This window comes from Polypterus senegalus, chromosome 2 (assembly GCF_016835505.1).
Source record: "Polypterus senegalus isolate Bchr_013 chromosome 2, ASM1683550v1, whole genome shotgun sequence".
In the NCBI taxonomy this organism is placed as follows: Eukaryota; Metazoa; Chordata; class Cladistia; order Polypteriformes; family Polypteridae; genus Polypterus; species Polypterus senegalus.
The window spans coordinates 237,289,404-237,361,492 of NC_053155.1; the positions used below are offsets into that span (position 1 = coordinate 237,289,404).

Here is a 72,089-nt window from a genome sequence, read left to right on the forward strand (position 1 = left end):
AATGCCACCACCTGTCCAGCTCAGTGCTCCCACATACATTACAGTCTAGTACCCAGCCAATCTTATAGCTAGTGTTTTAAAGAGAAAACGTGGATTAATACTGGGAAAACTTCTTTCTGCTCACATAGCGTACACTTTTAATGAGAAGAAATCCTTTATTATTTATTGAAAAAAAAATAGTGGTAAATTAATGCAGTTATCCAGTCTCCAGAATTAGTAGAATCCCCATTGTCATGGGTCTCATTTTACATCCTTTTATTTTAATACTAAAATTAACTTGTATACCAGCTTAATGCTAAGTAGCATGACTTGCTCAAAGCAGTTTCAGATTTCAAACTCTTTACTTCCGTTATTTCCAAACTTCTTGCTTTGAACCACTCATTGGCCAGTTGCACAATTAATTACTCAATAGAGCTGTAGTAAACGTAGTGTAGTTTCAACACTATGCTGAAAGAATATCCAGAGCTGATAATGCAATGAAAAATTAGCAATATATCATCGGTCACCTAAAGGATTATTAGGAACACCTGTTCAATTTCTCATTAATGCAATTATCTAATCAACCAATCACATGGCAGTTGCTTCAATGCATTTAGGGGTGTGGTCCTGGTCAAGACAATCTCCTGAACTCCAAACTGAATGTCAGAATGGGAAAGAAAGGTGATTTAAGCAATTTTGAGCGTGGCATGGTTGTTGGAGCCAGACGGGCCGGTCTGAGTATTTCACAATCTGCTCAGTTACTGGGATTTTCACGCACAACCATTTCTAGGGTTTACAAAGAATGGTGTGAAAAGGGAAAAACATCCAGTATGCGGCAGTCCTGTGGGCGAAAATGCCTTGTTGATGCTAGAGGTCAGAGGAGAATGGGTCGACTGATTCAAGCTGATAGAAGAGCAACTTTGACTGAAATAACCACTCGTTACAACCGAGGTATGCAGCAAAGCATTTGTGAAGCCACAACACGCACAACCTTGAGGCGGATGGGCTACAACAGCAGAAGACCCCACTGGGTACCACTCATCTCCAGTACAAATAGGAAAAAGAGGCTACAATTTGCACAAGCTCACCAAAATTGGACAGTTAAAGACTGGAAAAATGTTGCCTGGTCTGATGAGTCTCGATTTCTGTTGAGACATTCAAATGGTAGAGTCAGAATTTGGCGTAAACAGAATGAGAACATGGATCCATCATGACTTGTTACCACTGTGCAGGCTGGTGGTGGTGGTGTAATGTTGTGGGGGATGTTTTCTTGGCACACTTTAGGCCCCTTAGTGCCAATTGGGCATCGTTTAAATGCCACGGGCTACCTGAGCATTGTTTCTGACCATGTCCATCCCTTCATGACCATCATGTACCCATCCTCTGATGGCTACTTCCAGCAGGATAATGCACCATGTCACAAAGCTCGAATCATTTCAAATTGGTTTCTTGAACATGACAATGAGTTCACTGTACTAAAATGGCCCCACAGTCACCAGATCTCAACCCAATAGAGCATCTTTGGGATGTGGTGGAACGGGAGCTTCGTGCCCTGGATGTGCATCCCACAAATCTCTATCAACTGCAAGATGCTATCCTATCAATATGGGCCAACATTTCTAAAGAATGCTTTCAGCACCTTGTTGAATCAATGCCACGTAGAATTAAGGCAGTTCTGAAGGCGAAAGGGAGTCAAACACCGTATTAGTATGGTGTTCCTAATAATCCTTTAGGTGAGTGTATGTTCCACTGACTAGGAAAAACTGAAGCAGAACAGAATATGTATGTAGCACTTTATTTTCCTCTTCGCTGCTATCCTTAAAGATCTTTACAAACATAAGACTTTCCTTCAAATTATACAGTAGGTGGCAGGGAGACTCGGAGTAAAACACATTAAATTAGTGACTTTCACTCATTCAGAGTGTTTGCTGGGTTCTGGAGTCATGCACTGTACAGTAGCTTCAAGTTCTCATTTCACCAATATCACACCAATTTAAACTGAATACCTTGGTTAGTTGGTCTGTGTCTTGTCCCATTCAATGACTAGCAGAATAAAAGTAAATCACACACTTGGTGAAACTAATTTCCAAAATATTTGTTTTTTGCCATAGATTTTAGTACACAGCACTCTATTTACTGTTTATACCAACAACTACATAACATGACATTCTGAAACATACTTAACTCAAGTAAGGATTGTGGGGGCTGGAGCCTATCAAGGCAAAATAGTATAAGGCAGGAAGTGCCTTCAGATGGGTTGCCAGTCCATTAGAGGGCTCAGTCATACTGTAGGAGGCACAAAGGATGAACAGGCATCCTGGCAGGAAGGTCCCTTACCCAGATGGGAAGCCCACAGCAAACAGAAAGGCGTCCCGACCAAGAGGTAAAAGGAAGGCTTACCAGGACAAGACTATCCTAAGGGATGGATGGACATCCCAATCAAAGAAGCTTCCCTACCCAGGTGGGAAGCCCCAATCAAGTGGACAGGTGTCCTGACTGGACGTATACATAATACCTTCCCTTGGCTGTGAGAAAAGACAGGGAAGAACTGTTGCATAGGGGTATTTAATTCCCCAAAGAGTTAGATGGCAGCAGCCCTCTATATTGGCGCTCATTCAGGAACCAGCAGCAAATGCCGGGAGTTGTAGTCTGGTAGCACAGCCCTGCTGGCGTTGATGGGTGCCACAAGGGTTCTCTGCAGGGAGATGCAGTCTGCAATTCATGGGACTTCTATATGACCCTGAATTGCTTCCATCGGGCAGTGGCCCTGGCACTGAAGTACTCCTGGGTCCTCAATAAAAGGGACTACACTCCCTTACCCAGGTGAGTCAGAGCTGGGAGGACATGGAGCAACACTCGGTTGGAGGAGAGAGGAGAGGTGATCGTGAAAGAGATAACATGCTTTTGCTACTTTGGAGGTATTGTGTTCAATAAAAACATCCTTTATTTCAACCTGGGACTGTGCTTGTTTGTTTGTTTGTGTTGGGGTTTGGGGATTGCTGACAGCTCAGTTCCATCACAATACAGACTTAAAAAATATCATTTGATTGTGCCTTTTTTATAATCTTCACAGAAACTTAGTATCCCTTATGAGAAGATCTAGGAGTCGTAGTGGACTCATCTCTATCTACATCCAGACAGCATATAGAACCCATTAATGCTAACAGATTGTTAGGTTATATAGCAGGATGTTCATGTCAAGGAAGGATATGCTTAAGCTTCATGATTCACTAATGCATGCAGTTTGGGTCTCCGAGCCACAAGAATGACAGCAGCACTAGGTAAAGTTAAGAGCCTTTTGGCCTAGGCTGATTCCAGGACTATGAGGTATGAGTTATGAGAAAGGCTTAAAGGAGTTGAACCTTTTTACTTTCTTGTATGTGTAGTATAGAGAAAGTAAAGTAATTGCAAAAAAATTCATCCTCAAGATTTTGAAGAATCTCCACTGAACATGTGTTCTCCTGAACACGTTTTGACTATTTTTGCAGTCATTTGTGTGTGAGGACAGAAACACAGTAAGGTGGGAATGCTTTGAGCTAGATAAATGAATTTTGGGATACGGGTGTTACATCAAAATGTCAGTTCTGTGTCAACGTTTGGGCAACATACATCAACCGGAAGTGGTACTTTATCTAAACACATTTCTACATTTTTCAAATAAACTTGTACATAGTTTAAATAAACAATTCATTGAAATTTTGTATAGTAGTTTTTCATGTGAAATTGCATTATAAGAAGAGAAAAATAATTGAAATTTTCTATCATTGTTAGTTAGGGTAAGAAACACGTGCTGTAAATATAGAATTTCAGCTTAATTGGAAAACCAGAAATATCTTAACAGGTATCAGCACTATTACATATGCATTACTACCATTATATAAATAGAGATAAACAATTTAAATGTTGTATGATCATTACTTATCATTAGATATAACATTAGACAATGATCAGCTAAATGAAAGTGGTATATTACTTACCACAAAAATCCAATTTAAAATTTCACTTTGATCGGATTTCCGGAAGGAGTTCTTTGCCATATAAACTTGCATTATAAACAAACATAAATGATTTACATTTTGTAAGAATCACACAGATATAAAGTTTCATTATAATCGGAGAACCAGAAGCGGAATCTATTTTACCTAAACAGGTATAAGGAAAGTGAAGAACAATCCAGATTTTTTTATGCTTTAGATGTGGTGCTTTACAAAAGACTGGAAAACTATAGTTAGTATAAAGAAGTATACTTCCAACGTTTGGTATGGATCATTGTGACACATCTGGTACAATAAAAGTTTATTGACTCACATGATTGACGTTTTTATAGGCAACAAATTTGTGTCTACCTTTTTTACCTCAGAACCGGGAATTTCTGGAATTTACTGCACCATTTTGATTGACTGACAACAACACTTCAATAAGCTGTTTTGACAGTCGATTCTGTGATATTGTTGAATCCGGTTTATCTGTGAAACAAATGATCATATTTCGACATTTAGGTAACTAATTGTTACTATCTTACTTAAGACAAATTGTGTTCCACAATTGTGAACTGTGGTTTTTTGAAATTTACTTTTTGCTTTTTTTGGTTTTTTGCTTAAAATACAGTACTTTTAGTGATTTAATAGTGTTTGTGAAATTTTCTTCATTGTGCTGATTCAGAATTTACACAAAAGTTTATTAATTCATTGGTGAATTATGCAATTTAGTGTTAGTAAGTTTTTGTGTTAAATACTTATTACATATGATTGGCTACATATGAACACTAACAGTTGGTAAGTTTGTTTTTCATTGTTATATGTTATTTTGTCAATGAAAGAATTATGTTTTATCAGTAATTACGGTAGTAATTTAATAAATTATATTACAATCAATGAAATCCTTGTTTTTAAATTTTTCCGGTAACAGATCATTTTTAATTAAAGAATAGATATTCTTTAAAGTTAACAATTTTGAAATTTACATACTTAACCTTTCTGATTTGTGCTACGTATTTACTTCTTTGTCCTTATGTTTAATTTCACAAATTGTATTTCATATATGTTTTGATCTTTCATCAGTTTTGTACTGTTTGTGAATTAATTGACATTTCTTCTCATTTCCCGTATTTTTTTGGATTGCCTGAACTTATTTTTATTGCCTACATTTAATGTTTTATTTGAAAATGCAAGTTAAAAATCAAATGGCATCACAAAGGCAGAAGAAAATGTATCAGTTACACACACTTTTACGCTCTGATAAACAGATCGAAAGAGTTAAAGACAGGTCTAGAATAATATATCATTTTAGGAATATCTAATTATTCATCTTATTTAGTAACAGTTTATTAACTATGTTGTACATATTACTATTTTTACATGTTATTTAACTTATCAACAATGCAAAGAAATTACATGATACAAACACAAAATAACACCGTAACTGGAAATTTATCTAATCAGGTAAAAGAACTATTATATAAACTTGAAATTTAAATAGGTCCACAAGTTGACATACGAATTCAAGTCTTATATAATCTCTACATATACGAGAAAGATGAGTGGGGAACACTCCAGATTTTTAGTTTAAGTAAACAGAGATCAAGAGGTGACATGATTGAAATTTTTAAAATTATGAAGGGAGTTAGTATAGTGGATCCAGTCTGTTACTTTAAAATGAGTTCTTCAATGAGAACATGAAGACACAGAAACTTGCTAAGGGTAAATACTGCACAAATTTTGGGACTTTAATTTCCCCCACACAGAGAACCCTAGAAACAGGGAATAAATTACCAAGTAGTGTGGTAGAGAGTAGGCCTTTAGGGGCCTCATTTTGGAGGAATCAGATGTATAGGACTGGTGAGCTTTGGTGTGCTAAATGGCCTGTTCTAATGTTCTAACACAAATAAAATGGAAACATAAACCCATGTAAATAAATGGGTACATGTACTGTTTAATCCTTTCCAACAAATCTAAAAGCGACTCATGCATATGTTGGTATTGATCATTGTTGGCAGCAATTAAGATGGACATGTCTTGATTTGGATGAAGGAGTAGGTGGTATGTTAAGTCATTATCAAAAAAATGGGTGGTTTTAGCAGATATTGAATATACAATACATTTCAGATTGAAAACTGTTTTTCTAATATAAATAACACAAGTGTTAATGACTAACTATGCACCATGGTAAATCTCACTATCTGTTGAAATGCTTGTTAATCCTCAGCTACTGAAATGGATTTAACAGACAGCATTTTTCTGTCTTCCAAATACACATTGCACAACAATCTGGGTAATATTTTTAAGGGAGTAGACTCTACGGTTGCTCTGATCCATCGGCCACCAATCAAAATCAGACGATTTTCACTAAAAATTTCACTCGATCTGTGATTGGTAAAAAGGCAGACCAAAAAAACAATATTTTCAACCCAAGCTTTTCTAGGCTCTATGGTAATTTAGTTGTAGTGCTCCTTTGTGCAAGGTATTATAGCAGTTGTGTCAGTGTGCATATTTTTTTTCTTTTGCAGCAAACTTCCTGCGGTGTAAACAAAGAGCAGTGAATGGAAGCTTGTTTTATCAGAGAACGAGAGGCGATTGGAAAATTAGCCTTTACGTTAAAGAAAGTGGAGTAATATATCGAAAAGAAAGTAAATGCAGAAGTCGTCCAGTGCAACCAGACAAACAGCAAGAAAAGATACTTTAAGGAATTCAGACCTTGATTTTAAACCAGACATGCTTGAGTTTGGACAGTGTGCTTGTTTAAAATGCAGCAGCTTACACTTTTAATTGGAAAAAGATAAGGATGAATATGAAATTTCTGCTTAGTAAACAACATGCTTTTTTAGACATTTGTCCTGTGTTTATTATTTGTTGCTGTGTGTTATACAGCATAGGTTTTGGTAAGAAAAACATGCTACATAATTAAAATGGTAATCTATATTTTACTAGCCAACCTGCAGCATAATCAGGCCGGTTTTTTAATGATTTTTAAGCACAGGGAGAATTAACATTTGAAAAAAAGGTAATGTAATAAATCAGCAAGAAAAGCAACATTGTAACAAAGCACGGAACGAACCAACACACAATCGTCCATGACTGAAAACTGGCGGATCACCATCGCTCATGTGCCCACGTCCAACTCGTCACTTGAGTCGTTGTGGTCTTTGCAGAGTCCACACACACCTGTGACTCACGTAGACTTTCCGTGTTCCTGCAGGAGCATCAAAGAAGACGCATGTCTGTCGTGGATGTGAATTGCTGTATGTAGCGTGTAAAACAGTTTGCTATGGTGCATGCGGTCGTGCGTTGTAACCAAAAACTTAGTTTTTAAAGACTGCTCACTTCATTGTGCTTTAACCTCAGTTGTAAAGGATTGTTTTAAGGATCCCATGGGATACCCCTCGCAAACCGTTTCACACGCTGCATATGACGATTCACCTCCGCGAGAAACATGCCTCTATGAACAGTCAATGTGGCTCGGAGGTGCATGTAGCCTCTACGACGGACAAATATAAATGACGCCGTTTTTTCTGTGTCGTCGTGTCCGAGTTGGTGGGCGTGGCTCTGCAAGTTGTCATCGTATCCAATGGTCTTGGAGTTGGTGGGTGTGGCTCCTTCCTGCGTGCGCCATAGGTGTCTTACTTGTCGGCGGCTTAGTGAATCCACGCCCCTTCCAGGCGTGCTTTCCATGGGTGTCTTGCCTTAGTGAATTATATATATATAGATAATTACACCTCAAGAATTATGAATTTGATGCAAAAAAACCCACCTGTATAAATATAGTAAATGTATATTGTAACAGCAAAAAGCTGTAGTGCAATTAATGATTTAAAATAATGAAAACCTATAAGTGCATGTATATTTACATTTAAGCAGTGTTTAATTGCCAATTATTAATTAATTGATTATATGAGAATATATACTCATATAATATATATATAAATTTATACTTACTGTTAGAGAAATGGTGAAAACTACTGTTTTTAATTAAGCCTTGTTACAGATAGGTACATTACAGAAAAAACTAAACAATATGACAGTTTGAAGTTATGAGCAGCATTTTATTTTCTTTTATGCCATATGTATTATGGATAAATATTTATGTACAAATTTTATTAGCTGAAGTATCTATTTTAAGGAATTTTATTTATTTTAGTATTTTATGGTAGCTGAACAATAAGCCTAAAGAATTTCAGTTTGTTAATAAAAAATGAAAGGTTAACACCTCAGGTCTATAGCTTAATTATAAAAATACACTTTAATATAAGACATAAGACTTCTATTTGTCTGGTTATGCAGGAGATTAGTGTAAAACGTTTTTTAAAGGGATAAACAAAAAAATGAAACTAGTATCAGAATCAGACAATGAAGTAATCGAATGAAATCGGTGATCGGTATTGGCCTTAAAAAAACAGATGGGAGCATCTCTAGTAGACTAATTTATTACACACATTATTGGGCAAGTCCATACACAAAACAATATCATTAAGATGTTAATACACTGATATAAAACAAATTTTCAATTGTTTGCACAACATTCTTTTAAGGTGGTAGGCTCACTTATTACACACACGTCACAAAAGAGGCAATAAGCAAAGATTTTATCTTTAAGAAACTAATGCACCAAAATAAAATCACAGTTCTTGCTTCCTTTTGTGATAGAACGGACATTCTTTACATTTAAAACTATTCACAAGGTTGGGAGCATGCACTGATACAGTGTGCCGCCTCACCCACCACACGACGAACCACCTCGGGATTCCAGATGAGGACGCGAGTGCAGCCGTGCGTCAGGTGACACCTCAACACCACGCTAGCTCGAATGGAATGGAACTGTGGCAGGTTTGTACAGTGGCTGGAGTGCCAGTCCTGCCACCAACCCCAGAGTTTTCTCTCGAAGTTGGAGGTATTCACAAGCTCTTGAAAAACACTAGGAACATCATTACAAACTTAAAGCTACAGTAAGAATATTGTAATGTGCAAGGGATTGGTTGTATTTGTAAGTGTCCACTAAATTAAATTCCAGCACTTTCCTCCTGTCCATTAATTTGTTGTTGAGTTTATTTTATAAGCGTGCGTTTTGGCTGTTTTGTCAGTGAAATCTTTCTTTTCCTTGACTCCTCTTTCTGCTCTATTAGGTACAATTCTGACTAAATCATTCATGTACTGTATATCCTGAAGTGGCAACACTATATCGCTGTCATTTTCAAACTCAATCCATTTGACTTATAAGCAGTGCTTCTCTTTGATTCCCACATTAGTGTTTTAAAATGTAATAATTCTCCCATTCTAACAAAATGAGTATGGGCTGATTCATTATAAGAATTATTTATTTGAAACCATGCCACATACTGTAAATTGTCAACAAGTCAATTTGTTCTCATTATCAGCAAACAAAAGGACTCATTGCAGCACTGGAATGTCTAACTGATCTAATTATTTTGATTTAATTAAAAAAAAACATTTTGGAACAATTATAAATGAAATGGTTGTCAAGAAAGAGCAGAAGCCTTGAAGGTGAAAATGCTCTCTCATTCGTGTCTAGCAGGAGGTCAGAGAAGTAGGATGTGTTGAAAATTATTCTATAGTTTCGCATAATGTATGTTTTATTTAGTAAAGTATACTGACTAACCCGTCACATATAATTGATAATATACTAAATGTATTGGTTAAAGTTGTAGGTATGGGACACTTTTCATTAATGCTGACTATCCTGGTGGTCTACTTCACTTTTAAGTGCCACATGGTACTGTTTATTTAAAAATGTGTCTATATCACTATACTTGTATTACACTATTTATACAATACTATATTTTTACAGAACTAAAGAATATCAGATATTATATCATATACTAAATAATACATATATAGTTCAAATAATGACAAACATGTCTTTCAGTAATTCTTATCAGCCGTGTGATTAAACTACATTCCACTTGGGCAGCAAAATACATTTTTGCCATTTGCAGTAATCAAAAATGGCTTTTGTTTCTTAGTGTTGGTGCAGCACACCGATGCAGTGGTTAGCAGAGCTGCCTCACAAATCCAGCTGTCTGGAATGCTGCAGTCAGTTATTGTCTGTGTGGAGTGTGCAGCTGCCCCGTGTCCATCTTTTCTTCTGGTTACTCCTCTTTTTCTTTATATAGCGCCTTTCCATGCTGAAGGCACTTACAGAATATAAGAAAGAACTGCAGGGTATACAGTACATAGTATTGTGCAAAACCAGATAAATAAATAAAGAAGATTAAGACAGTAAATTCAGAGAAAGCCTAACAGACAACATAATTGATGGTTTCGCACACACATACAGGTTACATGAGCATCTTGACAGAGAGGTAAACTGAGAGAAGGGTAATAAAGTCAAGTAGAGCTAAAAGCCTTCCTGAGCAGATGAGTTTTGAGTTGTTTTTTAAAAGAATTCATGGAGTCAGCTGATCTAATTAATTTCGGTAGGACATTCCAGAGTCTGGGCGCTATACAGCTGAAGGCCCTGTCACCCATGGAGTGTAGATTAGTGTGGGGCACAACAAGATTGGCAGAATCAGAGGACCTTAGTGGTCAGGCAGGCACATAGTGATGGACAAGGTCACTGATGTAGTTTGGCGCGAGGTTATTTAAGGCTTTGTAGGTAATTAGTAGGATTTTATATTTGATTCTGTAAGACACAGGGAGCCAGTGAAGATGGAGCAGGATGGGTGTGATGTGCTCGCTGCTGCTGGTGCGAGTAAAGACTCTTGCAGCCGAGTTTTGAATAAGCTGGAGCTGTGATATAAGATTAGAAGGAGCACCTGCCAGCAGCGAGTTACAATAATCGATGTGGGATGTGATAAAAGCATGGACAAGTTTCTCAGCATTAGAAAAGGAGAGGAAGGAGTAAACACGGAATATGTTACAGAAGTGAAAGTAAGAAAGTTTCTAAATGTGATTTATGTGGCGGAATAAGAGAGGGAGGAATCAAAAATGACACCAAGATTCTTTGCAGTAGAGGCAGGTCTGATGAGATCACCGCCAAGATGGACTGGGAAGGAGCTCATTTTATTAAGTTGCATTTTAGTCCCAATTTGTAATGTAAGCATGATTGTGTGCACACCTAGACCTCTGGTGCCACTTTCGAGGTTTGGTCTCTAACTTGCTTCAGTATTTCAAAGACTATGGGCTGGATTAAGTGAGTTTAGGGATGTAATGTTATGTTCTTGGTGTTGTTACACTCTCATCTTGTCACAAATACCTGCTATCTCAGTAACACTATTACTGCTATTCACAATTTAGGTTACAGGGCATGCCTGGGAAATTGAAAAAAAATGTTACCATGGTCCAGTTAAAGACATAAATTGGCTTTTCATCATAAAGTTGGTTAAAATAAGCGCAATGAGTCACAGGGGTGCCACAGGAATAATATTGGACGCCGTCCCCCCCATCCCTGGTGTATAAGCAACCTAAATAAGTTTTGTCTACATGGCTGCCAGTCTTGCTCTCGCAAACAGATAGGGAACCCCATCATTCCAAAAAGACCATGAAATACAACTGAATGCTGCTCTGCAAGAGGAGCCATCTGAGGCTGTTATCTAAGCGAGTATTCTTCATTTCTTGTGTACAGTGCATCCGGAAAGTATTCACAGCGCATCACTTTTCCACATTATGTTATGTTACACCCTTATTCCAAAATGGATTAAATTCTTTTTTTTTTTCCTCAGAGTTCTACACACAACACCCCATAATGACAATGTGAAAAAAGTTTACTTGAGGTTTTTGCAAATGTATTAAAAATAAAAAAACTGAGAAATCACATGTACATAAGTATTCACAGCCTTTGCTCAACACTTTGTTGATGCACCTTTGGCAGCAATTACAGCCTCAAGTCTTTTTGAATATGATGCCACAAGCTTGGCACACCTATCCTTGGGCAGTTTCGCCCATTCCTCTTTGCAGCACCTCTCAAGCTCCATCAGGTTGGATGGGAAGTGTCGGTGCACAGCCATTTTAAGATCTCTCCAGAGATGTTCAATCGGATTCAAGTCTGGGCTGTGGCTGGGCCACTCAAGGACATTCATAGAGTTGTCCTGAAGCCACCCTTTTGATATCTTGGCTGTGTGCTTAGGGTCGTTGTCCTGCTGAAAGATAAACCGTCACCCCAGTCTGAGGTCAAGAGCGCTCTGGAGCAGGTTTTCATCCAGGATGTCTCTGTACATTGCTGCAGTCTTCTTTCTCTTTATCCTGACTAGTCTCCCAGTTCCTGCCACTGAAAAACATCCCCACAGTATGATGCTGCCACCACCATGCTTCACTGTAGGGATGGTATTGGCCTGGTGATGAGCGGTGCCTGGTTTCCTCCAAACGTGACGCCTGGCATTCACACCAAAGAGTTCAATCTTTGTCTCATCAGACCAGAGAATTTTGTTTCTTATGGTCTGAGAGTCCTCTAGGTGCCTTTTGGCAAACTCCAGGTGGGCTGCCATGTGCCTTTTACTAAGGAGTGGCTTCCGTCTGGCCACTCTACCATACAGGTCTGATTGGTGGATTGCTGCAGAGATGGTTGTCCTTCTGGAAGGTTCTCCTCTCTCCACAGAGGACCTCTGGAGCTCTGACAGAGTGACCATCGGGTTCTTGGTCACCTCCCTGTCTAAGGTCCTTCTCCCCCGATCGCTCATTTTAGATGGGCGGCCAGCTCTAGGAAGAGTCCTAGTGGTTTCGAACTTCTTCCACTTACGGATGATGGAGGCCACTGTGCTGATTGGGACCTTCAAAGCAGCAGAAACTTTTCTGTAACCTTCCCCAGATTTGTGCCTCGAGACAATCCTATCTCGGAGGTCTACAGACAGTTCCTTTGGATTCATGCTTGGTTTGTGCTCTGACATGAACTGTCAACTGTGGGACCTTATATAGACCGGTGTGTGCCTTTCCAAATCATGTCCAATCAACTGAATTTACCACAGGTGGACTCCAATTAAGCTGCAGAAACATCTCAAGGATGATCGGGGGGAACAGGATGCACCTGAGCTCAATTTTGAGCTTCATGGCAAAGCCTGTGAATACTTATGTACATGTGCTTTCTCAATTTTTTTATTTTTAATAAATTTGCAAAAACCTCAAGTAAACTTTTTGCACTTAGTCATTATGGGGTGTTGTGTGTAAAATTCTGAGGAAAAAATGAATTTAATCCATTTTGGAATAAGGCTGTAACATAACAAAATGTGGAAAAAGTGATGCACTCTGAATACTTTCCGGATGCACCTGTACTTACAACAGACGTTGGTCATACCGACTATCCCAAGAGGAGGAGCATGGAGTAGACTGAAGGAATTCTACAGCAGAGTTTCTCAAGCACTGAGTCTGTTGGTAGATCACAGGTTGCTAGTGGGGCACCTAAGTGATTGATGTTGCTGCACAATATTTATCCCCACATTCGCTTCACTGAGGGGGTAATTTGCAATTCCTCACATTTAACCAAAGAAGACCCTCCACCCCACCTTGAGGTTGTCTATAAATTTAAAAAGGTAAAACTGGGTTTCAAGATGGTAAAGGTTGAGAAGAACAGAGGATTATACAGTACTTCTCATTTGTATTGCAACCAACTGAGAAGTACTGTCTGACAGCCATTTGCCAGTGTGATACTCACCAAGAGAAGCACACTGAACTTAAGCCGGAGGTAAGTAACACTTTTCTTTGTATGTCACAGTTTGTCACACCTTCTCAGAAACCACTACTGGGAGGATCAATGGGGAATTCTTAAGGGAATGGGTGAGGAAACTCTTGAGTATTACTGGGAAATCCAGAACTATATAGAGAAGGTGACCAGAATTTTTGGGCCAATCCGGAAACCGGAGGTGTCGTGGGTAGCGGCTACAGGAGCGTAAAATCTACATAGAGATCACGAGTAGGGACTCTGAACACTACAGTGTACAAAGCGAAAGCTTATCACGTGATTTCTCGCCAAAGTTGCAGGATGTGGTAAAGTATGACCTCCATCAAAACACCGTGCACGCGCGCCGAGTTCAAATTATCGTGGTGATGAGATACATTCAAAAAAGTGAACCAGCTGAAAACGGGGACATGTTTCTGAGTGGGGACAGTTTTCGGAAAACGGGGACGGATGGTCACCTTAATATAGAAGCAAAGGGCACATATATTTAGCTGTGCACGTTGCTTTCTGCAAGTTATACGACTTTGGTGGACAAAAGCCTATCTGACAAATCGTCCTACCTCTTCGGAGCCGCTTTTTTTGCGCTCCCTTACACCCCAGACGTGGGCTTTACCTTAACTGATATACATATGCACGGAGGTGGATTTGTAGGCGAGCGGTCTCTTTTGTGCTGCACGCACTTTGTTCCTACATTAAGCCAAATGCGGCGGGTTACGTAGAGGGAACTCGATGCTAGAATATGCAGCCTTGTTAGATGACACTGAAACCGCATCACAGACTTATATCTGTAAACATAAAGTACATACCTAAACCATCCTAAACTTTTTTAATAAATAAAAGGCCATTCGTCCACATCTTTATATCACCGCGCTACATGGAAGTGACGTCAAATTGAAGCGCCTCGGCGAAGTTGTAATTAGTTAGCCTCGAAGAGCACTTTTGTATTTTTTTAATCTAACCTTATCTCGTACGTACGTAATATTTTAATGAACCTACGAGATAAGGGTTATCCCATATTTTTTATTGTGTGGTCACATCCTCAGTAAGAAAGAGAACAGGTCCAATACTTAACTTGGTTTCAGCTCCACTGACGGCCTGCATTTGTACAATGTAGCATCCATATATTTACATATGTAGTATTAAACCTCGATTGTTTTGTGTCCAGTATAAAGTGCTAATGTATTAAAACACATCAGCAGTAACACAACAGTAATTTCTGGCATTACCTTCTGTATGGGCAAGCACATTATTTGCCGGTAACTTTTGATACGAATCTACGTACCATGATGGAAAAACGTATTTCTGTGTTTAATGGTAGTTCACGTGCGGCATGGAGGTTGTGCGAGTCTGAATCTCAGCACAATCACGCAGCACCAGCGGCATATTTTACGCTTTTCTTTTCAGTTCGGCGACACTGCCGTTGTGCGCAGAGTAGACAATGAGCACATTTAACACTTCAAATTTGGGTCGTTGTTTTGATTCATTTCCGCGTCACATGGCTGTGGTCGAATCACGTGACACAGCGAGAAACTCCCTACTCGACGACTGGCGCTGCCTTGACAGTTTCGTGTGTGGTCGAGGGCACCGCGGAGGTACCGATGTCTGGGTCGGTGTACCTGCACTTGTGGCTCTTGGCGGCCATGTGCACGGCGATGTGGTGTTCGCCGCGGTCCAAACAGCCTGTTGATTACGGGAAGGTGAAGCGAGCCTGGCCGGTTCCGTACAGGTGAGTGCTGCGCCACCAAGTGCGATGTAGTGACTTTATTCGGGACGTAACCTTACAGTTCCACTAAAACGCACACATGGTGAATTGTATGCTTAACTTAGACTTTCTGTAGGAATGCTGCCAATTCTGGCGGCTGCAAAGCGCTAACCGCAGCTGCCAGGTCCCGAGAATTCTTGGTCCCCAACGTGTGGGACGCATTAATGACTACAACGGTTCGAACTGACATATTACTTTGTCATCAGCGGTGTCTGCATATAAGAGTTCACTGCCTTAATGGGGACCTTTCAGAACGAAGTGACTGTACAGATTTAAACAAGCTTAGCTTGAGCTGGTGAAGTATTTGTTAGAAGATCAAATGAAAGAAATCTGTCCGAAAACAGGCGCAAACAGGTACAAAGTCCACTCACAGACATAATTGTATCTTTACGTTAGATTAACTGGTCAGTCAAAATTGACTCCGTTCGTGAGAGTGTGGACTGCTTCCCATGGCAAGAGAGGAAGGAGTGATTGGAAATCAGTTTTGATGGTAAACAATTCATTCATCCATTTTCTGAACTTTCTGTCTCCATCCCAGTCGTGCAGGGAGTCACTGGCAATGTGGTTGCACCTGAGTTACCATTCATACCCAGCACTGACTGGGATGCTAAACCTTGACAGAGCACAACCACACAGTTTAGAGTCGCCAGTCACAAAACAATCTGAGATAAAAAATGAAACGAGCAATGAAATAGCCAAGTATAATGTAACTGTATAGCCTCAGACTGTCCTTGATTTACTTTACGTGTGCATTTTGTACTTCATGGCATAACCAAAATTCAGGAGGCCATTCGATGCCATTGAGGAGACGTCAGTGATCACTAAAGTCAAGAACTGCTATACATGTAAACAGTTTCTTTCCTACTACAGTCATTCTGGTTAAACACAGTCTCTGATTCATCTCTGCCACTTCCCGATTTTGAAATCCATCCAATTTAAGTGATGTGTATTTCGTCAGGAATTACATGATATATTCGATCTAACTGATAGTACAAGTTTGATTTTATAATCTGCAAATTGTAACTACTTAGATTTGTTCTGCTCTCTTCACTTCTGGTTATCACCTTTATACCCTTGTCCTTTAATACTTGTTCCCAGAATGATGTTACTTGATCATATTGACCTCCATTGTAGGGCGCTTTGGATAAAAGTGTCTGCTGAACAGATGAATATAAATGTCAATATTTGATTACAGGGCAGGGGTGTAATTCTGCATTACATAGTTGTGTTTTCTGTAATGTATTTTTCTTGATGTAATGTTGTTATAAGTTCCTTGCACATCAAAATGTGTCATATACATAAAATGCATTATTATTATTATTATGTATTGTATATTGTGTTCCTTAATTGTGTTTTACCTTGTTATGTGTGTGGATGTAACACCAACAGAAATTTCTAGCAATTATTTTGCCTGACAATAAACATTTTAAACCAAATTCAGGAGCAGACTTTAGGCAAATTTCAGCATGGCTGCTGTTGGCTGCCAGTAATATCTAAATGCAGATGGGTGACAAAGAGCAGTAGGTGAAGCAGGTAAATAAGTCAGCTGCAGCATGAAATGATCTTAACTTGTTCCACATTTATAAATATACAAAGACACGGCACCAGTGGGCTGGCACCCTGCATGGGATTTGCTTCCTGCCTTGTGCCCTGTGTTGGCGGGGATTGGCTCCAGCAGACCCCCGTGACCCTGTAGTTAGGATAATGGATGGATGGACCAAGACATGGGAACAGTATTCCCTAAATGCTAGTGGGCTTACTGTCTGTGGTGATTGAAGGGGAGTCATAAAGTGCCAAATGCAAAAATCAGACAAGCAGGAATATGAAAGGTAACGTTTATGTGCACAAACAAACACATTGCAGACTGAAAGGGTGTTGGCATCCCTGGTTAAAAGAAATACGTTTATCTTAACATGCTCTTTTAAAAATGACATTTAAAATGTAACATCCAAGGGTTGATGATCAGATCTAATGTGTTATTAGAGTGTTATGGTGGTGCAGTGTTTAGTGCTGCTACCCCACATCTTCAGCACCCTGCATGTTCTCCCCATGTGTCGGTGCACAAGGGGGTTTCTTTCCACCTCCTCAGAGATTTGGTTACTTCACGATTCCTCTGTGAATTTGGGTCTGTGTTCATTCAGGGTTGCTCAGCTGATAACAGCAGCCTTATGTTTTGGTCACAAGAGAATACAGTAACTCAGGGATGTTTAAAAACACAGAATATAGAGTGATTCTGTAAAAACAAACTCCATTTATGAAAATGCAGTTGTATATATAAACATACTTTGCATTGCAGGCGTTTTGACCACCGGCCCAAGACAGATTCCTTTTGCCAAGCCCTGTACCCGTTCTGCCCCACGGGATCCCCAGATGGAAGTATTCCTCTGATGAAAGACAGCGACAGGGTTCAGGTGTTTCGTCTGCAAACACCCGTGTGGGAATTCAAGTACGGAGACCTCCTTGGACATTTTGTACGTACAGAATTTATTTATGTATAACAAGGTATAATGCACATAGTGGTTAGAGCGCCTGCCTCACAGATCCAGTGTTCTGGTTTTCTATCCTGTACCTGCCGGCTCTCTGTGTGGAGGCTGCACGTTCTTACTGTGTCTTGATGCTTTCCACTGGTTACTTGAGTTTCCTAAAATCACTTTGTACGAGTTTGCACAAGGGGTTCTGCAGTAGACTGGCACATGTTTTACTCCTAGTACTGCAGAGATGGGCTATGGCACAGCTCGGCCATCAATTGGATTAAGCAGTTTTGTGGTATTTTACTTTTGATAATTTGAAGTAATGGCCTGTAAACTTAATTGCGATTCTTAAACAAAGCTCTTCTGTTCTCCACTTATAAATGCATCCAATCATTCGCCAAGGGCTGGAATTGCTGTAAGATCTGTTTATAGTCTAAAATGGGTTTCTTTTCCCCTCTGATACTATGACAGATTTAGAAAATATGAGTCTGAACAGATAAAATGAAGGTTTAGCATGAGAAAAGGAGTAAAAGTGTGAATAACAAGAAATGAAAGGCTAGAGACTATCCTTAAGGTACATACCCCTCTGCCCCGAGCACTCTTTTCATCTTTTGAATTGAAGTCGGGGTCAGACTGTTTAAGGTGAGTCTGTATGGACATGCAGTATAAAAGGCCGTCTTCTGTGTTTTCAGCACATCATGCACGATGCCATTGGCTTCAGGAGTTCTCTGACTGGGAGAAACTACACGATGGAGTGGTATGAGCTCTTCCAGCTGGGTAACTGCACTTTCCCCCACCTAAGACCAGAGCTGGAAGCCCCCTTCTGGTGTAATCAGGGGGCAGCATGCTTCTATGAAGGAATCGATGACCTTCACTGGATGCAGAATGGGACCTTGGAACAGGTTGCTGAAATGACAGGTAAAAACATGACGACAGTGAAAAGTGATTAATGTTGGCAAGGTGGTCTTCCTTCCTCTATTTTTACAAATGAATCTTACCTGCAACAGAAGACATTTTTACTTTGTGTGACCCTTTAAGGCTGACGTGTATCACATTATTGGCTTACATTTGGTCAAGCAGTTAAAGCCATTAAAACTGAATCATGGTCCTCCTACAAATGGGCAGGATGGAGACCTGTTTCTGTGATGCAGATAAATGGACAGCCACGGTAGCGTATTCTATATAAAGATAACCATCCTAATACATACAGTATGCAGTCACAATGCTGGAGAACTTCTTTGGCTGTTAGAGAAACCTCTCCCTCCTTACACATCAAGACGCTACCACCTGCATTCAAGAGGATCTGGCTGTGTTCCGCAACTGACAGCGCAAGGTTGTGCGCGATGTGATAGCTGTCTCAGTCATCTGTGATCTGGGGGTGCGGGAAAGGTGTAAGATGCCATCATCTGAGTGGGTAGTCACCATCACATGGCACATGTAAAGACGTGGTTGTTGTTACAGTGAATAGTGCAGGCCATACAAAACACTGAGGGTTGAGCTGGTTACCTTACCAACAAGCTACAGCTACAGCTCTGTCACATTTCCCATAGCTGCTTGCCTCAAAATAAATGAATAACGGGCTGGCCCAGGCCACAGAGACACAACATTTTTCAGCCACATCTTGGCATCGCAAATGACTTGTGCTTTAACTGAATGTCACTGCTCATTGTTAACAAAAGAAGCTTCATTCTTACTAGATGACCTTAATAGTAATAATTCTTTGCATTTATATAGCGCTTTTCTCACTACTCAGAGTGCTCAGCAATTGCAGGTTAAGGGCTTTGCTCAAGGGCCCAACAGAGCAGAGTCCCTTTTGGCATTTACCTTCCGATTGCCAGTGCGGATCCCTAGCCTCAGAGCCACCACTCTGCAATATGAGTGTAATAAATTGCTCCAATTACATTTGGAGAACTGGACACTGCTGCAAATGGCCTTTTTATTTTTGGTAAAAAATGTGTTGTATGTATGTATAGCCAACACCATACAAAAACTGGATGTAGCTTCTGACCAGTCATTTGATGGCTTCCAGCCCAGCAGGCATGATGGAGGTGAAGCTTGGCTGAGATACTGATGACCAGTTGGCCAGTTCTCTGAGAAGTGACAACAGGTAGCTGATATAAACTGACCGAGGTGTAATATGTTTATCACGTTAATGCATAAAATATAATATCAGTTCAGTGATCTGAACTATGTGTGCAAGTCGTCATTTAGCTGGTTTGACTGCATTACCCTTCTTGATCAAGGATGCTGACATTTCCCAGTTTCTCCAAACTGCTGCCTAGGCATGAGTCAGAGATGCTATAAATATACATGTTTCTCCATCAACTTTTCATCTATAAATTCAGCTGTTTGTGTGGCAAGTAATGTGCGCACTTCTCAAGCCTATCTCTGTGTATGCAAGCATTTTAAGTGAGGCCCCTGGTCACTACACCTTGGAATGGCCACCTGAGTAAAATAGGTGTGCCTTAGTCATTCAGAACCATGATTTAGCCATTCTGACCAGTTGCCTTGTACTCTGTAGGAACAGAAACTGTTTCTTTCTGGAGGCCCCTGGTGACCGCCATCATGCAGCCTGGCCACTGTATACTTGGTGGATTTTGAGGTGGTGGTGAAGACTTGTGGTGCTACCTTCAATTGCTTCATTCTGTACTGAGCTTGCATGTCACTACATTCAAATTCAGTGGCTTACCAGGACATTTTTTCCTTTAAACAAGGTCCATCATCTTTTTCCTACTGTGGCACACGTGCTCCATTATTTTTACAAGCTGCTATTTTTTTTTGTAGATAAAACTAAAAATATTTATGAAGCATAAGAAGGGAAGACTGTTGCAGCAGGCTGACACGGGCACTCTTAGCCCCAATGAAGGCACTCGGAGATTGAGAACAGACAGCAGAATTAAGTTTTATTGTATGACGCACATACAGACTCAACTCAAATGGAACAATGAGCATCTTTTTCTTTTATTACAATTCTTATCATTTAAGCCATTATTCTTCCTCATCTGACTTGTAGAATTCCATTGCTCTAGTCCTGCCTCTAATCAATTCCACCAAAAATTCTTAGTTAAGGGGGTGTCAAACCCCGCTCTGTCCATCTTAGCAGTTTGATAAGGACTATTCTCTCCTCCTACTATCTTAGCGCTCGATACCGTCATTTACAACCAAAGAGTTTACATTCCCTTCTCTAAGTGAGGGGCTCACTCTACGGCTCTCTAGCACGTCTGACCTTTGGCTTATGAAAAACTGGTGTTTTCAGGCTTATACAAAGTAATTGAAATATATGTTGCATACCCCTTTTTAATTCTGTCTTCCACCTTAATGCTTAGTGAAGTATTATATCAACTTAATTGTGTATAATACTCTTCTAGCACGTGTAAATTGCCAATTTTAAGAATACAGTTTTCTATGTAACATGATTGGATTTCGTCACAATGCTACTACTTCTTCTAAAGCTTTTCCCACTTTCATATGAGGTCACTCTATTTGACCAGCCTCGTCCATTCTCATCTGTTGTACACCTCCTCTCCAGACACCCCCTTCTCCCTTGGGTCCCACTCCACACGCTTAGATCCACTTTCTCTTCAGTTGTCCTCTTCTCCCAGCATCTCCATATGCTCAATTCTGTTCCCCGGATTGTTTACCTCTCTTCTCATGCCATGCCATGCCCATGCCACTTTAATTGTCTTTCCTGGATTTTCTTAGAATTAACCCATTCCTGTTCTTTTCAAGCTTTGTTACTCCACTCATCCACATTCAAATCGTCATTTCTGTAGCATCTGGTTTCATTTCATGCACCTATTTAACTGCCCAGGTTTCTGATTCATATAACAATGCTGGCCTCACTATTGTTTTTTTTACACTTTTACCCTTCACTCCTGCAGTGATTCTTTGGTGACATAGCACGCTAAATATCTTTTTCCAGTTTTTTCCAGCCTGATTGCATTTTATGGTTCATTTCTAAATCTAGTTCTCCATCCATCCTCTGATATTGTTGATCTGATATTTTTGAACATTTTCACCATTTTAAGCTTTTCTCCCAGCATGCTGACTTCTCCATCTTGTTCTTATCTGTTAAATCTTAGACATTCTGCCTTTCTCCTACTAATCTTAAGGCCTCTATCCTCCATAGCTCTTCTCCACTGATCCGGTTTCTCCACTATATTCTTCACAATGTCATCAGTAATCAGCAGGCACCAAAGAGCCTGATCAGCTGTTCCTGTAACAATAACATCCATGACTGGAGTGAAGAGATATGGGCTTAATGACCCTTGATGTGGCCCAGTCTTAACTGCAAATCCATCTGTTATTCATACACTACTTCTCACTTGAGTGTAGGCACCCTCTTACACATCCTTAACTATTCCTACATTCTCCAGTACTCCTTTCTGTCTCATCTATTTTCACATTTGTTTGCCTGGGGACACTAACAAACTAGATAGATAGATACTTTATTAACCCCAAGGGGAAATTCACATACTCCAGCAGCAGTATACTGATAAAGAACAATATTAAATTAAAGAGTGATAACAATGAAGGTATAACAGACAATAACTTTGAGTAATGTTAACATTTACCCCCCGAGTGGAAATGAAGAGTCGCATAGTGTGGGGGAGGAACGATCTCCTCAGTCTGTCAGTGGAGCAGGACAGTGAGAGCAGTCTGTCTCTGAAGCTACTCCTCTGTCTGGAGATGATCCTGTTCAGTGGATGCAGTGGATTCTCCATGATTGACAGGAGCCTGCTCAGCACCCGTCGCTCTGCCACGGATGTCAAACTGTCCAGCTCCGTGCCTACAATAGAGCCTGCCTTCCTCACCAGTTTGTCCAGGTGTGAGCGTCCCTCTTCTTTATGCTGCCTCCCCAGCACACCACCGCGTAGAAGAGAGTGCTCACCACAACTGTCTGATAGAACATCTGCAGCATCTTATTGCAGATATTGATGGACGCCAGCCTTCTAAGGAAGCATAGTCGGCTCTGTCCTTTCTTGCACAGAGCATCAGTATTGGCAGTCCAGTCCAATTTATCACCCAGCTTCACTCCCAGGTATTTATAGGTCTGCACCCTCTGCACACAGTCACATCTGATGATCACGGGGTCCATGAGGGGCCTGGGCCTCCTAAAATCCACCACCAGCTCTTTGGTTTTGCTGGTGTTAAGTTGTAGGTTGTTTGAGTCGCACCATTTAACAAAGTCCTTGATTAAGTTCCTATACTTCTCCTCCTGCCCACTCCTGATGCAGCCCATGATAGCAGTGTCGTCAGCGAACATTTGCACGTTACACACTATCATGTGACTTTTCTATAATATAAGCACCATATTCAGTCCTTTCTGTTTCTCTCTATTCTTATCCTGGCATAAATCTAAACTGTTCTTCCCCAAGCGTCATATCTCTTCTCAGCCTTTTATCCCTTATACTTTTAACATATTTTCATTGTATGTGACATTAGCTATATACCCCTATAATTGACACAATGCTGGATATGTCTCTCTTCTTCTATATGGGCACAATCACACTCTTTCTCCACTGATCTGACATTTTCTCTTCACAGTAGATCTTTGACATCAGCTCCCGTAACAAATGGCGTGCTTCAGTTGTTACTCCATCTAGTCCAGTTGCCTTCCCATTATTCATGCTCTCCAGTGCCCATTTGATTTCTTCCCTGCTTATCCATGTTCTTACACCTTCATTTGGTATTCCATCTTTGAACATTACCCTTAGAGTTTCTTCATTCATCAGTTTCTTAAAGTATTCCTTCCCCTTTCCTTATTATGGGAATACAAAATAACAATGAGCCTAATTTGATCTGTGTGATCAACTGGCAGACCCACCTCGCTTGACCTTTGTCCTGTAAGTGAGTTTAGAAAATGAATAGATGCTTTGTTAGAGCTTGGCAGGAGAAGCATGAGGTGGCTTGTGAGTTTCAAAGCTAACTCTCCGCCCTGTCTGTTGTATTCACTGAGTGGCAGCTGATCTGGTCAGACAGCTGTAGGTAAAAGCCTATGGAAGTCGATGCTGTGTGGGGGATGCTTTGTGACATTCACTTATGAGGATACAGGACCAGCTTAAGCTCAGAACCCTTACTGCCTTGCACTCTCACATTCTTCTGGCCTTAGCATGATGAGTCCGTGTTTTGAGCACTAATGTGCTTTTTGTGTGCCATTCTCAAAGTCATCAGTGTCATCTTTAAGATGATGGCTAAGTGGCCAGTTAGCCTTCTGACATAGAACATGAAGTTACAGTACTTACACCACGGCCAAGTGGCCTAAAGATATAAATATCTCCTGAATTGTTATGAAAGATTAGCTGGATTAAGTAAAACCCATGAGTGGCAGACATCCCCTCAAAAGTGTGGTGTGGTTTCTTATGACTTTGCCCCTGAATCCTCATGGCCCAGAAGAAAAGGTTAGGAAATAAACGGGGGTGTCAGTGTCCACATCATTTATGTTTACAAGGTCATCAAGTTTTATTTGACATGGTCAAGCCCTTGTTGCTAGCTCCTAGCATGTGATTGTTTCCTAGCATCATAGCTTTTTGATGTGGCACAAGTTTCGATGGTTTTTGGGCAGAGTGGTGGCACCGAGGCAGGGATGTACACTGGCAATCAGAAGATTGCTGGTTCGAATCCCGTAAACCCTTAACCCGCAATTGCTCAGTCTTCTGTATGACGTTAATTTGCATCCAGCCCTGCATGTAGGCCCTCCAACCTGCAGGGAAAAACCTAGGGGTTGGTGGCAGAATTGGCACTCCAGCCACCATAAAAAACCTCACACTGGTCCACTCCATCTGAACTAGTCTGGTGCTGAGGTGTCACCCGTTGCATGGCTACACTCGGGTCCTAATCTGGGGATCCTGAGTTGGTTTGCCATGTGGTGGGTGCGACAATGCACTGTACCAGGGTGTGCTCCTAACCTCTCACTCTCTGTCTCTCTGTAGGGGAGGATTGGCAGTGGTTACCTTTAATTGTGCCAAATCACATATGTTTAGAATCTCTTGTTTACCTTCATATTTCCCTCTGTTTCTAGGATCTCAGTTCAATGAAATGGCCAGATGGGTTCGTGAAGACAATGAGACAGGAATATATTATGAAACGTGGACGGTTCAGGCCGAGCCCAGCCCTAATACAACAGTGTGGTTTGAATCTTATGACTGTTCTCAGTTTGTGCACCGGACATACAGGAAATTAGCAGATCTGGGCGTCACGTTTAGCAGTAAGCAGCAGACTAACTATACCAAGATATTCCTGTACAGCACAGAACCAGTCTTTCTGGGGAATGACTCCTCCATCTTTGGACAAGCAGGAAAGCAGGAGTTGGCTGCAGACATCCGAAAATTCTACCACCCATTTAGACCTCATCAGTCGGTTAAAGAGTTCCTGATCAGTCTGCTACAAGTCTTAGACAAGGTTATCCTGGAACGGAGCTTCTACCTGTATTACAATTATGAATACTGGCACCTACCAATGAAGCCACCATACATAAAGATTACATATGAAGAAATTCCTTTACCTCATACAGGTAAAGCAATAATTGAGTAGTAATCGGGAACAAACTCCTTGCACCTTCTTGAAAGTGCCTTGTCATTTTTGACCTTCTTCAAATGCCTATGCAGTTGTTCAATCCAGCCACACTAATTATTAATCATGTCAATGCCAGAAACACCAATAAGTGCACATCCTGGTGAAGTGAACCCCCCACAGACCAGCTGGAGTCAGTGTCGGTGTACTTGAGAAGCGCTGGGTGAAAGCAGCACACAACCCTGGACAGGCACCTAGTCCATCACAGAGCAAAGATACACAACCACAGTAGGCTTCCAAATTGAATCATCTGAACTTTTACATTCTCAAAAGGGGGGTGGACATTTCTGGCTGACATTTTACAGCTGAACACTGCACATTTCCACCACCGTCTGAAACACTGGAGCAAAGACCTTTTTGTAACCTTAAATTCACTCCCTAAACATGATGTACAGTAATCCCTCCTCGATCGTGGTGGATGCATTCCAGAATCCCCCACGAAAGGTGAAAATCCGTGAAGTAAAAACCATACGTTTATATTGTTATTTTTATATTGTCACGCTTGGGTCACAGATTTGTACAGAAACACAGGAGGTTGTAGAGACAGGGACTTTAAAACACTGCAAATAAACATTTGTCTCTTTTTCAAAAGTTTAAACTGTGCTCCATGCAAGACAGATATGACAGTTCTGTCTCACAATTAAAGGAATGCAAACATATGTTTCTCTTCAAAGGAGTGTGTTTTTAGGAGCAAAGAATGTCAGAGACAGAGAGAGAAAAGCAAACAATCAAAAATCAATAGGTGCTTTTAAGTATGTGAAGCAGCTGCAAGGAAGGGATGTGAAGGTAGTCTTTCAGCATTTTTTAGAGGAGCGTCCGTATCCTCTAGGCCAGTGTGCGAACAACCCCTCTGCTTACACCCCCTCGGTCAGGAGCAGAGAATGTCAGAGAGAGAGAGAGAGAGAGAAAAGCAAACAATCAGAAATCAATACGTGCTGTTAGAGCTTTTAAATATGCGAAGCACCGCACGGGAAGCATATCGTACATCATTGAGGAGTTTTATTTAATACGCAATACATTCTGTGATTGGGTAGCTTTTCAGCCATCCGCCAATAGCGTCCCTTGTATGAAATCAACTGGGCAAACAAACAGGAAGCATGTACCAGAAATTAAAAGACCCATTGTCCGCAGAAATCTGCGAACCAGCAAAAGATAGATATGCTTACATTTAAAATCTGCGATGGAGTGAAGCCGCGAAAGTCGAAGCGCGATATAGCGAGGGATCACTGTACTTGCATGTCTGAATCTAAAGAGATCTGCGGAGAGCAGAAAAATGAATATGCAAGTAAAATTATGGGAGCAGTGAAGGGGAAAATAATTCAAACGTCCGTGTCACTCAGATTTCTTTAGGGCAGAGCCCAATGAAGCCATGTGGGGTGCTCAGTCCCGTCCTTGGGGTCTGCAATTCCTGCTGGGCTCCATTTTAGGGGGTTCCTGCATTTTTGTGGTTGAGTTAAACATGCCATTCCTTAACTGTTCATAGGGTCATCAATGTCACATGTACAGGGTACAGCCAAATGCTTTCTTACATGTGGTAAAGAATCGACATGTAACGCATCTCCACTCTCTAGTGCCAAGATAAGTGAGTAGAACAATCTTACCTTGAGGTTTCTGTCATTACATGAAAAATCTCACAGAATTAACTTTCATTTATTATAATTGCATGAATATTTCAGAATCTGCTCTTAACAGACAGTGGCTCCAATGGCAGTAGGAAGGGAGGCCAGAGGTAGTGAAGAAGCAGAAGGAGTGGTAGTTTGTTGAAGAAGGTTAACAGTGATTTGTCACCCACGGCCCAGTACAGGCGGGCTGCAAGGTGTACGTTTTGTTATTTGATCATTTTGTGTGTGTCGCAGTCTGGTGGTCTCGTGTGTGTTATTTGGCTTCCTGGCCAGTTCACAAGTTACCTCAAATTGATAAAAATGTACAGACCACCCTCATAATATACCTATTTTGCCTGGTAATTGTGCACTTCAACATAGATATGTTTTATTGATTTGCATTAGCTCCAAAAACTATACTATGATTTTGCATACAGTAGATGGAAATTTGCAAGTAGTGGTATGCAGCTTTTGAAAACATCATTCCTATTCTAAATCCCGTATTTATTTGTGTGACTTCTGATTGACAAATCCTTCTAATATTACTTTAAAACATGAGCCATTTGAGCCCAAGCCCACATTTGTATCCGAATCATAATCAGCATAAGGCAACTGACTTGTTTGTCCAAAAAGAGCACAGAGGGCTTCAACTAAAAGTCCGATTAAAGCAAGAACTGCCATCAAGGCCAATCTGCAGTCACCACGGTCATACAAGAGCCAACCTGAGCACCCCGTCTAACCAAGAGGCTCGAACTTCTGTTAAGGAAGTACAGGATATCAGTTTAATTTTATTGTTTTTATTTAACCTTTTTTTGTCATTTTTCTATCCATAATTAGATTCCATATACTGTTCATTGAGCTGTAATCTTCATTTGGTAATAAAAGGTAAAATTGAGTGTTTAAAAAAAAAGAAAAAGACGATGACTATCCAGCTTAAGTGCCCATCCCAAAGGCGTCTGCATCCGCCCTTCTGTCTCAGTGGCCCACCATTCTTTTAAGATGTAAAACTATAAACATTCCAGAAATTTGTTTGACTAGACCTCTCCAGAAGCTTTCCAGTTTCCAGTTTGTGCAACTCCGGTGAGCCTGGACATACCAAGAGTCAAGAAGAGCATTTAGTAAAAGGCAAGTCTGTTCTGCGCTCCATTGAACTCAAACATTCTTTGGTAATAAACTGCAACTTGTGGAGTGGGGATGGCACAATGAAGCCCTGTTGTGATTTTATATAGTAAGAAGAACGTGCAGACGCATGTTATATTTAAAAATAATAATAATAATTAAACATGAGGCTGTTCTACAGGTGTCAACTTCAAATTTGGAACCTGTGACCACGAAACCCACTTCTGTTTTTATTTGGCATTTCCACACAGTAGATTATTGGGGGATAATTGAGTGTTTTTAAACTTGGTTTTACTTTCTTCATGTTCAGAATTTTCATTCTGTTCTTCCGGCTGTTGGGATTACAGAATCTATTATTTAGTAATGAGCACAGTAGTGAGCCTGAGGCTAATGTGGCTGCAGCCTTTCAGCATACTGTGCTGTTTGTCTGGTGCCTGTTCAGTTTGTTGTTGTCAGTTTTAGATAGATAGATAAATAGATAGATAGATACTTTATTAATCCCAAGGGGAAATTCACATACTCCAGCAGCAGCATACTGATAAAAAAAACAATATCAAATTAAAGAGTGATAACAATGAAGGTATAACAGACTGACAATAATTTTGTACAATGTTAATGTTTGGCCCCGAGGGGTGTAACTGAAGAGTCGCGTAGTGTGGGGGAGGAACGATCTCCTCAGTGTGTCAGTGGAGCAGGACGGTGACAGCAGTCTGTCACTGAAGCTGCTCTTCTGTCTGGAGATGATACTGTGAATACTGAGTGTAAACTACACTGAAAAAGGGAAAATGAATGAGGAAAATACAAATGACAGTTAAGCACTTAAAGCTGCAGAAAAAAATACAAACACTGCTGAATGTCTGATAATTGTCAAAAAAAAAAAATATCACACTGCTGCGCTGTTCTGAATGTAAAATAAGAGACAGGAAAAACAGACCAGCTAGTAAATGACCAGAGAAGAGTTTGAGGACCACCCAAACAAAGTATGTGCATGTGCTGGTAAAATGACAGTAGAAACTGCATTACCCAGAATTCCACAGGAGCAGGTGAGATGTCTGACCGAGTATGTTACACATTGGCAAGCTATGTAAATGACGAGTGTGTCACCTCATTGAGAAGCTCCATTTCCAATAAGCCTCTTCAAAAGAGAGGCACAACCACAGCATCTTCTGAAAAGAATTTCCCGGAGAGACGTCTGCTTCTGAGTAATTTATTATTTTCAAACTGTTTAAACAGACAACAGGAGAAAAAAAAAGTCAGAAAAGCCTTTTAACAGACTCACTTTTTGCTATCCATTTGCTTTTTATAGCAATACAGGAACGAAAGAATAAAGAGAAATATATTTAAGAACAAGTTAGGACATTTAAAGCAGATCTTTAAAAGTGCTTATTTTTGAATTGGTTGGACTGGCAAGCTAAGCTGAATCCAGTAATCACTTTCAATTCTTTAGGATTAAATATGAAAACCATCAATTATAAAGAGGAGCTATGGCCTCCTACTGCTCACCCTTTCACTGCAGGGTCCAAAGCCAAGATAAAGAAGCCCCTCCAAATCCACAGCTTGTGCACTGAAGGACACCCAACGTGCTGGTACTGAAAATGCACCTGCCATGAAGGCGCAAACTCTCATCTCTTTTCTCCCAAATCATTTCCATTTGTGCCAAATCCAGCTGTCGGTTACATTATGCTATGCAAAACAAAGGCGTTTTTACCTGAATTAGAACCAAAACTAACAACACTGCCAGGCAGAGGATGACATTGTAAGAAGGTGCAGTGTTTGGTGGCAGGACCCCCAAGGAGCAGAGAACTACTTGGACACTGCCAAACATTCAGCAGTCTGCTTTCTGAAATAAAGTGGATGCCAACTCAACAAAACAACACTTCACAATTACATGCCAGGGTGAAGCACCAAAGACTAAGACATCTTAGTCCTTAACACCAGGTTTCATATTATTCTGTATGATCCAATACATTTTAATTTGATTAATTTATCCTTGTGTGGCAGAAATGTGTCTGGTTTTTACACAGAGGACAGGGCTACAGAATGCAGGAAGAAGAACCCGATGTCCTGAAACATGAATGGTTAAATACAATCAATGGATGGAAGACGAAAAGTTAAAATCATAAAAATAATAATAAAATAAATCAAACACAGCAAATACAGTACGAGTAAGACGGGCCCCCTTCAGTTCCTCAATGAACAAGTCAAACAAGTTGATGTCTTGAGGATTTGCACACCCACTCATTCCAATTTATGGTGACGTGGGCTGTACTGATGGATCAGTCATTACTGATTGTGTGGCAGAGGGCACAATGGCATACGGACTTGTTGCTGGGATTGCCCAGACCCTGAACTGGGCTACGCAGCGTTGAAAATGTTAAATGAGCCAACGGCCTTGAATGTGGAATCTGAAAAAATAAAGCAATTCAACCTGATGTGTACACACACACCAACAAGGTTGAATTTTATCAAAAAGGCCAAAGAATCAAACAGACACACTTTAAAATGAAAGGCGATCCATCTCTTCCCCCACAATTCTTTTTGGTTTACAGATTCCACATTTTGACAGACAATACGTTCTTTCAAATTGGCAGACTTGCAAGTAGTGTCTTAGCACAAGGTCTGTTTTATCTTCCCTTTCCCCCATTGCTCACCTACACTAATGCACGTGCCCAACACTCTCCTTCCATGTCAGGAAGTCACAGGTTCACGGTTGCTGTCAAGTTCCACCATTGGACATCCACAACCTGACAGCACATTACATAGGAGCTCAGCTACTTCACTTGTCTGCAGTGCTGCTCGGCCATATTTAATGGGAGCAACTCGTTATGAAGAAGAGCAAAAGCACTAGTGGGGTAAGGACCATGGACACATCACACTTTAATTCTTTAGTACCATTGTACAAAATAATACATAATGAACATGAATTCAACTAAATGTTAATCATGGAAGAATATTTACCTCTAAAACTACACATTTTGATGCTAATACAAGATACTCAGAGTAAGCATTAATGTCGTCTCCAGTGTAGTATTATAAATCAGCTTTTTGTTTGCTAAACCTTTACAACTTGACATTTTTTTTATAAAGAAATACTACTACTATACTCATTTTCAAATAATGAAAAGCGCCTTTTTAAGTAGAAAAATATAAATATTTTACCATGATAGATTTGCAAAATTTCAGGAAATGGATTGCAAACTGTACAAGCTATATATAGCAAATTCACAAAGAATAAGTTAATTCAGAAAGCACAAGCACATTCATGTTGTCCTGTCGCGCCATTTACAGTGCGAGTATTCAGAACCAGACGAGAACTTTCCAAAAATCTAAAGCAGCCCCACAACAAACTGAACAGATGCCAGGCTGCATACACAATTCAAGTCGGGTTCCTGAGCCTTCACAACACGTTGCACACAAGATGGAGTCTCTGGAGCCTTTATGGATTAGCCTGGACACTTCCACGTATTAACATTGATCTACCCAGACTACTATAGTGTTATTAGAGGACTAACCCCAAACCGATATCGAGCTAATCGACTCCGAGTATACTCTCCTAAAACCTAGATGACTGGGAACTGCGCACCTCTACACCCTGACAGTGACGGCTTAGCGTGATAATGGAGCCTAACACATGCAAGTGCTCTGCTATGCGGCTGCCACTGCTAGTATTCACAGTTTGCTTGCCAGGGCAGTAAAGGGTGAATGTTTTATGTATGAAATTTCCAGAAGTTGGGATGAGGGGGTAATTACAAAAAAAAGTTCACAAAAACAGCACACGCCTTATTGTCCCAGTTATGTGTAAATATTATATAGGTGTCTGCTATTGATGTTTTTGCATATTTATTGCTTACCTTCAACTGCCTCACTTTGAGTCGCAAGCCATAAGGATCACACAATAAGTCACATAAGTACAGTTTACAGCCTTAGCTACAAGCAAAGGACCTGCATGAAATCTATTTAGTGGATTTAGCACAAAGTGCAAAGGCCTCTTTGAGAAAATAGACTCCTTTTATCATTTTAGTATGCATTATCGTTTGTTAGAAGTATTTTTGCACTACTAAAATCAAAATTAAAGTGAGAACAGAGTAGCACAAAGTTGAAAAAACAAATTAAACAAATTAGTGAAACAAATGAAGACAAGATAAAGCAAACAAAACTGCAGCACTGTTTAACTTTGGTGGTGTGTGAAATACTGATTCAAGTAAAGCAGCCCCCATGGAGACCACAGAGGGTACTTCAAAGACACAGATCAATGCCTTCAAGTGGAACTACTTTAAGAGAAAATCATCATAAACTGAAGCAATAACCAGCACATACAGTACACACTAGAAAATAACACAACACACTAGATCAACTGGGAGAGCTGCCAAAGATTTGTAGCAAATGCAACACAATCCAAATCAGAACCTGCTTTTGTGGATGCTTTCCCGAAGCTTCCTTGAAAAATACAAATTAAGCAGCAAACCATACAAACCACTCTGGATATGCATACATTATATTAAATAATACTTTTTAGAATGATTGTTTTTTAGATAAGCTACTAAGAACTTGAGGTTGTTGTTCATTTTATATATTATACACAATCATGGCCAAAATTATCGGCACCCCTGGAATTTTCCCAGAAAATTGTTGCAATTACAAATGTTTTGGTATACACATGTTTATTTCCTTTATGCGCATTGGAACAACACAAAAAAAGAGAGAAAAAAGGCCAAATCTGACATTATTGGCACCTTTTCAAAATTGTGAGTAAATCGTTTTATTTCAAGTATATGATGCTCGTGTGAATTCACCTGCGGCAAGAAACAGGTGCTGGCAATATAGCAATCACACCTGAAGCCAGTTAAAATGGAGAAAAGTTGACTCAACCTTTGTGTTGTGTGTCTGAGTGTGCCACACTAAGCATGGAGAACAGAAAGAAGAGCAGAGAATTGTCTGAGAACAAAAATTGTGGAAAAATATCAACAATCTCAAGGCTACAAGTCCATCTCCAGAGATCTTCATGTTTCTTTGTCTACTGTGCGCACCATAATCAAGAAGTTCACAACACATGGAACTGTAGCTAATCTCCCTGGACGTGGATGAAAGAGAAAAATTGATAAAAGACTGCAAAGAAGGATAGTCCGAATGGTGGATAAACAGCCCCAATCAACTTTAAAACATATTCAAGCTGTTCTGCAGACTCAGGGCGCAACAGTGTCAGCTCGAACTATTCGTCGACATCTGAACGAAATGAAATGCTATGAGAGGAGAGCCAGGAGGACACCACTGTTGACACAGAAACATAAAAAAGCCAGACTGGAGTTTGCCAAAATATACTTGAGGAAGCCAAAATCCTTCTGAGCGAACGTCTTCTGGACAGATGAGACCAAGGTAGAGCTTTTTGGTAAAGCTCATCATTCTACTGTTTACAGAAAATGGAATGAGGCCTACAAAGAAAAGAACACAGTACCTACAGTCAAACATGGAGGAGGTTCTCAGATGTTTTAGGGATGTTTTGCTGCCTCTGGCACTGGATGCCTTGACTGTGTGCAAGGCATCATGAAATCTGAAGACTACCAAAAGAAAGTGGGGCACAATGTATGGCCCAGTGTCAGAAAGCTGGGTCTGCGTCAGAGGTCATGGGTGTTCCAGCAGGACAATGACCCCAAACATACCTCTAAAAGCACCCAGAAATGTTTGAAGACAAAGCGCTGGAGAGTTCTGAAGTGGCCAGCAATAAGTCCAGATCTAAATACGATTGAATACTTATGGAGAGATCTCAAAATTGCTGTTGGGAGAAGGCGCCCTGCAAATCTGAGAAACCTTGGGCAGTTTGCAAAAGAAAAGAAGAGAGGTCAGAAATTCCAGTTGAGAGGTGTAACAAGCTTGTTGATGGTTATAGGAAGTGCTTGAGTTCAGTTATTTTTTTCCAAAGGGCGTGCAACCAAATATTAAGTTGAGGGTGCCAATAATTTTGTCCGGCCATTTTGGAGTTCTGTGTGACATGATGTCAGATTTGGCTTTTTTTCTTTGTTTTTATGTGTTGTTCCTAAGCATATAAAGGAAATAAACGTGTTTACCAAAACATTTGTAATTGCAACAATGTTCTGGGAGAAATGGTGCATTTTCTGGGAAAATTCCAGGGGTGCCGATAATTTCGGCCATGACTGTGTGTGTGGATATATATATATATATATATATATATATATATATATATATATATATATATATATATATTATAAATACACAAACACAGACATATCAACCACAGTATTAAAACCACTGAGAGATGAAGTGAATAACTTTGATCACATTACAATGGCACTTCTTAGTGGGTGGGATAGATTAGGTAGCAAGTAAATAGTCACTTCTTGAAGGTGATGCGTTGGAAGAAGGAAAAATGGACAAGCATAAGAATCTGAGTGACTAACAAGGGCCAGAGCATCTCCGAAATGGCAGGTCTTGTGGGGTGTTCCTGGTATGCAATGGTTAGTACTTAATACAAATATTGGTCCAAGGATGGACAACTGGTAAACTGGCAACAAGATCATGAGCTCCCATGGCTAATTTATGCATGTGGGGAGCGAAGGCTAGTCCATCAGGTCTGGTCCAGCAGAGGCACTACTGTAGCACAAATTGCTGAAAACTAAATGCTAACCATGAGAGAAAGGGCTCAGAATACACAGGACATTGCAGCCTATTGGCGTAGCTGCAGACTAGTCAAGAGTTTCTACGCTGACCCCTGTTCACTGTTGACCCTGTTCACCTACTATAGACAAGAGTGTCAGAGCTGTCTTATAGAGCCATAAAGATTGCCTGGTCTGATGAATCGCATTTTCTTTTAGACCATGGGAATAGCCATGTGCGTTTTTTTATCTGCAGGATACACAATGGGGAGAAGGCAAGCCGGCGGTGACAATGATTCACTGGCCAATGTTTGCTGGGAAACTTTGCTTCCCAGGATTCATGTAGATGCTACTTTGACATGTACCACCATCATTTAGATTGTTCCAGACTACATGTACCATTTCAATGCAACAATATATCCTGATGGCCATGGCCTTTTTCAGCAGTTGTGCCCCGACACAACACAGAAATTGCTCAGCAATAGTCTGAAGAACATAAAGAGTTCAATGTGTTGCCTTAACCTCAAAATTGCCCAGATCTCAACCCAATTGTGCATCTGTGGGATGTGCTGGAAAAACAAGTTCACTCCATGAAGACCCCACACCTTGTAACTTACAGGGTTTAAACTTAAGGATCTGCTGCTAGTGACTTGGTGCCAGATGCCACAGGACACCTTCAGAGGTCTTGTGGAGTCCATGCCTCAACAGGTCACAGCTGTTTTGGCACCACAAGGGGGACCTACACAGTATCAGGCAAGTGGTTTTAAAACTGTGAATGATCGCTGTATATACAGTATACTATATATAGGGGGGTGTGTGTATACTGTGTATGTTTACAGTATATACAAACACACATATATGCATACATATACATATCTCTATATATCTCTATATATATATATATATATATATATATATATAAATATATATATATATATATTTATATATATATATATATATATATATTTATATATAAATATATATATATAAATATAAATATATATATATATATAAATATATATATATATAAATATATATAAATAAAAGACCACTCGTATGATAAATACATACACTAAAATGTTCACTTATATACACAGTATACAATTAGCTCAATAATTAACACTACTTTACAATTTTAGGCCTTACAACATACATTATATCCTGGCTGTCTGCACACTGCAACAGATTCTTCACATGCTTCCTTATGTGCAGGCTGAGTCTGACATTTGGCCTGTAATTTTCTACACTATCATTGCTGAAATTGGCCAGAATCATATATGTATCCAGACTAAACGAAACAAAAAACATTTTTCTGGAATGTACACAGTTCAAATATTTAAAAAAGAGCACAAAGTGTGCACAATTAGGAGTTGGACAATTGTACAATATTTACAAATATTTTCATTGCTTATAAAATATTGTTTGTCAGCAGGTCAGCCTCTATTCCTGCCAAAGAAAACAAAGAATCATTCCTAATATGTTGACTTCAACAGTTCAGCCAGCTGGACATCATTTCAGTGAATAACACAAACTATTCACAAGATATGACCTAAACACTACTGCATGTAAAAGTGTACCCATGAATTCATTGAGCAGGCTGAGATACATTAAGCACGAAAACTGCGGATTGTGAGTGTGCCATTACTATAATCACGAATCACTAAATGATTGTCCTTTATTATTTGTTGTCAGAAAATGTTTCAACAATGATACATTCAAGGTTTGTATCCTTCAGCCTTTCACCATGTAGGCATCATATCAGGGAACCAGACCCGGCCTAAGTGCTTGGAGACCTCCCAGTGTATTTGCTCCAGATTGTACCGGTGGTCTGGAATGAGCACCTCCTCCATTATAGAAAGCTGGGATAGCCGGCCTCCACACATTTTCACAAATTCCACAAAAGCACTGCAGGATACTTTACACTCACCTAGTCCAACTGCAGAGAGTTGTTTGCAACGTTCAGCAATGCGGATTAACTCCTCATCTAAAGGTCTCAGCCCATTGGCGCATACAACAAGCTCTACCAACCTGGGGCAGGTCATGCCCACTCTACCTAGCACATCCTTACTAACAGAACGGCCAAAGTAGAGATGAGTGACAGGAATTTCATATCGGAAAAAAGGGTCAAACTCTTCTTCATAAAGGAAAAAGTACATGACCAAATTGAATTTTGGCGAGTGCCTCATGAGGGCATCCCAACTGCTCTTCTGAATAGTGTGAAACTGTGTCTGTCCAGGATTGTCACTCATCACATCAATGCGGAGATGTTCCAAGTTCGCATGCTTCTCTGAGGACAAAGCCAGCAGCAATTCATCACTTAATAAATAGTAGTTCAGAGCAAGCTCTCGTAAGCCATGGCACTGATCTGCAACACAAAGGATACCTAAAAGAAAGAAATTCACCAATTATTACAATCTTTAAAACAACAAACATGGTATCCAGAACTGGCTAAGTTTTAAAAAAAAAATCCATTGCATTTAGGAAATGTCTAATAAATCCAATAACATGAAATGCTTTAGATCTAGCTATAATGAAAGTACATATCTTTTATAGTGTTTAATCACACCATCTTTTATAACATGCCCCTTACGGCATTGCATAAGCCGCGAGAAAAGCTGTCAAACCATGTGACTTATCTGACTGTGCATCTTGAGGTGAATAAAGGACACGCAGACAGACAACCACAACATACGAAAGAAAGATTAGGATTTCTCTTAGTCAGAAAACATAAATAATTATGTTGTATTCCTTTACATTTTGGTGAGAAAATATTTACAATTAAATTTGGTCTTTCACTACTTTATGTTTACAGGAAGCAAAGTAGCACAGTAGTTGGCAGTGCCACCGGACAAATTCAGCATCGGGGGTTTGAATCCTGCATCAAATTGTTGGCCGAGTGGAGTCTGCATGTTCTCCTACATCTCTGTAGACTTTCCTCCAGGTGTTCTAGTGTTCCATTCATATCCCCAAAGACTCGCAGATTAAACTGAACAGAGATTCTAATGGAGTGCAAATGTGGGTGAATGCTTGAGATGACCCTGCAATGGGCCAACACCTTAAGGCATCGCTGTTTCAAACCTTGATCTCAGTGCTGCTAAACAGGACCTGTGCCCATGCAAACCTGAGTTGGATCAAGCAAGTCTGACATAGTATTTTATTTATGTTTACCTGCAATTCATTTTAATAAAGTGAATTTATTCTAAATTGGAATTACAATTTCAATTGTTTTCAAGAGGAGATCTTACATTTTCTTTTTACATTTCAGCAACTGTAATTAAAAAGAATTTTATTATTTTGCTACATTTTGTCATATTTCTATTTTAATAAAAATACTGCTTTTATCAAAAACTGTCTTGACTTAAAAAAAATGACATATTGGACAAATTTTTGTATTTTTTTCTTTTATGCCCCATGGTCTTCAATGTAAAATGCCAATGCAGGCAAGGTTTTTTTTTACATTTCTAGAAGATACCTAAATTGCGTGGCAAACGCATATATAACAAGTTTGTAAAGAAAAAAACTTAGTTATCCTCGAATGTAAATGGATGCCTGGAAATGTTATGGCCTGTTTTGTCTCTTTGTCACTTGATTTGGCACAACGGATGAGTAAAAGATGATATAAAATGTATGCTAGAAATGAAAAAAATTTCTTGGCTAAAAGTGTGGGTAGGAGAAATGATCAAAACAGAGTTAATACATGAAAAAAGTATGGCACTCCTTTTAATTCTCCAGTGCTGTTATACACATCATTTAACATATACGCAGCATTTATATTCCTGATGCCCACATATGTGTAAGTACAGTAAGCCAGCAGTCATACCATATGCTCTTCAGCACAGGTTACCCACCTGAAACTAAGCATGCTTGGGCTCGTCCATTACTTGGATGTGCCAGCAGAGGGCACTTACCCTTTGGTCTGAATGTAGATCCCAATGCCCCAGTGCAGTAAAAATGTAAAAATGGAACTATCCTTCAGATGAAACATAAAACCGAGGTCCTGATCCTTTGTAGTCAGACAAAATCCATTGACATCCTTGGTGAAGAGTAGGGTATCGCCCGATGTCCAGGCAAAATTGCCACCATGGCCTAGTCATTCTGACCCTCTAATCATCCCCTGTCTCTAATTGTCCCTCTCAACACTTCATCACCTAACTAATGTGTGGTGAGCATAATTGGCTGCCATCATACCACTCAGGTGGATGCTAAACATTAGTTGTGGCTGAAGTGGCTCCTCATTCACTGAAGCACTTTGAGTAGTGAGAAAGACTAAACTAATCACTTGATTTGTAAAACAACGAGTAGGTAAGACTACTCCAGTACCATAACTGTTAACACTTACCAGCTGGAGATACATGTGGACAGCTGCTCATCTTTAGGAGTTTCAAGGTATCACTGTTGTTTGCCACCAACACCTTAAGAGAGGGATCATCTACGGGTGTGTCATCAATCTTCAGCGAAGAGAGGGATTTCGAGTTGACAAACACTACAGTCAAGGCTGAAATAAAATATGACTGTGGACAGAAACACAGGATTAGCTTTTGCTTCTATGCATCCATCCATCTATTTTTTCACTTGCTTATTTATTACAGGAGCAGAAGTTGTGAAAAAGTCAGACCTGTCATTCTGAGAGCCATACAAATGTACAAAGAGAGCATGGGTTTGACCGAATCATTTTGGACAATTTCGGACAATTGCTAAATCTTAAAATAGTGGGACATTATGACAAGGTGAAAAACCCAGAAGGGTATCCTAGCTTATAAATGGTCAAAGGCATAACTGCTGGGTAGGGACATTTTTTTCATCTCCATGCTATCACCACTGATTGTAGATCCTATAGAGATGTACGAAAAGACACTGTTTTTAGGTTCAAATAATGACACTCTTGAAACAGGATAATAAGCATGCAAAGAGCCTAATTTCTAGTCTTCAATCGAATCCCACATAATCAAAAGCTGAACAAAGCAAAATTCTAACCACTGATACTTTAAAATCCATTCTAAAATCCTTCACCAATGAAGTTTATGTGTTGAAAGATGCATTCCCTTGTTGTCAGAATAATAACTAACTATAGAAGGGATATCAAACCACAAAAGATTTGGTAAGAATTACATGATAGAGACAATGTGTAGGGATTTTAGATGAACAAAGAATACTATTTATCCTGACACAAATTAGCAAAACTAGACAACAAAGAAAAATAAAATGATGAAAGAGTATGTAATAAGAAGTGGAATGCACACAACTCATTAATATCTAAAATGTTCGTAAGTGGATTTTATAACGCCACAAGAGGTAAATGAAAACAAACTAATCAATAAAAACAAATTTTAGAAAATAGGGCACAACAGACAACAGGACTGGTAGGTTTTTCCATTAAGTACTTACACATGTCAAACAATAGATCAGACTGCCAAAAAGGTTTAAATACAACATAATAAATATAACATACTGGACATGAAGAAATATCTTGTGTGGTGACAGTGAATAGGAGATATACATTGAGCCACGTGAAATAATATAGCAAGTCCCTAAGGTAAAACTGGGATGCTGGAAAGACAAAGACTACAACGAAATAATAATACATACTTAAAAAAAAAACAAAAAAAAAAAAACATTGTTACCTTCTATTACAGATAAACTTGGAATTTTTGGTTTGCTTTTATCTAATAGCTGTACAAAGTAATATTATACTTGTAGTGTTTATGCATGGTGCAATGTTCATTTTCATAATTACCAAGCTAACCAGAAGTGATGAAAGAAATAAAAAATGTTCTAATGATGGATATTTTTATTTGATAAAAATATAATTGTTAGGAAAGACAGTACACAGTAGGAACATGTAAATGTGCCTCTGTAATTCACAGAGACCTGGTTTCTGAATTGCCATGTAAACCCTTCTTTTGGTTAGTGAAAATGGGTTAAGGATGTTGTAGTCTGAACATATCCATTGCACTCTGTCAGCCTGCACATGCTTTCAGCAGCCATGGGTACAAGTGTCCAAAAAATAAAATTTCCAGAGGCAAATGTTTGGTCAACTGCATTATTCAATCTCCTGGCTGAAATTATCTGTCTCAATATTTCAGAATCACTAAATTTACGTTGATGAGCAGAATGTAAAGTGCTACACTAAACAACATAATCTTGAAAGTAACGGTAAAACATGTGCCATAGTCTGGTTATTTTTTAAATTAACGAGTAATCTAATCCAATACTTATACTGTGTTGCTTGCATTATTATTATTATTATTCTAGCAGCAATAGGTGTAAGGCAAAAAGCACACATAACAGGTACTTTGCAGGGTTCAATCACACAGCCAAGCAGAAAAGAGTGTGCTATGTGCAATCCATCAACACATACCTATAAACAAAGTGTCACTTGGACTAAATATATTTATAAAACAAAAGGAAATTATCACAGGCATCACGCTTATTTTAGGATTCATGATGGCGGATGATGACTTCTTGTGCAGTTTAATGACGTTGGAGTGTTTTGACCAAGTAGAACTCCAGAACATTACTTGCTCATTTAAATATATGTTTTGAAGAAACCAAGTTTCTGCCTTAATCAGCTTATTAATCATAAACCGATTATTTGTGTGCATGTAAATGCACTCAAGTGATGCAGCTTTATCATCCAGGGTTTGAATTCTATTCTGGGTATTTGCATTTGTTTGTACATTCTCCCCTGGTCTATGTTGATTGTTCTCTAGGAACTCCAGTTTTCCTCCAACACGCAAAAGACATTTAGCTCTATACTGACCTGTTGCGTTGTGGGAGTCTCAAAAAATACTGTCCAGTCCAGTCTGGTTTCTCACATGATAAGTTCTACCTCCTGCAACCCTGAACTAATGAGATAACAGAAGCACAAAACTGATCTGATACAATAAAAGAGGTGACAGAAATGGGCACACCCCAACAGGGCTCATAAAAAAGTCACCAATTAACCTAACACACACATTTTTGGGATAATGAAGGATACCTCATTGTGGTGGGGAGGCACCAAATGTACAAAACATAAATACATAAGTGCACAAACTTCTCAGGCCAGGACATAAACCAAAAACACTGGGAGAGCTGGTGAGAAATATACGTTAAACACATCACTTGGATACCATTCAGATTTCCTTATGTGTTTTATATTTGTGTTACTGTTGAGTTATTCTGGGTAAACAGTTTACCTTTATATATCCCTTGATATCTGTTAATTTTGGCTTCTTTAAATTGATTTAAAAATGTTGCTGCTGGTTTTCAAATCAGTGCATGGGTATGCTCCTATCTTCCCATCTGAATTGTGTGTTTTACAGTAGCCATCCAGATATCTTAAGTCTACTGGTCAGTTGTCTCTTGTAGTCCCACATACTATATAGAACACTAAAGGGTGACAGGGCTTTTGCAGCCTACGCATCACATTTGTGGAATTCTTTACCTTGTTACATTAAAGATTCACCTTCAATTGACTAGACTGAAGACTTTCTTTTTTTTTCTCTTTAACTTTTCTGTATCTTCATGGTTACTCGTAATCCCACCCACCTAGTCAATGTTTTGTTTCACTCTACTGTTGTTATATTATGTTTTATGAATTTTTACTTACATTTTTCTTTCTTGTTAGTTTTGTCTTTTGCTTATTGTATGGTCTATGTAAAGCACTCTGGTTACAGTATTGATGTTGTCTTAAATTTGCTCTATAAATAAACTGACACTGACAATACTTCAACTAGAGCTGTCACATACAATGAGTTAGAATAAATACTTTTACACAAACTTTTAAATTTGTATTAAAAAAAAGAAAGTCTAATTGTATGTCTTTCCACTCAGCTTTGTGTTGCTGCAGTAAACATGCTGTGACATTTGCTGGAGGACTTCACTCTGCAGGGAATTCAAACAAAGTTACATGTGCTGTTTAGAGGTTTTTCAGGCAAAGCAATCTGCAAAATGTGAATTATGTGATGCAGAAAGTTCCAGGTGTACAGATTTTATAAATTTTTTTAACACTGCCAATTTAAGCATCAAAAGAGTTGTCACTTGTAGATTCAGAATATTTGTATTTTGAAATGGTTAGTTTTTATCATTATCACTAATAAATACTGATAATAAGTGAATATTAAAAAAAAAAATCACACTGCACTGTAGCATGTAGAGACTCTTAAGTTCCTCTATTTACGGAAAGTATTCAGACCCCCTTCAATTTTTCACTCTTTGTTATATTGCAGCCATTTGCTAAAATCATTTAAATTATTTTTTTTCCTCATTAATGTACACACAGCACCCCATATTGACAGACAAAAAAAGAATTTTTGAAATTGTTGCAGATTTATTAAAAAAGAAAAACTGAAATATCACATGGTCCTAAGTATTCAGACCCTTTGCTCAGTATTTAGTAGAAGCACCCTTTTGAGCTAATACAGCCATGAGTCTTCTTGGGAAAGATGCAACAAGTTTTTCACACCTGGATTTGGGGATCCTCTGCCATTCCTCCTTGCAGATTCTCTCCAGTTCTGTCAGGTTGGATGGTAAACGTTGGTGCACAGCCATTTTTAGGTCTCTCCAGAGATGCTCAATTGGGTTTAAGTCAGGGCTCTGGCTGGGCCATTCAAGAACAGTCACAGAGTTGTTGTGAAGCCACTCTTTCGTTATTTTAGCTGTGTGCTTAGGGTCATTGTCTTGTTGGAAGGTAAACCTTCGGCCCAGTCTGAGGTCCTTAGCACTCTGGAGAAAGTTTTTGTCCAGGATATCCCTGTACTTGGCCGCATTCATCTTTCCCTCAATTGCAACCAGTCGTCCTGTCCCTGCAGCTGAAAAACACCCCACAGCATGATGCTGCCACCGCCATGCTTCACTGTGGGGACTGTATTGGACAAGTGATGAGCAGTGCCTGGTTGTCTCCACACATACCGCTTAGAATTAAGGCCAAAAGTTCTATCTTGGTCTCATCAGACCAGAGAATCTTATTTCTCACCATCTCAGAGTCCTTCAGGTGTCTTTTAGCAAACTCCATGCGGGCTGTCATGTGTCTTGCACTGAGGAGAGGCTTCCGACAGGCCACTCTGCCATAAAGCCCTGACTGGTGGAGGGCTGCAGTGATGGTTGACTTTCTACAACTTTCTCCCATCTCCTGACTGCATCTCTGGAGCTCAGCCAAAGTGATCTTTGGGTTCTTCTTTACCTCTCTCACCAAGGCTCTTCTCCCCCGGACGGCCAGCTCTAGGAAGGGTTCTGGTTGTCCTAAACGTCTTCCATTTAAGGATTATGGAGGCCACTGTGCTCTTGGGAACCTTAAGTGCAGCAGAAATTTTTTTGTTTTTTTGTGCCTTGCCACAATTCTGTCTCTGAGCTCTTCAGGCAGTTCCTTTGACCTCATGATTCTCATTTGCTCTGACATGCATTGTGAGCTGTAAGGTCTTATATAGACAGGTGTGTGGCTTTCCTAATCAAGTCCAATCAGTATAATCAAACACAGCTGGACTCAAATGAAGGTGATCTCAAGGATGATCAGAAGAAATGGAAAGCACCTGAGTTAAATATATGAGTGTCACAGCAAAGGGTCTGAATACTGAGGACCATGTGATATTTCAGTTTTTCTTTTTTAATAAATCTGCAACAATTTTAAAAATATTTTTTTGTCTGTCAATATGGGGTGCTGTGTGTACATTAATGAGGGAAAAAATTAATTTAAATGATTTTAGCAAATGGCTGCAATATCACAAAGAGTGAAAAATTGAAGGGGGTCTGAATACTTTCCGTACCCACTGTACATACAAGAGCCTTCTTAGCAGGACAGCCTGCTCTCAATGTCCGTGTGCATCTGACACTACTGATGTATGCACAATTGTCGCTACTTTAAGACCAAAACAATCCTTTTGTAATGGAAAATATCTGACCATAGGATAAAATAGCAGAATACGGTTTCTTTGATTAGGTCACTGTGTATTCACAGAGATTCCCATTTTTGTGAAGGCTTGTGTTTTTAAGTGTCACTTTATTAAAGCTGCAGTTTTTATTATCCATGTTTTAAGCAACAGTGTACAGTACAGGCCATAAGCATGTCATACTGTTGGGACATACCACAAGCCAAAAAAAAAGAAGTGAATATATTGATTATATAGCAATATATGTGTATGTGTGTGTGTGTCTTTTGTTGGTTTTGTATTAGTGTCACTATTCTGAAGAGACAAGCAGGTATGAAATTCATTCTACTATGTACACAATAATAAACCTGAACTTGAAGTGCAGACATGCCTATCTTGAACTAATACCATGAGATCAGTGTTCTCGGCTTCTGGGCAAGCAAAATAATCTGATTACCTTCCCCGGTTGCTTCAGCATGAAAAGCTTCTGTAAGAACTGTGTACCAATATAGTCAGTTACAGTTTCAAGATATACTGAGAAGACAAAAAAGAACAGACTGATCTCTAATACACCTGAAACATTAAATAGCAGTCCACCGATGTAAAAAGCCCAAAGAAAAGTTCATACATGTGGTTTTCAATCTTTGTAGTTTTAAAAATGTTTTTAAATAAATTTACAACTTACAAATCCTAGGATTTACAGGAAAGTTCATGTATGATCAAATTCATGGGAATTTAAGGTAAAATCTATTTTTATGATTGTTTTATAAATGTGGACCCTAGAATTTACAAAACAAACAGAGAAAGAAACTTCAAGGTTTTCAGTTCAAATCCTCAGTATTTCTTTGTCTGATAGAGTTTCCAACCCCAAAGACTTCTAACATGCTGATATACAAGGCATGTGTAATGTATGCAAGAAAGTTAAATCCTAAGAAAAAATGTATTTTTGAGGAACTTGCCCATGGGAAGAGTTCAGTAGGACACCCAAAACTGCCCTTTAAAGATGTTTGCAAGTGAGACATGGAGTCTACAGGTGTGAACACCAAGCACCAGGGGGGAAGTTACACACTACTACACAACTTTAAAACAGGGAAATGAGAAACTTGCACATGGCTGAAGAAAAGCAGCACACTGCATGACCAAACCTGTACATTAGAACTACCACTGTACTAGAGCCTATTAACTCAGACATTGGTCTTGCTGTAACCAAAATCGGAAGAGTGCACGTCCAGAGTCATTCATGACAGACAAAGGCATGCTATGAGAAAATAAAATTTAATTACACACAGTATTTGCTAATAACTATTTTCTGTTTAACTTTGTAATTTACTTTTTCCCAAATGAAATTTACTGAAATTACAAAAAAGAAGAAGAAAAAAAAAAAAACTTGAATGTAAATAAAAAGACTTGAGCAGCCCATCACAGACACAGGTCATATATTCTTGAAGGAAGCAGAAGAAATACAAATCTCTTACCTTTGGTAATTCCATGAAGCTTGGCCTTGCTGTTGAAATCAACCCCAGAGTTTTAAGTGAACAGTTTACTAGCTGAGATAGTATATCACAGGCGGCTTCTGCCGATTCCTTACTGCTGTCCACCTTGAAGGAAAACACAGGACAGTCAATGTTTTGTATTTATAAACCTTTGTCCTAATTTTGGTCTAATCAGGAAGCCATGTACTGACTGAATGGCACCAACCACTACACTCACCCCCAAAATATTTATAATAACTTTTGAATTATAGAATTAAACTAGTCAATTTAAGCCTGTTAATGTTATTAAAAATGTGTGTCCACTGTGGGCTAGGCTTGGGCGGTAAAACGGTAATATGGTATCCCGCGGGATCTAAAAATAGCAACGGTGTCAGTTTCAATACCGTTATACCGTCATAAAAACAATACAATTATATAGGAGACAAGGATTAAATATTAAATATAATTTATTTAATGCCTAAAAATGCGTATGCGATGCGTGGTTGTCATCACGTGACAGTGTGGAGGAGAAAGAGAGAGGTGGGGAAAGATGGCGAGTCGCGCACCAAGTGACCTGGTCTCGAAAAAGAACACAACTTCTGCAGTTTGGCATAATTTCGGGTTTCGGCCGAACGAGAAGGGAGAGGCAGTAAATACGGACGAGGCAATTTGCAAATTGTGCAACAAAAAGGTGACCGCGAGAGATGGAAATATCTCGAACCTAAGGTCGCATATATGAAACCACCATCCACTCACTGCTGCGAGGATGGACCCGAGTTCACTCAGTGCAACAGTTTCAACGCCTCCCGATGCAGGACCAACAACAACAATTAGGTCCACCGCCAGTATGCAGGCGACAATAATGGGGGCCTTCGGGAAAGCAACAAAGTACAAAAGGGACAGTGTCCGTTGGAAAACCTGTACTGATGCAGTGACAAAATACTTGGCGAAAGAAATGGTCTCTTTCCACACAGTGGAAAAAAGTTCTTTACGGACATAGTAAAGGTCCTAGATGCCCAGTACGAGCTGCCTGGACGGAAATATTTCTCACAAACAGCCGTCCCACATTTATATAGTAAAGTTAGAGACAATGTTCAAGTGCTGCTGTCAGCGGCAGACAGTTATTCCTTAACAACTGACATGTGGTCGTCAGTTAACATGACACCATATATGTCTCTGACTGTCCATACTATTACACCTGACTGGAAACTTGAATCCAAATGCCTTCAAACTACGTATTTTCCTGAGAGTCATACAACGGACAATCTTGCTGCTGTGCTCAGAGCTGCACTTCAGGAATGGCAACTTGACGAGAAAAAACTTTCAGCCATAACCACTGACAACGCTGCCAACATTCATGCGGCAATCAGGTCCCTGCATTGGCCGTGGCTATACTGCTTCGGTCTCAATCTAAACTTGGCTGTCACAAATGGATTGCATGACTAGAGGCAAAAAAACGAGCGTGCCCTCGGACTATGCCGTAATATTGTCGGGGCCTTTTCACACAGCTGGCAACGTAAGCATGAACTCCACAAGAAGCAAGTGGACTTGGGACTCCCAAAACATAGTCTCATAACGGGAAGCATAAAACGTGCAGAGAGTTCCTCAGGGGCAGGGGCTCAAATATAAAAAAAGGGGCATATAGGTCGCATATACTTTGCACCACATAAATAAATTATATTGAAAAGTAGGCTATATTAAAATAGAAAACCATTTTTTAAATTGTAATTTTTTTCCTGTATTTTTTATCAAGTAAATGCAGGCTTGATGCGCATAAGGGACTTATTTAGCCTAAAATAAATGTGCATGAAAATTTGACCAAATGGAATAATATACATTAATGGACTTATTTATTTATGCATTCATTCGTTTATTTAGGGCTATTTATTCATTCATTTGTTTATGCCCATTTATTCATTCATTAGTTTATTTAGGCCTATTCATTCATTTAATCGTTTATTCATCATTCATTAATTCATCCATCCATCCATCCGTCAGCAGGACTGCGCAACTCGCTGGGGCTCCAAACTGGAAATGGTGGAGCGAATCCTCGAGCAGGCCCAAGCAATCAGACACGTCCTGTCTGATGACAGAAGGAGCAGCCTGTCCCTGACCTGGCAGGACATGGACGTCTTGAAAGCTGTTCACGAAGCACTGAAACCAGTCGGTGACTTCACTGATATTTTGTCAGGAGAAAATTATGTGACCAGTTCCTGTATCCTCCCCATAGTACAGCTCTGCAGGGACAATGTGTTGGCTGCGTCAGAAAATGACCTCCAGCTAACCAAGTCAACCAAAACTGGAATTCTAAGAAAGCTGGAGGCCAAGTATGAATCCAATTCAGTGCGCAAAATTTTGCAAAATGCACTTTTTTTGACCCTCGTTACTGTGGAGGATATGAGACGGATGACAACGCATTGGCTGAGACCAAGGCTGAATTACAGGCTGAGATCGTGAGCTTAGCAGCAGCAGGTCCAGTGGCCATCAGAGTGGAAGAGGGAGAGGAGCAACCTGCACCCTCACAAAAAAAGAGGACTCTGGGGAGTATGCTGCAAAAAAAATCTGATGCAATGGCAGGTCCCGTCGGCATCGACACCATAGAGGACCGAGTCGGAGCTGAAATAACAGCCTACTGTTTGGAGCCAGTTACTCAAGGAGACGAGGACCCATTTCTCTGGTGGAAAAATGCTGCCAGGTGTTTTCCCCAGATGTCGCGAGTGTCACGAAAGTACCTGTGCGTCTGTGCCACAAGCATACCATCGGAGCGGGTTTTCAGCACCGCAGGTAAAGTTGTCGGTCCACAACATGCCCTGTTAAAGCTGGACAAAGTAAACATGCTGGTTTTTCTAGCAAGAAATCTTGAATAGATTGATGCCACTTGCCATTCGTTCCTATTCGCACTGTGTTTATTTTTATTTATTTAATTGATTCAGGTATTTTTATTTGGTTTACGTTAAAAACGATACTGGAAAGAAGACGTTTTTGTTTAGGACTTTTGCTTTGCAATACTTTTTATAATATGGATGATGTTTACGTTAATTCAACTCTGGTTGACTGTTGTGGGTCTATTTGCACTTTTTTATAAGCTGCTCTTCTTTGTTATTAAAAGTTGTTCAGGCGGGGTGATTTAATTTAATTGATTTGTGTGCGCATCTCTGTGCGAAAACTGTTCTGGATGTTTATGTTAATTTAATTCTGTTTGACTGTTGTATTTGCACTTTTTTATAAACTGCTATTTGTTGCTAATAAAAGTTAATATTGTTCTGCATGTTATTTTGTTATTGTTTCAGTATTAGTGTTTGATATTCAGTTTCTGAACAGTTTAGGCACAAGCCAACAGTTTGGTGACGCTGTCTGAGCCTTACGTCACAAATTTTTTATTATTCACGGTAATACCGTATACCGAGGTAAAATAGGGAGGAGGTTTGACGGTATCAAAATTTGGATACCGCCCAACCCTACTGTAGGCACTGTAATGTATTTTGGTTATCCAACATTTATAAATTATCTTTACTTCCTAATATGGCCTGTGTGTGTTACAGTTTAATTTTTTTATTTTCTGCATTGCTAAAGACTTTTACTATGTACTTGTGCCTGTCTGACCTCCTATTAGTAAAAATGCTTACAATCCGCCTGAAAGTCATTTTCAAAGTCTTCCTTCTAAAGACATACACTGGATCTCAAAAAACTATTTATTTAGCTAAAGTATAATGCAAAGCTTATATATTTCTGCAAGTTTTTTCTTTCAGAATTTCCAATGTGAGGTACGTTAATTAGGCGATTCCTTTCATAATACAGTCAAGCGCAGATATCTGGCCAAACGAGTGGAGGTCATTTGTACTTATGGAGAAGGGCCGTGGGAAAACAATAGGGTGATAATGTTCTAGAAATTGCCAAAACCAGCCACTACAAGCCAAGCCATACCAAAGGAGCAAACCACCTTCTTCCCGTCCTGTGCCCTGCATACTCTTCTATATACCATCTCTTTAAATAGAATCGCTTTCTCTAATGGAGGAGCACCCCGACGCCCTTTGAGGGGGGCGAGTGAAGCGAGAAGGGGCCAGAGCCCCTACTTTCCTAAATATTGATTTGAAAATTCAACACACTGTCCAGTCCTTGTTGCAACCCTTGCAACTGGTTCTGGGTTGCTCATCTTGCAAGGACTAGCAGACAAATCTGATGTGCCATCCTGCTATGAATACTTTTAAGCTTGGTCTTAGAAAGTGTATAAAGGTTTTATATTATTCTGCAATTTTAATGTTGTGAGCTGTACTGTAATAATTTACTTTTATGTTTTTTAATTTCTAAAATACTTAACAGAATTTGATTCCAACTCTTCTTTTCCAGATAAGTTATTTTTTAATTTACATTTTTAGTTCTACTAGCCAACCTGCGGCGTAGCATACGCCGCATAATCAGGCCGCTTTTTAAATGATTTTTAAGCACAGAGGAAAAAATAAACATTTGAAAAATCAGTAATGTAATAAACCACCAAGAAAAGTAACATTGCAACAATGCACGCTACGAACCAACATACAATTGTCCGTGACTGAAAACCAGAGGAGCGCCGTCGCGCTTTCTCCTTCCAAAGCGAAGGACGGGGTTGAACGGCACTCGTTCAGTACGCACTGCCCGCTTATGTGCCACAGAGTCGCTTTCGTCTGTGTACAGTCCACATGCACCTGTGAGTCACATTGACTGTTAATTTTCCAAACACCGCCTCAGTCGGTTTCCACATTGATTTTTCATTGTTCTTTGCGGTTCCGGCTGCTTTTTTATTTTTATATATAATCCACCAAGTCACCCGACCATGGGGGGCTTTACAAAGGGCAGGGACGTAATCAGTGCGAGCGTATGACCCGCATGTACTGGGAATTTCTTGTTCGTGGGGAACAATTGGAAGCCACGGTCTCCATCACGAATGGGGTTTAACGGCTTACCCACGCCTCCTTGGCCGGTAGACACACGTTGATCCTTTCAGTGTAGCGTGCGTGCAGTACCGGACATACAAGTGCATCACAGACCTGTTAATGCTCAATCTCACGTGGCTCTAAGAATTTGGACGACGACCGCTATTGGGTCGTGTAACTATTTAGCAGGCGGGAGTCTCGTTCGTTTTCTGAAATAACCAGCCAAATCGCTCCACCAACTAAGAACTGCCATGCACCACCACCCACAGAATCGAGAAAGAGCTATCAATCTGTCAATCCTGTCCGTGTCCGGGCCGGGTGAGGTTTCCTGTGTTGAGTCAAATGAAGCGAAAGGCTCCACACCTGGTGGTGCTCTTCCGTCAATTCCTTTAAGTTTCAGCTTTGTAACCATACTCCCCCCTGAACCCAAAGACTTTGGTTACCCGGTTGGTGAAGCAGGTGAGACGGTAATGAAACAGAGGCACAGGGCTTATTGGTTTTTAAAGACTGCTTCCTTCATTGGGTTTTAACTAATGCACGGAACGAACCAACACACAATCGTCCATGTGGCGCGGAGGGTGGAACGGGAGGAGAGGAGAAGGACATCCACTCCGCTCCCTCCATCATGCTAGTCTGCTGATTTCTCGTTCAGTATACACTGCCTGCTCATGTGCCCACCTCCAACTCGTCACTCGAGTCTTCGCACAGTCCAGATGCACCTGTGACTCACGTAGACTTTTCATTGCTCTGTGCGGTTTTGGCTGCCTTTCTATATATAATCCACCAAGACACCCGACCACGGTGGGAGGGGGGTGTGTACAAAGTGCAGAAGCATCTAAGAAGACGCATGTTTGTCACGGAAGCGAATTGCTGTATATAGCGTGTAAAACAGCTTGCTATGGTGCACGCGGTCGTGCGTCGTAACCGAAAACTCGTTTTTTAAAGACTGCTCACTTCATTGTGTTTTTACCTCAGTTGTAAAGGAACGTTTTAAGGATCCCATGGGATACCCCTCACAAACAATTTCACATGCTGCATATGGAGATTCACCTCCGCAAGAAACATGCCTCTATGAACAGTCAATGTGGGTCGGAGCTGCATGTGACCTCTACGACAGACGAATATAAATGACGCCGGTTTTTCTGTGTCGTCACGTCCGAGTTGGTGGGCGTGACTCTGTGAGTTGTCGTCGTATCCAATGGTCTTGGAGTTGGTGGGCGTGGCTCCTTCCTGCGTGCGCCATAGGTGTCTCACTTGTCGGCGGCTTAGTGAATCCACGCCCCTTCTGGCGTGCTTTCCATGGTCGTCTTGCCTTAGTGAATTATATATATATATAGATATTTATTTCATATAGTTTCTCATATGGTCTAGTGGTTAGGATTCCTGGTTTTCACCCTGGCGGCCCGGGTTCGACTCCCGGTATGGGAACAACATGCTTTTGAGGCAGAAGACATTCCAAAGCACACACTTTATTTATCCAAATATTAGTGTGTCCATACAACCAAGACTGTATTTGCTCTCAACACAAGCTGTGCATTTTCCAGCAATTGGAAACATGAATGTTGTGCTTTTGATACTTCCAAGAGCTGGCTACAATTACAGCATAAGTGAATCTAAAGGGTGAACTCAACTACACTGGATCTATGAAGCAGTACCTCTAACCACTAAGGCACTGTCCCGCTTTGGTTAAATATAGCCATATCAAAATACAGCAGCAAGCTTCTTCCAAGAATTACACTGAATGTCGGTTAAACTGGGACAATGCTTAATTTGGAAGATACCCAGTTTAATTTAAAGAACTACTTTAATAACCATCTGTAACATTCTTATTTTTGGAACATCACAAAGATTTGCTAAATACATTATGCGACATGATGTGGGGCTAACCAACTGTACTTGGCTCCTACCTATTATAAACCAAGCCGCACATATACTGTAACTCACCTTAAAACTGACATACTGCAGATGGTTTGAATGTTTTTTAATGATCTGTTTGATGAGGTCAGGATGGGTGGCTTTCAGGTAAGATGTTGCAGGCTGGCTCAGTTCAAATTCAAAGCACCTCCATAGTTCTGGCATGTGAAAGGCCTGGTTCCAGCTTCTGCAAACTTGTGAGGCATGTGCCCGGTCTAAAAGGGGCAGGCATTTAAAAATTTCCAAAACAACATCCTGTGGCAGCGTGCTCCAGTCCACAAAGGTGTCAAAAGAGGTGGCATCTGTGGTTTTCACCTTCTTGCAACCCTTCTTAAATTCTTTAAAAGGTGATCTGCACTCATCCTCAAGACTTTTTCTGCCACGTTTCATTCTTTCACACTAGGAAGAAAAAAAAAAACAACAAACAAACTTTGAAAATATTAAAACAACTACTCACACCGCACAACTTAAAAGTATAAAGAATAAGTTTAGATCATAACAAATTTCCTGGGAGATGCAGCTGTACTTTATAAGCTATACTTCACAGCCATACTCAAGTTTAGTGCATGAAGAAAACATGAGTAGCTACTGTGTTTTAGAGCAATAAATGTTTCTATTGAGAACACTGCATCAAAAGCCAAATCCTGTATAATGACATCACTGGGCATTTTAATAGTCAAAGGCCATCGTCTGGTAAACCTGCTTTTATCACGGCACCAAAAATGTAAATGTACTGCAACATGGAATGGGACATCTTCTAGCGGTTAGATAATGCTGAATTACAATGCAAAGATCTAAACAGACACACAATCTAAATCCAATGCAGGATTTCTGTATACCTTGAGGGGTGCATATTGAGTACTTGAAAGATTAAGAAAACCCTGTAAGAGTTCTTTTACAAATTAGTTTTAGACTGCATGTTTACATGATAGCCAGTAACTGAGAAATAAAACTCAAACAGTGTTCAATTATTATTTTTTTTTTTTGAATAATCCTTTAAAGAAAGAAGGAGCAATAAAAGCACTATGTTTAAAAATACAAAACTGAACTGAAGATAGTTTTAAGTGGGAATGTCACTCAGTGCCTGACTGGAACCCATGAAGTCATCTCAAAAAGGTCTCAGATTTTTTGTTTCACTTTACTTTTATGTGGTTTTTCTGACTGAACGTATGCATTACTCTGCCCTTTACACTGGTAAACTATATTGCACTTCTCCAAGAATAAGGAGCACTACTACCACTGGTACAGAAAGTGCAATGCTTAAGGTGTTCTCCTTATTTGTGTGGAAAAGGCACCTTTGGCAGTTGCTAAAGCAATGCACAGAAAATTGCTAACAGCAGCCACCCTGCAACGGGTGACGCCTCAGCACCACAAGTTTGAATAGAGTTATACTTCGGGTGAAAATCTGTAAAGAGGAAATTTCTAAAAGCATGAAAGTTCCATTTGCAAAACAAAATCACATGCCCATTTTTGCATGGAAATAACTAAAATATGTGAGACCCTATGCATGAAGGGAAAAAAAACAGTGTTGAAAGCATCTTACCATACGAATAATTACACATCTACGCATATAACTCTTCATTGCTCAACTATTTTGATTTAAAACGAATATGAATTCAAGCTGTATGACTTAAACAAACTGCTGAATCCAAATCTACAGTTTGAGTCAGTCAATCAGTACATCCAAAAAGCAAGTAGAATGAGCCAGGTACTCAAAGAGCACATTGCCTTTTTTGGTTTGTTACAGCTTCAGGTGTATTAAGCACCCATTAAAACATAGTCACTGCAATGAAACTTGAATTGTAGTTCTCTCCTTTCTCTCATAATATTTGGGTCAAAATTTCCCTGTTAACTGCTAAAATTCTGTTACCACCACTTTGCATTCACGAACCAAAGAGTCCCTGTGCGATGATGGCCACTGGGCACTTGGGAGGGTATTAATTACAAGATGACTGGCAAAACCAACGATTCTGTTGTGCTCATCTGCAGGTGGCTACTTTAACATTGGGCATGTGAACGAAATAAGGAAAACCTCAAAAGGGGAAAAATGGCCAAATTTAATTGAAAACTTCATCAAACTCATATAAGCAGTTTCTGTCTTGTCAATGACGAAACTACAACGTGTACTTAAACTTGCTGGATTTTCACCCTGAATACATCGGTTGGCATAAAAGACAGGAGACACAGTGCTACTCCGGAGACGAGCTACTGGTTAGCCTTGCGACTTTGCAGATTAGCTATGCACAGCTCCGACTAACAGACACAAACCTCGAACAGATATGAATCAGGTGATGCGCTCGCTACGTCGGACCACACGCCCACTTTCCCCTCCAGTGTAAACAAACCACTAGGGGACCACCACAGAAACGCACCCCGTGTTAGTTCACTGGAGGAGAGCAGCGCCACGTTTCGTGCAGATGTCACGCCAGCTGTTCTTTTTTTTTTTAAAATAAAAAATAAGTGTATTCGTCCATCACGTATATGAGGCCGACAGACATCCCTTGACAGAATATCTCCTCCATATCTAACCCCACTACTGCACCACCGTCTCCGCCTCTCACCTGCAGGTCGCAGTTTGTTGACATGCAGACTCGCTCTCACCATCAGTTCGGGTCTCCGTGCTCGATTTCCTTCTGACGAACGTTCATGCAACTCCCTCAGTAGACAGACACGTATTAGCGGCTAACGCTCGCTTTCCAGGTACGCACTCTCTCTTCGGCTGGCCACACCAACGAAAATGGCGTAGTTCTTGTTTTCCCAACACAGAGCAATGGATTGTGGGGGGCCGTGGGAAACTGAATTAGGTCTCGCCGGCGTCTTCCTGTAGGGGGCGTTCGAACACACGCCGTAGGCCGAAGAGTTTTAGTCGCTTTAACGGATTTATCTTGATATGGCCCTCTAAAGCACCGTACATGGCTAGAAGACATTTTGTTACTACAAGCAAACCGAAGACATTGATCACCAGACAAAAACGAAAGCACGTGAGTTGGAGATCAAAGTCCAAGTGTCAGATAAAGCAGCGGCTCTCAAGTTCAGTCCAGGACGGTGGCCCCCTGCAGGTTTTTGGCACCAGTTTCTTCTCTTCAGTGAACTCCTGTTTCAGTAAAGTGAGCCGTTATTTCCCAATTTCCATGTTTTTTGCATCCGTCCAGAAATTACTAACTGGACTTTCTATGTTTTTTCTCAATGAAGTAGAAATTTACATGTGGTAGATGGGGAAGAACACATTCTTTCTTTTTGTTTTTTAACATTTCTGGTTAAGATAACAGGCTCACATGTGAATAACACTGAAATAGCTTCTCCTTTTGAAGTTACCGGTGTCTGTTCTGCACAACATTATTTGTCTGTATTTAGATACAATTAAAAAAGAAGTTAATTAAAAAAAAGTAAGCAATTAAAGATACAGAAAAAAATACAAATGTCTTCCTACAAGTGTAAAATTGACACTACTGCACTTTTCTAAATGCAAAATAAAATGAAGAAAAAAATAAACGAGTAATCTAATTACACAATGAGATCCATTAAAGGTACAGATGACTGACTTCTGTGTGTGGCTGATGTGCCTAATCAGCCCTCTCCTTACAGCTCAGTCCTGCTCCTCCACTCCATTCAGACCCTTTCCTTTAAATCTTCTTTCACTTTATCCATCCATCTCTGTTTTGACCTCCCTCACTCACTTTCTTTTACATTCCCATCACTCTTTTGCCCCCATACTGATTGTCTCTCCTCATCACATGTCTATATCATTTCGACTTACTTTTTAGTACTTTCTTAGATATCTCTCCCACTTTTGTTGTACTTCTGATTGTCTCATTTCTCACTGTTCTTCTTTGTAAGTCCACACATCTATCTCATTCTCATTTTCTAACACATCTAACTGCTCTTGTGCTCCCCTTTACTTCCCATGTCTCAGTGGTATATATCATATCATATATATACTGTATATACAGTGCATCCAGAAAGTATTCATAGCACATCACTTTTTCCACATTTTGTTATGTTACAGCCTTATTCCAAAATGGATTAAATTCATTTTTTCCTCAGAATTATACACACAACACCCCATAATGACTAAGTGCAAAAAGTTTACTTGAGGTTTTTACAAATTTATTAAAAATAAAAAAAACTGAGAAAGCACATACGTAAGTATTCACAGCCTTTGTCAAGAAGCTCAAAATTGTGCTCCGGTGCATCCTGTTCCCCCCGATCATCCTTGAGATGTTTCTGCAGCTTAATTGGAGTCCACCTGTGGTAAATTCAGTTGATTGGACATGATTTGGAAAGGCACACGCCTGTCTATATAAGGTCCCACAGTTGACAGTTCATATCAGCACAAACCAAACATGAAGTCAAAGGAATTGTCTGTAGACCTCTGAGACAGGATTGTCTTGAGGCACAAATCTGGAGAAGGTTACAGAAAAATGTCTGCTGCTTTGACGGTCCCAATGAGCACAGTGGCCTCCATCATCCGTAAGTGGAAGAAGTTCGAAACCACCAGGACTCTTCCTAGAGCTGGCCGGCCATCTAAAATGAGCGATCGGGGGAGAAGGACCTTAGACAGGGAGGTGACCAAGAACCCGATGGTCACTCTGTCAGAGCTCCAGAGGTCCTCTGTGGAGAGGGGAGAACCTTCCAGAAGGACAACCATCTCTGCAGCAATCCACCAATCAGGCCTGTATGGTAGAGTGGCCAGACGGAAGCCACTCCTTAGTAAAAGGCACATGGCAGCCTGCCTGGAGTTTGCCAAAAGGCACCTGAAGGACTCTCAGACCATGAGAAACAAGATGACTGCAGCAATGTACAGAGACATCCTGGATGAAAACCTGCTCCAGAGCGCTCTTGACCTCAGACTGGGGCGATGGTTCATCTTTCAGCAGGACAACGACCCTAAGCACACAGCCAAGATATCAAAGGAGTGGCTTCAGGACAACTGTGAATGTCCTTGAGTGGCCCAGACACAGCCCAGACTTGAATCCGATTGAACATCTTTGGAGAGATCTTAAAATGGCTGTGCAATGACGCTTCTCATCCAGCCTGATGGAGCTTGAGAGGTGCTGCAAAGAGGAATGGGCGAAACTGGCCAAGGATAGGTGTGCCAAGCTTATGGCATCATATTCAAAAAGACTTGAGACTCTAATTGCTGCCAAAGGTGTATCGACAAAGTATTGAGCAAAGGCTGTGAATACTTATGTACATGTGATTTCTGTTTTTTATTTTTAATAAATTTGCAAAAACCTCAAGTAAACTTTTTTTTCACGTTGTCATTATGGGGTGTGGTGTCTAGAATTTTGAGGAAAAAAATGAATTTAATCCATTTTGGAATAAGGCTGTAACATAACAAAATGTGAAAAAGTGATGTGCTGTGAATACTTTCTGGATGCACTGTGTATGTGTGTGTGTATATATATATGATATTGTAGTGTGATAGTGTATATCACAGCTGGTCTTGTTTCTGATGCGGATATGAGCAATATTGGAGCACCCCAAGAAATAGTTCTGTCTCCTCTTCTCTTCACTCTGTACATCTCTGTCTATAAATTAATAGTGAGAGAATAAAGGGGATCATTAAGGGGTAACGTAGCTTTTTGTAAATGAAGTGTTTAAAATGCAGTACACAGTAAATAGAAATATATAACATTTGTCTTAAATAGCAAATAGATTGCTGAAATGGTCATGTAAACAAACAAAATATACCATAAGATGTTTGAAAAAACTTGCTGATGTTCTTTCATGAACCCAGTATGATTTGACTGTTGTCACATAACATTGTTTTCCATAAAAGAATACAAGCTGAACTTAAGAGCTATTAAAGAACAAGAATGTAGTAGAAATAAGAAATATGTTTCTTTTGGGATATGTAAGCTGGTTATGCTCTCTGCTGAAAACCTCTCATGTCTTTTAACCAATCAGAGATAATATTCAGATGAAGTAAGCCAGTGAACCAATATTGATTCAGCACTGTTATGCAGATTAAGATTTCTATACGAATGACTCTGCCTCTGCTCTGTGACCATACTGCCCATCTCTTAGCAGACAGCTGTGATGGGGTGCTCCCTCTTCATGAAGAGATAATTAAACACGCAATGAATAAGGTTCTTCCTGCCTTATTACTGACTCAAATTTCTTAAAACAGTTTTATTTACAGTTTTTATTTCTTCCACAGAAAACAGGTCATGTCACTTGCAGAAATTCTCAGATGATTCTGCACTTATGAAGTGTATTGATAAAGGGGATGAGACAGAATATCAGACTTGAATTCTTGCCTCAAGTCAGCTCATTGCAGATGGGGTGCCTCTAACGCAGGGTGAGCGGAGTGAAGCGATTGTGGCCGGGAGCATGTGGAGCAGCAGAAGACCTCAGTGATGCTGTTGAGGAGCAGTCGAGGAAGGAGGTGGTGGGTCCAACTGAAGAAGAAGCCGGTGGTCTTTCTGAGGTTAAGCTACCACCAGCTTTGCGTAGAGTACTATGTCTATTCCTCTGTCTTGCACTCCTGGATCATTGCGTTTATGGACATGTGAAAACCAAGTATACCCCATGGAATGTTTGATCTTTTTTAACATATGTGGAGATAAAGATTTGATCTTCATTTAAAGAAAAAGTGTAATATCTGAGGGGTGTACTGTGTGTGCCACTAGTTTCAAATCCCTCGTCAGAATCTCAATCAAATTCCAGAACCATCCAGTTCTTTCTTTTCAGCCATTCCTTGGTGGATTTACTGGCATATGTACATTCGTTAACAAGCTGGAAGTTCTGCTATCAGTTGAGTTTCAATCTTCTAACAGATGGTCTTGCATTATCCTCAAGCACCCTATGGTATAATAAAGAATTTATAGTGGACTCTATGATAGTGAGCTAAACAAAGCCTATGGCAGCAAAGCAGCCCCAAACCATAACATTACCAGTACTATTCTTTACTGTTGGCATCAGGTTCTTTTGATCAACTGTTGTCTTTGGTTTTTGCCAAACATGTCTTCTGGTACTGTGGCCACGTAACTCTAGTTTTGCCTTGTCTGTTCATAACACATTTTTCCACAACTTCTGGGGGCCTCATTTATTAAACTTTACATGAAATCAAGCATGAAAATATGTGCACGGAAAAAATATTTATGCTAAAAAAAACAAACTTATTTCTAAAACCTGGTGTACACACATTTATATGCAATTTACTTTTGATAAATCATAATCAACATACAAATATGCGTTCATGAGAGAGCCTCGAATGCTGCCCTGAAACATCCATACACGGAGCATGCTATTCAACCTCATATGTTTGTAGTCAAAATGCTGACATGTGACGAGCCCACCACCTACAGTACATTCATCTGGCTGTGCTCCCCAACTGAGAGTGCAACATCATGTGTGGCATTATAGTGCCTGACATTTGTGCTCTAGGGGTCCTAGACAGGTGTAAGGTGCCAGCATCTGGTTGATGTAATAACATATAATGACGCGACTGCTGCTACAATGAATATTATGAAAAGCTGAGGGTTCAGCCAGTTATCTTACCAAGAAGTCAAAAAAGCTTTGTCTCAAAATAAAGTCACAGGTTGACCCAGGCCCTTGAGACATTTGCCAATCACATCTTGGTTGATTTGTGCATTAATAGACTGTAACAACTTGTGGTCAACATGAGTAGCTTCCATTCTTGCAGGTGCCCTTATTGCAATACGTGTACAGTAAAGTGGTCCAATTACATTAGGAGAACCGCACATACTGCAAATTGCCTTTATACAGTATGTTGTCTTTTGAGTGTCTAGTCACATATTTTTGAGGAAAAACCATACAAGACTTTTATATTGACTGTTTACTGTGGAACATTTTGCTCCTCTTTGTGTTTGTGCTCTGGCCATTCATTATTGTCTAAACACAATGCCAGGAGCGACACTTTGTAGAAGTTCTCAGATTGCTGCCATACTAAAGAAGCAAGTAAAGTTTTAAATACACCCCTTACTCTGAAATTGCGTTCTTTTGCACGCACTCTGCTACTGTCTACACTTTCTTACCTTTCCACTCAAGGTGGACAGTCTGGACTTCAGCCAAAATATTTTTTTTAGTGTGGAATCTACTTTTGAGTCCGTCATTCTTACCCTTTTGCTAATGCAACCATGATCTGACTCAATTCTGTGCACACACACCACTCGGGACCATTACTGCTGTTACAATTAACAGTGTACAGCTTTGTCAGTGTTCACTTCGGAGCCTTCGGTATTTTCTGTAGAATATGTATGTATTATTCAGTAGAATATGAGTAACTGTTCAATATATAAATATTTCTGTATTTTTACTATTAAATACTAATTTTATAAGGGACACTGTCACTATTGATACATAGCAATAAATTAAAAAAGATAAATATTTTCCTGTCTAATAAAACAACATTTAAACATTTTCATACAAGGAATGTAGCTCAAAGTGCTTTACACAATGTAAAAGAAGAGTTACAAAAGAAAAAAGCAGCAAGTTAAAAATAGATAACTGTATATAACTAAATATATAAAAAAATAATTTATAAAGAATAAACAGGCACTTACAAAAACTGAACAAATCTACATCTCTCACGGAGGCGACTCCACCTGGTTTCACTTCCCACACAGAGCCTCGCAGCTCAAGGCAAGGAGGTGGACTTGCAGTAATTGTCAGAGCAGACTTAAACATCAAATGAATCCCAATTGACTGTCCATTGTCTTTTGAGTGACTGGCTCTTAAACTAATAACGGAATCAGGTCCTGTCTCACTCATTGTTCTTTATCGTCCTCCAAAATACAACACATCCTTCCTAACCGATCTGATTGAAGTTTTGACCCACCTAATCTCTTACTCTCAGAGAATTATCCTTCTCGGTGATTTCAACATCCATATTAGCACTACTACATCTAAACTGAGAAATAAATTCCTATCCTTACTGGACTGTTTTGACCTGACCCAATATGTTGATTTTCCCACCCACTCTGGTGGTCATATACTGGATCTGATCTGTACTTCTGGACTATCTGTTGCCAACATTTACAGCACTGATTTGGGACTCTCTGACCACAAAGCACTACTTTTCAGTGTCTCACTGCCTTTCCCTCCTCTTACCTGTAAACGACAAATTTCTTACAGAAACCTTAAAAATATCTGTCCCTCTATCCTTTCTGGATCCATTTCTGATCTTTTACTGTCTGCACCTATTCCATCAACACTAGATAGTCTTGTTGACTACTATAACTCAGCCCTTCATTCAGGATTGGATAAAACAGCTCCTTTAAAACATAAGGAGGTTTCCTTTAAGCATTCAGCTCCATGGTATAATTCAGAATTGTGATCTATGAAAGCAGCTCGCCAACGCCTTGAGAGAATGTCACGTAAGACTGACCTCACCGTGCACATCCAGGCTTTCTCTGACCACCAAAGAGCTTACAGAGAAGCACTTACTGCTGCCAAGAACACCCACTATGGCGGAATAATAGAAAGTGGCCACGATAATCCAAGGGTTTTGTTCTCTGTAGTTAATAAACTACTTGAACCCGTATCTGAAGTCTGTGAGGAATTCCACCACTTTTTCCGTAACAAAATTAAAGATCTAAATAATTCAACTAACATAATACATAATAATATATTTTTATTTATATAGCACCTTTCCCATACTCAAGGCACTTACAGACTATAAGAAAGAACAACAGGGTATACAGTATATAGCATTGTACAAACCAAATAAATAAATAAAGAAGATTAAGACAGTAAATTCAGAGAAAGCCTAACAGACAACATAATTGATGGTCTCGCACACACATACAGGTTACATGAGCATCTTGACAGAGAGGTAAACTGAGAGAAGGGGAATAAACTCAAGTAGAGCTAAAAGCCTTCCTGAACAGATGAGTTTTGAGTTGTTTTTTAAAAGAATTCATGGAGTCAGCTGACCTGATTAATTTCGGTAGGTCATTCCAGAGTCTGGGCGCTTTACAGCTGAAGGCCCTGTCACCCATGGAGTGTAGATTAGTGTGGGGCACAACAAGATTGGCAGAATCAGAGGACCTTAGTGGGCAGGCAGGCACATAGTGATGGACAAGGTCACTGATGTAGTTCGGCGCGAGGTTATTTAAGTACATAAATACATCATCTGTTTATATCTCTCTCTGTTTTCCCACTCCATCCAGCTCCTTCTCTAAGTTCTCACCAGTCACATCTTCGTTTGTTAATAACCTGCTTTGTAAGATGAGGCCGACTACTTGTGTACTGGACCCCATCCCCAGCATACTACTTAAATCCTGCCTTCATGCCATAATCCCAACTATTACAACAATAATAAACTCATCCCTTGACACTGGCTCTGTGCCACTCACTTTTAAAATCGCTTCTGTAACCCCAATGTTAAAACAGTCTTATCTTGACAATGACAATCTTAACAATTTTCGGCCTATTTCCCAGTTACCTTTCCTGTCAAAACTTCTTGAGCACGTTGTAGCTTCCCAGCTCACCAATTACTTAACCACTAATAACTTGATGGAACCATTTCAGTCTGGCTTCAGGGCGCAGCACAGCTGTGAAACTGCTCTGCTACGGGTAACCAATGATTTGCTTATGGCAGCAGACTCTGGACAAACCAGCATATTAATTCTGTTAGACCTCAGTGCAGCATTTGACACTGTCAGACATGACATTCTACTGTCCAGAATGGAGAACATGCTGGGTATCTCTGGCACTGCCCTCCAGTGGTTCAAGTCCTATCTGACTGATAGGCAAGAGTTTGTTAGTCTTGGCAACAGCAGATCCAGCTCAGCGCCAGTCACACAAGGAGTTCCTCAGGGCTCTGTCCTCGGCCCTCTTCTCTTCTGTATTTATATGCTTCCCCTTGGCCATATTATTCGTAGCTATGGACTGGGTTATCATCTTTATGCAGACAATACTCAAATCTACTTCAACTTCATCAGAGCTTTCTCATCTCACAACCTGCCTTAGTGAAATTAAAACCTGGATGAAGAAGAAATCTTTAAAATTAAACTGCAACAAAACTGAACTCCTGCAAATTGGGACTAAAATGCAGCTTAATAAAATGAGCTTCTTCCCCAGTCAATCTTGGAGGTGATCTCATCAGACCTGCCTCTACTGCAAAGAATCTTGGTGTCATTTTTGATTCCTCCCTCTCTTATTCCACCCACATAAATCACATTAAGAAACTTTCTTACTTTCACCTCCATAACATATCCCATGTTCGCCCCTTCCTCTCCTTTTCTAATGCTGAGAAACTTGTCCATGCTTTTATCATATCCCGCATCGATTATTGTAACTCCCTGCTGGCAGGTGCTCCTTCTAATCTTATATCACAGCTCCAGCTTATTCAAAACTCGGCTGCAAGAGTCTTTACTCGTACCAGCAGCAGCGAGCACATCACACCCATCCTGCTCCATCTTCACTGGCTCCCTGTGTCTTACAGAATCGAATATAAAATCCTACTAATAACCTACAAAGCCTTAAATAACCTCGCGCCAAACTACATCAGTGACCTTCTCCATCACTATGTGCCTGCCTGCCCACTAAGGTCCTCTGATTCTGGCAATCTTGTTGTGCCCCACACTAATCTACACTCCATGGGTGACAGGGCCTTCAGCTGTATAGCGCCCAGACTCTGGAATGACCTACCAAGATTAATTAGATCAGCTGACTCCATGAATTCTTTTAAAAAACAACTCAAAACTCATCTGCTCAGGAAGGCTTTTAGCTCTACTTGACTTTATTACCCTTCTCTCAGTTTACCTCTCTGTCAAGATGCTCATGTAACCTGTATGTGTGTGCGAAACCATCAATTATGTTGTCTGTTAGGCTTTCTCTGAATTTACTGTCTTAATCTTCTTTATTTATTTATTTGGTTTGTACAATGCTATATACTGTATACCCTGTTGTTCTTTCTTATAGTCTGTAAGTGCCTTGAGTATGGGAAAGGTGCTATATAAATAAAATGTATTATTATTATAACACAGATATATTAGTAGTACAATCCTAACTTGGAGAAATTTATTAAGTCCATTAAGATAGGTCTGATTTTTGGTCAAATGGCTAGGGAAGACAGAAAAAAAGAAAAGACACCAAGGGTGAGATGCTGGAGAGAAAAACAAAATCTGCAGGGGTAACCAGGCCAAAAGACCACCCAGACCCCATTGGGTATTCTACCTAAGATAAGGTGCTAAAGTCAGTCTTATTTTTTAATCTTCATTTTTGACAAATCGATGCAGTGAGTCTCATAGACAGAGTATCTTCTTTCATTCCATCACAAGTGGATGCATAGAACTGTAATCAGGTGGTGATGGGATAAACCACCTTCACAGAGAAACCGGAAAAGAGAAAAACAGAAAAGTAGGGATTAATAATGATAGAACATCCATAAAGTATATGGTGTTGCAATGCATACAGAATCTATTAGAAAACAGAATAAAACATTAAGGAAAGGCCAAATTGAAAAAGTGGGTTTTTAACAGTTTTTTAATTGATCAATGTTATTAGCCTATTGTAAGTATAAAATATTCCAATCACATAACAGCAAAAGGTTTCCTCACCACTTCTTTTATGCTTAGCTCTTGGTTGAATTAAGCAAACTACTAATAGCCGATCTGAGGTTAGGATTGGGAAAGTAGGGGGACAGGCGCTCCAAAATATACAAGGAAGCAAGGTTATTCAGAGGTTTATATACTATTAGTAGTATTTTAAAATTTATTCTAAAGAACACAGGTAAAAAATATAAAATGCTAAAACCAGTGAGATGTGTTCAGATATTCTTTTGGTGGTTAAGATTCTATCTGCTGCATTTTGAAGTAACTGCAACCTAGTCGGTTAAAAACAAAAGCGTAAATTAATTTTTCAGCATTTTGCAATGTTATAAGAGGCCTAACTTTTGTAATATTTCTTAAGTGAAACAATGCAGTCCTAGTAATACTGTATAGTTAATGTGCGATTTAAAGTTTAGATCAGGTTACAAAGCACAGTACAAAATAATAAGAAATTTCTTTTTTTACATTGCACACTGGTCAAGAGAACAGCAGCTTGCTTTTCTCTCTTATTTCATGAAGCTCTTTTTTTGTGGTCATAATAATAAATAATGTGGCACCTCACCTTTATTGCACTGAACTATTTTTCTATTGTACAATAATACAATTTGCATTTTCATATTTGATAACAGTATAGTATAAAAATGCATTTATTCATTCATAATTCCATTTTACACTTCTCATTCTATGAAATGCTCACATTTCATCTTTTTTGTGGTTATTCTTGTTGATGTGAGGTGTCTATGGAAGTAAGCAACTCCAAAGCTAAGAAATGATGACTTCCTGCAGAGGAAGTATTATAGCCATATATAATAAACAGCTTTAAGTACGAGGACTGCCTGAAATCTTTGTAAGGCGTCTGTGTTACAAATACTTTTTTCATGGACTTGCATGTTTCTAAACCGTGTAACTCATCACAAAATGCACACCACCTACACCAGATCATATCTATGAAGCATTTCCGTCCTAATAATTGCACTTCATGCCATACCCCTCAAATACATTGTATTTATGTCATCAGTTTATTTACTTGTTTCTCAAATGCAGTAGATTCAAGTTTGTCACAAGGGTACACACATTTTTCTTCTTGCCAGGCTGGTTCCAAATTCACTGCACTGTAAAGATTGAGATTTCAAGACTTTCATGCTTCAGTTTCGACTTTCCAGGCTGCTGTTTTAAGTACGTGAACTCACATAATACGAAGAACAAACGTGAAACAACAACAGAAGAGCAATTAAGCTTTTCTCTCTTAAATTTGCAAAACGCATGGGTTACAGAAACATGAATTTTATTTACAAATACCATTTTTTAAAGTTGTTTAGCTGTTAACAGCAGTACAAGTAAAGGCTATGCAGTCTCATCACACCACCTTATATGCATTTTTAGCACTTAGGTTTGTTTGTTGAAAACATCTTTAAATATGTCTACCATAGAACTCCTGAGGTATCAGTAAGATTTTGTTTCCTTCTCAAGTCACTTTAACACTGTCTTCTGTACAAAAGCAGAGTATAATAATTGAACAAAAACATTAAAAAGACTAATAACGTGAGTCTTGTCACTGTATAAAAATGTACAGCGGCTTTATTGACATATACATTCCATATGTTTACAGCTGTAAGATAGGAGGCACACCCAGTATTGCACTTCATTAAAATTTCAGGCTCAAAACATAACCCAGAAGATTAAATGAAACTGCAGTGTAAAGTTGCAACTTCGGAATACACCTATTTTTGATACCATCATTATATACAAGATTAGATAAATCGTACACCAAAGGCCTTCCTAACGAAACATTCTTAACAGTCAATATTCATATACCAGACAGAACTTTTCATCTGTGATGCAGTCAACTCTTGGGAATACTGTACAGAATTACAAAAAAGTAAGTATACATATAACAATATATTTTTCATAGGTAGGAAGCTGACATTACTCTCATCATCTTGATATAGCTTCCATTTTGGAAATTTTAAAATATGTTGTAGTCCACGTACAGATGCCCACAGCATTTTTTTTCCTTTTCTTAAGTTGAATACATTATAATGCCTCACTGATCAGGAGTCACGCAGCATTTATAGATGTCAAGGGTTCGACTGCTGCATGCAAACACATCATAAGAGTTATTAAATATATTCAAAACATCCTGGTTATGTGTTGGTTCTGCAACATAAAGAGCAGAGCAGCATCCAGTTTGTAGACCAGTTACTGTCATCTTCTGCCTCAGAGAGCACAAAGGTCCCTGGAAGCTTAAGCATGAAAAGTTGTGCCCTGGGGGATCAGAGCCCAAGTATTCAAAATGTGTGAGCATTTCGACAGACACCACATCCTAGTGCAAACTCTTCACCTGTAGGAGGATGCACAACATGTAGAGGACACTCCGTCCCTTCTAGTTGTTTACCTTTCGGACCTACAAAAATGAACAAAACAGTATTTAGTGCAAACGTTGTAAAAATAATCTTTAATGAACATTCATTTAAACTTTGAATAGTAGTACAGTGTCAGTTTGGTTTCATACAATACAATGCTTTAAGTGTGAATAAGCCTGCTATATTTGTACATATGATGACTGGTTCTTAATGCATAATCTCTTAATTGGGAGTGGGTTTAGAAAACACTTCTGTCAATAACAAATATGACTTGCAGAAATAACAAACCAGAATTTTCTGTCTGTCTATTGGATATTATTAGCAGGAATGTTAAAGGTCTGAACTCTGAACTCGAAAGAAAGAAAAGAAAGTGCTATCTAATCTCTGTTTTACGCAGAAAAAATGTTGCCTTTACCTTGAACAAATCTAGATTTAATAATGTTCTGGGTGAATATTTCACTTTAGCTCTCATAATACAACTTGCAGGAATACTGACACAAAGTTTTTCTTTTTATTTCACCTTAACCTAATGGTTTGCGGGGTTATCATGGTTGGAAACTTACATGAAAATAAACAGATTGTGGCTAATGTACATGAACTGAAACTCAAATCACAGGAATTTATATGTAACTTTTGTCTTCATTTTCACACACACAAATTCATGAAGTAATACACTGACCCACATTCAAGGCAATATTCTCTTTTTCTCTCAAATGTACCATGGTCATTCATGAGCCGACTACTTGTTTACTGAACCATTTGCAGTCTTCAGTCAAACTTTGTAATTGTTGCCACTCATTGTGGATTTCATAACAAAATGCCTGTAAGACTTACTGAGCAACTCCTGATTCTCTTGTTAGTGGATGACAATTTCGTAAAATACTTGCTTACACACATTTCATTATTAAAAGCAATACCATGACTGGACTCTGAGGGAAGCTGTTATCACTCATTTAAGTGTTTAAACAATATCTTACTCCACACACAGAAAACAATTACAAACAACAATACAATTAACTCATTATTATCTAAAACTGAAAATTGTGTATGGCTGCAAATCAAACAGAGCTGAACTTCTGCTGCAAAAAAGAAATGTAACTATTACTTACACATTTTGAAGAGTGGAATACAATTATCTCATCAAATACACAAAAGGGAGCTAGGTTTTGTGACAGTGTGCGTCGGCCCCATGCTACTGGGCCCCACTGGGAGCCTTTGAAGCCGACACCTCCAATAATCATGACTGGGATGAGGTCAGCAAATGAGGATAAACACACACAAAGTAAGGGGATGGTGAAAAAGTGCTTTTATTAAGAATAAAGTCAAAAAGTGTTCAAAAGGGCAGTGCTTAAAAATCTTCATCAAATAGATAGTCCATACAAACAAAGTGCTCTGGAGGTTAAAGACAATGGCTTAAATAATCCATTAAAATGAGGTTAAAACACGGCACTCCTTTAAAACAGCCATCTTCTCATCTTATCCTAACCGGACCTTGCGGCTGCCTACTATCTTTCTATGGGTCCGAGTCCTTGACACTCCATGGTTGTAACAAGGCACCCACTCCAGACCCAAAGTTTGGGTCCCCAAAGGCCATGGCGCTCATAATGGGGCTCCCCGTATTCTGATGCCTTCATGGACTTCTGCAGCAAGCTGCCTGGACCACCTGGTCACTACAGCTCCCAAGTCACTTAGCTGGAACGATCCTCCAGGACAGCCCCCTGAGTGGTGTTCACCTGCTCTCTGGAGGGGCTCTCCTCACAGCTGCCTGCCTCATGGTTTGCTCTCTCACTCCTGTCTTCCTTTTTCTTTTTTTTCAACTTCCGCTATGATGTCTGTTCTTTTACTGCACTCCCTTTTCATATGCTGGGGTACGGTTGCAGGTGTCATTGCCTGATTGCTGCCCTGGGCTGATAATGTGAAAATTAGACCATCCACACATGCTGGCAAAGCAATGCACAGTTGGCTGACTGGCTTGCACCAACCCGGAGACGAGCCGTCTTCTTGGATAATTGCTTGTACCTGCTCAACTTCCCAGCATTAGGGCGTCCAATTATTTACTTATTTCAAACAGCCACTTTTTTTCTGAGCCATAGACCCCCCACACCGCTGCATTATGATTACAAAAATGTATATTTTCTGCTGGGTCAAAAATATCTGAACTTAAAGAAATAAACTACATATTTTGGGAAAATTATAACACTTTAAAGTCCTGAATTTGATAAAAACAAGACCCAAATAACTAGTTTTATTACTTAAGATATTAAACATCTAGATGAACAACCGATTCTTTCTTAAATCTAAGAATCTGTAAAATGATTTTAAATCATTTAAAAAAAATAATCATGTTCCTTCTTTAAAAGCTTCAGGCAGATTTGTTCCTGGTTGTTCAGGTTAGCCTAGCCACACTTGGCTAAATTTGACAAAAAATTGACAGCTCAATTTTCACATAGTGCCAGAGATTTTCAATCAGACTGTGAGATCAGCACCTTGGCAGGGTGACTGTAGGACACTCACTTTTCTGTCCTTGAGCCACTCCAAGGTTAATTTGGTCTTGTGTTGGTAATCACTCTTCTGTTAAAAAATTAACTTTTGCCCAATATTTTGTGTATGCATTTTGTTAACAAAAAATATGCCTATATATGTCCTCTGTGATGAAAATATAGAAATAGTATAATATTTCAGTCTCTCCCCTACCTACCCTTTCCAGAGTGTTCCTGATTATATACAGGTACAATGAAATAATTTTTTTTTTACCTGGATGCATCTATGTCATTTATGCAGAATATGAAGAGACATGGACTGAAAAGATGATCTATTCTCCTTCCTTTGTTATCTTCTACCAAGCCTTTTATACAAAGTGCAGATACATGCTATAGTTTTCCTTTTTGCATTGGTATTAGTTTATTCCATTGTTAGGAAAGAAGCACAAACATTTTTCACAAACATGATTTTCACACTGTCTTCTTACCTTTTAAACGTTCACATTTTCCTCTATAACATTTTTTATTAGTAATCGAGATATTGCCACTTGTTTACAGAATACAGATGTGTGACCCTTCTGTATTTATTTTAAGGCTGACGAGAAGTTTTAAAACACCAACCTGCAGGGCAACGTGGGAGTTCCTCCTTTGGGATACTGGTCATTCGCTGAAAGTCATCATGACATGCGTTACAGAAGTGTGTCGTACCAAAGCAAAAAAACACAGCCACAGAACAACAATAACGGCATTTGTATTCCAAGAAATCTGTACCATGTTTGGAGCACATCTAAAACAAATTAAAAAAAAACATAGAAGAGTGAAATTGTGACTTCAACTGTACCAAAAAGAGGACATAACAACAATCACCCTAACAAACAATGTTAGTTTTTGATTTCAAACTTTTATGCATATTCTTTTTTCTTAAATACTGTAAACTCAAAGTGCTTTAAACAAACCATTCTTGGTTCACGGACTTGGGGTTCAAATCTCAGTTTTTAGCAAGCAAAAAAGTAATCTCTTATCATTTCTGAAAAAAAAAAAACAAAAACAAATGTGACAGCTAAATGCATCCTGTTGCATCCTGGGAGGCCCTTGAACCTGCCACTTTCTGTACCGCAATCAAGATAAGCAGATGAGGACATATTCATCCAGACAACGGGTAGGTGCATGAAGTGATTAGTGCTTTTATTAAAATCTTTCAAAATAAAGCAGTGTTTCAAATTGCAGTGCAATCTTACATAATTAAATAACCCGTAAAAGAAAGTGCAATCGTGGAGGTTAAAACATGTTCAATAAATAATCAATACAAACAAGTTAAAACATGACAGGATTCTTCTCTTTAAAAAAATCACGGTCCTCGGTGCTTCCCTTTAAAACAAACATCTCTCCAGGTTTTACAATTCACATCTCACAGGGGGAAGAGACATCTTCCAACTGGCACAGATAACATTTAATCCTGCTAGTGTCCCTGCTGCCTACCCCATGACAATTCAAGGGACGCTGCAAAGCCTCATCCCCTTTGGACTCTTGCTACCATTCCCCAGCCTTTTGGTGGAGTCCCTCCAGAGAAAGCTTGCTTCTGCTCCCATGTTCAACAGGAGCAACCCTCAGCCCCTCGAGTGCCAGCCACACGGTCCTTTCCCAGGACTCCATTCCCGCTTCCATTCGTCTCACACTGGCTCCCTCCTACCCTTTTCTCCATCCTTTCCTTGCACTTCCATGCTTCTTTTCTCCTTTCTGTCTCATGCAGGCTCCTTTTACCTCTACTTCCTAATATGGTACATGTGAGAAGTAATCTCCTCCATGGCTTCATTGAGGCGCCTGACTGATCCGCCCTCCTATGCACATGTGT

General features: G+C 39.6%; 3 protein-coding genes and 1 non-coding gene across 5 annotated transcripts in view; 2 read left to right on the forward strand and 2 right to left on the reverse strand.

Moving 5' to 3' along the window:
* Nucleotides 1–15,111: 15,111 nt before the first annotated feature.
* On the forward strand, nt 15,112–25,911 carry cln5 (CLN5 intracellular trafficking protein). Its single transcript, XM_039745365.1, has 4 exons — nt 15,112–15,322; nt 17,655–17,829; nt 18,522–18,747; nt 24,851–25,911. The coding sequence occupies exons 1-4, from the start codon at nt 15,195–15,197 to the stop codon at nt 25,360–25,362; spliced, it is 1,041 nt and encodes a 346-aa protein (XP_039601299.1). The 5' UTR covers nt 15,112–15,194; the 3' UTR covers nt 25,363–25,911.
* A 10,475-nt stretch (nt 25,912–36,386) lies between these two features.
* fbxl3a (F-box and leucine-rich repeat protein 3a) lies at nt 36,387–55,958 on the reverse strand. Of its 2 annotated transcripts, none has more exons than XM_039745367.1 (5): nt 55,472–55,958; nt 52,901–53,269; nt 46,050–46,172; nt 39,069–39,240; nt 36,387–37,112 (listed from the first exon to the last, which is right to left on the reverse strand). In XM_039745367.1, exons 1-5 carry the CDS (start codon nt 55,472–55,474, stop codon nt 36,469–36,471), a joined length of 1,311 nt encoding a protein of 436 aa, XP_039601301.1. In that variant the 5' UTR covers nt 55,475–55,958; the 3' UTR covers nt 36,387–36,468. The 2 variants fall into 2 exon arrangements, with proteins under 2 accessions (XP_039601301.1, XP_039601300.1); XM_039745366.1 differs by having other exon boundaries at nt 55,432–55,957.
* Nucleotides 52,313–52,384, forward strand: trnae-uuc. The gene has a single exon. It is a non-coding gene; the product is annotated as a tRNA-Glu (tRNA).
* A 10,704-nt stretch (nt 55,959–66,662) lies between the features above and the next one.
* Nucleotides 66,663–72,089, reverse strand: part of mycbp2 (MYC binding protein 2) — a 503,803-nt gene continuing 498,376 nt past the window's right edge. The window contains 2 exon segments of the mRNA XM_039745368.1: nt 66,663–67,798; nt 70,859–71,024. Of these exon segments, the coding sequence (XP_039601302.1) occupies nt 67,683–67,798; nt 70,859–71,024 (282 nt within the window). The 3' untranslated portion in view covers nt 66,663–67,682.

What these genes read in the sequence shown, in the direction of transcription:
- cln5 (XM_039745365.1), top strand. Translation starts at nt 15,195, where the DNA reads ATGTCTGGGTCGGTGTACCTGCACTTGTGGCTCTTGGCGGCCATGTGC. An exon ending in GCCTGGCCGGTTCCGTACAG is followed by an intron (nt 15,323 to 17,654) that starts GTGAGTGCTGCG and finishes TTTGCATTGCAG; the next exon opens with GCGTTTTGACCACCGGCCCA. An exon ending in GAGACCTCCTTGGACATTTT is followed by an intron (nt 17,830 to 18,521) that starts GTACGTACAGAA and finishes CTGTGTTTTCAG; the next exon opens with CACATCATGCACGATGCCAT.
- fbxl3a (XM_039745366.1), bottom strand. Translation starts at nt 55,455, where the DNA reads ATGTCAACAAACTGCGACCTGCAG. An exon ending in CAACAAACTGCGACCTGCAG is followed by an intron (nt 53,270 to 55,431) that starts GTGAGAGGCGGA and finishes TTTTCTTCCTAG; the next exon opens with TGTGAAAGAATGAAACGTGG. An exon ending in TCCACATGTATCTCCAGCTG is followed by an intron (nt 37,113 to 39,068) that starts GTAAGTGTTAAC and finishes TCTTTCTTTTAG; the next exon opens with GTATCCTTTGTGTTGCAGAT.